The sequence below is a fragment of the Vitis vinifera genome, chromosome 14, assembly GCF_030704535.1.
Source record: "Vitis vinifera cultivar Pinot Noir 40024 chromosome 14, ASM3070453v1".
Taxonomy (NCBI): domain Eukaryota; kingdom Viridiplantae; phylum Streptophyta; class Magnoliopsida; order Vitales; family Vitaceae; genus Vitis; species Vitis vinifera.
The window spans coordinates 23,458,010-23,530,098 of NC_081818.1; the positions used below are offsets into that span (position 1 = coordinate 23,458,010).

General features: G+C 34.1%; 5 protein-coding genes and 1 long non-coding RNA gene across 10 annotated transcripts; 1 reads left to right on the forward strand and 5 right to left on the reverse strand.

Annotated features, from left to right (window-relative positions):
* Nucleotides 1-1,092: 1,092 nt before the first annotated feature.
* LOC100254860 (uncharacterized) lies at nt 1,093-18,275 on the forward strand. Of its 5 annotated transcripts, none has more exons than XM_003633703.4 (6): nt 1,098-1,495; nt 2,717-3,098; nt 3,820-4,016; nt 4,673-4,817; nt 15,544-15,700; nt 17,852-18,275. In XM_003633703.4, exons 1-6 carry the CDS (start codon nt 1,437-1,439, stop codon nt 17,881-17,883), a joined length of 972 nt encoding a protein of 323 aa, XP_003633751.1. In that variant the 5' UTR covers nt 1,098-1,436; the 3' UTR covers nt 17,884-18,275. The 5 variants fall into 5 exon arrangements, with proteins under 5 accessions (XP_010660573.1, XP_003633751.1, XP_010660575.2 ...); XM_010662273.3 differs by having other exon boundaries at nt 2,746-3,098; XM_010662271.3 differs by lacking the exon at nt 17,852-18,275 and having other exon boundaries at nt 1,093-1,495; nt 15,544-16,145.
* Nucleotides 18,276-19,633: 1,358 nt separating this feature from the next.
* Nucleotides 19,634-21,049, reverse strand: LOC100259964 (probable methyltransferase At1g29790). Its single transcript, XM_002277824.3, has one exon. The coding sequence runs from the start codon at nt 21,047-21,049 to the stop codon at nt 19,634-19,636; it is 1,416 nt and encodes a 471-aa protein (XP_002277860.1).
* Nucleotides 21,050-21,666: 617 nt separating this feature from the next.
* On the reverse strand, nt 21,667-24,587 carry LOC100241163 (uncharacterized). The gene is made up of 7 exons (XM_002281069.5): nt 24,413-24,587; nt 24,217-24,338; nt 24,062-24,114; nt 23,873-23,936; nt 22,778-22,820; nt 22,649-22,696; nt 21,667-22,149 (listed from the first exon to the last, which is right to left on the reverse strand). The coding sequence occupies exons 1-7, from the start codon at nt 24,491-24,493 to the stop codon at nt 21,895-21,897; spliced, it is 666 nt and encodes a 221-aa protein (XP_002281105.1). The 5' UTR covers nt 24,494-24,587; the 3' UTR covers nt 21,667-21,894.
* Nucleotides 24,588-42,361: 17,774 nt separating this feature from the next.
* On the reverse strand, nt 42,362-45,766 carry LOC100253138 (receptor-like protein kinase FERONIA). Its single transcript, XM_010662274.3, has one exon. The coding sequence runs from the start codon at nt 45,445-45,447 to the stop codon at nt 42,760-42,762; it is 2,688 nt and encodes an 895-aa protein (XP_010660576.3). The 5' UTR covers nt 45,448-45,766; the 3' UTR covers nt 42,362-42,759.
* A 6,556-nt stretch (nt 45,767-52,322) lies between these two features.
* LOC104881623 (uncharacterized) lies at nt 52,323-54,764 on the reverse strand. Its single transcript, XR_787589.3, has 4 exons — nt 54,603-54,764; nt 53,885-54,500; nt 53,066-53,109; nt 52,323-52,916 (listed from the first exon to the last, which is right to left on the reverse strand). It is a non-coding gene; the product is annotated as an uncharacterized LOC104881623 (long non-coding RNA).
* Nucleotides 54,765-68,241: 13,477 nt separating this feature from the next.
* LOC104881631 (protein RALF-like 27) lies at nt 68,242-68,577 on the reverse strand. Its single transcript, XM_010662286.1, has one exon. The coding sequence runs from the start codon at nt 68,575-68,577 to the stop codon at nt 68,242-68,244; it is 336 nt and encodes a 111-aa protein (XP_010660588.1).
* Nucleotides 68,578-72,089: the final 3,512 nt, after the last annotated feature.

Sequence of the window (72,089 nt, forward strand, 5' to 3'; positions counted from 1 at the left end):
TATAACTAACTAAATTTAGATCTTTTTAACTTTTGATAATAATATCAAATATTTATGGACTAAATTTAGGTCATTTAATTTTTTAATAAAAATTAATAAATTAATAATTTATATTAAGAGCTTATTTGTTAGGAATTTTAGAGGATTACAGATATTTTGTAAACTATCATTTTAAAGAAATTAAATATTTAATAAAATTATAAAAATTATTATTTTTATTATACATCATAATATAAAAAATATTATTAAATTATTTTGCTCGTATCCAAGCGCTTAGTAAATCTTTCCTTAAAGCATTTTTAATAAAATCACAAGTCTTAGAGCCCATAAAACTTTTAGATAGGTTGTAAATGTTTTTATTTAAAAAATTAAAGTTGTGGTGAAAAAAGAACTAAAAGAAATATATTATAATATGCATATATATATATATATCTATATATATATATATATATATATATATATATTTATAAATTATTTTTATATTTTTTAATAGTAAATATTGATATATAATATAATTTTTATTTCAAACAAAGGATATTAAAAAATAATATGCACTTCAATTTATTTTTCATATATTTTATAAAATAAATATAAATATAAATATAATATAACATATCTTATCATATATATTATTTTATAATTTAGTGTTTATTAAAGATAAATTCAATATCACATTCTATGGAAAATGATATCGTAAAACATGTATTTATTTTTTTAATGAAATATAATATATTAAATTTAATATATATATATATATATATATATTTAAAAAAATTGGACTTTTTTTTTAAAATTTATTATAAAATAAGATATTTTTTAAAAACATATTTTAATCTTTTTAATTATTTTCTTAACCAAAATAAAAACTCAACGATTCCTTCTACAAATGAAACATCGCTTTCGGAACGGGTATTAGGACGGTAACCGTAAAATAGAACGGTACAAGCTTTTAAACGGTTAACAAGGGAGGCTGATTTATGATACTCTAATCCTGAGATTAAGGGTGGGTTGCATTTTCCTGATTGGCAAAAGCCCTGGAAGTGGGAAGCACGAAATACCAATAAAAGCCCTACTTTTACACAGAATGACCAAAGAGCCCATCATACAGATGGGTGTCGTTCAAGGTCTACCGTAGAGGATCCGGCCGCCAAAAATGACCTAAGTCTTCTGTCAATTGAAGCAAGCAAATAGAAAAACAAAAACCACTTCCCAAAACGAATTCTCATTTCTCCTTTCGCTTCAAGAAATCTGAAGTTTGAGAACCCAAACAAGAAGTCCTTTTCAGCGATTTCTTCATTCCTTGTTAATTGGAAAGTCTGAAATTGTTCAGAGTATAAGACCTCCCACAAACTCTCTTCATTTTCATTCTTCCCAAAACAATGCCTTCTTGATTCCCTTAGATTTTTCGGATTCGGCTCGGACCAGCGGTTTTCTTCATGGATTCGTCTGTTACTCGAGCTCAAGCCTTCGGACAAGCCGAGATTAACTGGGACAAGTACGATTTTATCTCGATTTGTTTCTTTAATTAATTTGTTTTTGCTTGGTTGATTCTTGATTCTGTGTTAATTGTGATTTTTTTCGTCTCTTTATATTGCCAATGAGTAGGGGAAATGTTGGATTTTTATGATCTGTTTGGTTGCGAAGAAAGGGAACGAAAAGAAGGGGAACTTTTATACGCTGAGTTTTGTCGTTCTCTCTCTCCCTCTTCCTCTCTCTCCCTCTCCCTCTCTCTCTCTCTCTCTCTCTCTCTCTCCTCCTCTCTCTTTTGTGTTTGGGGGGAGGGGGAGGGGGAGGAGTTGGTTTAGGGTTCAATCTTGAATGCAGAATAAATGGGAATTATTACGTCGAATTGAGTTTGGAGGTATTTGAAATAGAATGCTTCCATTGTGTAGGAGACACACAAACCTATGCCACAGCCAATGGAATGGGACCTTCTTTTCTTCTGCTTCTTCTTCTTGTTTTTTTCATTTGATCATTTTTTTTATTTTGTTATAATTTTTTTGTTTGAAGAGTTTCGAAAAATGGTGCCAAACTATTTTCTTATTACCATTTTATATGGTGGCCAACATTTTTTATCATGGCTTCAATTGTCAATGGATTTTTATCAATAGCACTATGTAAATGTTTTTGATACCCCTCCACACTGCTACATATTTCATGCATACAGGGGGTTCTTTAGCTTGTTCACTAAACATATCCAAGAAAACACAGATAGTTCTTCTTGTGGCAAATTACGAAAGGCATCAAGCATATTAGACCTAATTTTCTGAGTAGGTGCTATCTGTATTATTTGGTTGGTACAACTATAGAAAGCTCATGGGGTTAGCTAGCCTGCATGAACTTTGACTAAAATATGGTGGCAACATGGTTTCCGAAAACATGCAAGATTTAGTTTGTATTTATTGAAAAGGTGGACTTGAAGGAGTCAATAAAATTTTGGGGCCTATTCATTACTAGGCCTTTCAATTCACTACGTTTTGGACAATCTAGGTAAGCAAATAAAAACATGGATTTATTAAATCAATTCTTCCCTGGTTTGTAGGTGTTCCTTGAAATGAGGTCATCTTACACATTTTGTCTATTTACACTTTTTGAATCCTTTGAGGATTGATATTTTTATCTTGTTCCCTTAAGCACTCTATTTCTATTTCCCATTTTATTGTGTGATTTTTATATCTGTAAGTTCTATGCTTATGCATTTTACCTAATTCTGCAGGCTTGATAAAACTAAGTTTTATGTCGTAGGAGCAGGCCTCTTTACGGGGCTTACAATGGGGTTGTACCCAGTCTCTGTTATAAAAACCAGGCTGCAGGTTGCTTCAGGGGATGCTGTTGAGAGAAATGCATTTTCTGTTATCAAAGGCATACTGAGAATGGATGGGATTCCTGGTTTGTACAGAGGGTTTGGCACGGTCATCACTGGTGCAGTTCCTGCCAGGATTATTTTCCTTACAGCTTTAGAGACTTCTAAAGTGGCTGCTTTCAAGATGGTTGAACCATTTAAGCTATCTGAAACTACCCAGGCAGCTGTAGCAAATGGAATTGCTGGCCTGACTTCGGCACTTTTTTCTCAGGCTGTCTTTGTTCCAATTGATGTGGTATGTTGTTCATGCTCTTTTTCAGGCATTTTCTTGTCCAGTCACTTGTAGCATGTTGCTTGTTTGAGGGATAAAGTTCTGGGTGTCTGGGTTTTGAAATTGCATGGCTTCTCTTGCCAGGGTGAGGTACTCTGCCATCTGCACTATTAGGACCCAAAAAGGAACTTTTAATGTCTAATTATCTTCAATGTGTGGCCAGGTTGATATTAGTCCACAATTGCTTAGATCTAACTATTAGAATGCAGTTTTGCGGGTACTTTCATTTGAATAGTGATTTTCAATCCCGAATTTGGCATTTTTTCATATTTACACTGCTTAAAAACACAGAACAGAATTTTCCTTGAGATGCTAATTTGAGCCTAGCCATAGCTGGGGCTTAGGATAAACTCACCCAAACCAATAAGAGGGATAATATAAATGTTAATTTTCATCACAATTGATTCTATTTGGCTTAGCCAAAGTTGATGGTGCAAGGATATTTAGACCATGAATATGTGATTCAAGTTGACATTAGTTTGCATTGGCACAAATCTGACTATTAGAATGCGGTTCTGTGGGGCATTTTGAATGCTATTTTCAATCACAAATTTGGCATATTTTGATATTTACTCTGCTTAAAAATATGCATGAGAATTTACCTTGTGATGCTAATTTGAACCTAGCATTTGGGTGGGGTTTGGGAATTGAGATGCTAATTTTCATCATAATGGATTCTATTCAGGTTAGCCAAAAGTTGATGGTACAAGGATATTCAGGCCATCAGAAGTATAATGGGGGCCTGGATGTTGCTCGTAAGATTATAAAGTCTGATGGCATTCGGGGGTTATATAGAGGTTTTGGTCTATCTGTTATGACTTATGCACCATCTAGTGCTGTATGGTGGGCAAGTTACGGTTCAAACCAACGATTCATCTGGAGGTGAGACATGCTTGTTTTATTTTCTTCTTTTCTTTTCTATACAATGCTAAATACTTTGAAAGAGCTCATTTGCTATCTGGTACTGTATGGTTGGGATTCCATGTTTCTATTGATGCTAATCTTTTGAAAGAGCCACTAACAATAATTCTCTGACTTCAAAATGTGCATGCTTAAAACTTAGTTAATGGACTTTAAATTCCACTGCTGTGCTAAACCTGGATAATGGAAATGGTAGTCAGTCAGGATGAATTCATAGATTGGGAGGAACTGAGTTTTTGTGACTCTGGTTTGATTGTTGGGCTTGATGACAACTAGGAAGGGCCAGAGGCTATGTAATTCTCAAGTGTGGTCTAAATAAATAATCTAGATTATTATAATTATTATTATTATTATTATTATTATTATTATTATTATTATTATTATTATTATTATTATTACCTAAAAAAATAAATAAAATCTAGCAGGCTAGTAAGGACTTTGCACAATCTACCATGATTTTAGATTTCGCACAGTTAAGATTATGAACTTCTGGTGCAACATGTATTTTCTTCAGCAATTAGGCTCTCCATTTGTTCATTCATTCAATATAATTTTTCCACTGAAAAGCATGGTGCCGTTTCTCTTTAGTGATGCCACTGTATGGTTATCTTGGGCAGGGTCGTAGGGAATGGCACTGACCTTGAGAAAGAATCTCCTAGCCAGGGGACAATAGTTGCAGTTCAAGCTACTGGAGCAATTATTGCAGGTGTTACAGCATCCTGCATCACAACTCCAATGGACACAATTAAAACTCGCTTACAGGTACAGTTAAATCTAGTTGGATCAAATTTTCTGGATTATCTTATCTTTTCCCTTTTTTTTCAGTTTTCTTTTACCAAGATGGATCCGAAATTAACCCTCAATTCTGTTTAACAAGTTTTTTTGTATTGCAATTTTTGTTCTACTATAAAAATGAATTCTAAAGCTTTATCATTCATGAAGGTTTTATTCCTGTATTTCAATATAAGTGAACTTCAGTTTTTAATTTAATGATGGTTAGTATCAGCAAATGAAGGAGTTTTGCATCCAAAGTCTCCATAAATGCATGACTTATATATATGCTTTAATTTGTAGAATTTCAATATCCATGTTTCACAGTTATAAGTCATGTTCTCTTGAAAACGGGGAGTAAAAATGGGTGAGAGAGAGCGAGAGAGAGAGAGGGGTCGCGGCAGTGATCGAGAGGAAGGAAAATGGCAAGACGACGATGGCGAGGGGGATGACGATAAAGTGGGGAATCGAAGGCGGCGAAGAGGGTTCGCAGTCGAATCCAAGATGTTTGTGCTGGATCTATTAGTGAGAAGAGGAAAACCCCAAATAGTTATAGAGGAAAGCAAAGGGGGAGTCTCGTCTTGGGTCAGAATGGGTTTGGTGAGCTTAGGGTTCCTAATGGAGGGCCTAAACCACTGCATAAGGGAGGAGAAGGAAGATCGGTGGGTGAAGGAGTGGAAAGAATAGGGGAGATCCTTCTCGCTGCTGCGAAGTGCAAATCAAGCGGGATGTTTTCTCAGGCTAGGGGTAACAGATTCGGAAAGAAAACAATACCGGATCTTTATCCCAAAAGGTAGAAAGGAAAAAATGGGATGGGCTGCAATGATGGAAAATCTACAGGTCCTACGCATGTCAATCGACAGAAAGAACCAAATGCAAGGTGAAAAGTTTAGGAAAAACATGGATCTGAAGAGATCTTTTGCGGAAGTGGTGAAGAAACCGACGTATAGAGGTATAAGCCCAGTTCAAGTGAAGGTAGGGAGGAAGGAAATACAAAGTAATTTGGAAAAATTGGAGTACTGTGTCGTCGGGAGTTGGAACCCTAGTTTTGGGGATGAAGAAGATTTGGAAAAATGGGGGAGGTTTCTGGCGAGTTCTTGGGGTCTGAAAGGGAGCCTAGGGTTGGCAAAATTGGAAGAGAGTAGAGTTTTGTTGGAGTTTGAACACTTGGAAGAAGCTAAACGGGCCTCCCTCTCAGGTGAAAAAAGGATGGGAGCGATAAGGCTGGGGTTCGATAAATGGAGACCATGGGATGGATGCAGAGTGGAGAAGGAAGAAAGCAACGAGATGTGGGTCAGAATTTTTGGGCTACCAGTGCTACTGTGGAATCCGACTGTGTTGAGAAGGGTGGGGGAGGAATGTGGAGGCTTCATCGACATCGACTCGAAGACGAAGAAGCTGGAAGAGCTTCAATGGGCTCGGATCCTGGTTAGATCGACCGGAGGTAACAAGCCGAGTACGCTGGAGATTGAGATCGAGGAGGAAGTCCTCACGCTTGCACTCTGGTGGGAGTTCAGGCCGACAGTCAAGAAGCTAAGGGTTGCTAGCCACAGATGGGAGGAGGTCAGGGACGAGAGTAGCTCACGCGCCGGCTCGCGTGTGGAGATGGAATCGGTCGTTGATAGGACTGAGGCTCTGGTACCGTCAGAGGAGGGGACAGGGAGACAGACGAGGGACAGGGGATGGGAGGGGACAGAGGATTGGGCCCAACAGTCAGGGCCCATGGGGCATAGGGGCTGTAAGTCGGATCTATCGGGCCTAAAATTGAAGGGTGTGCTGAAAGAGGGGGTGGGGCTACAGGCTGGGCCATCCAAGACTTGGGCTGATGAAGGTTATATGAATGAAGCCACCCTAGTTAAGCCCCAGGCCCACTTCAAACGGCCCATGGGTTTATTAAATCCAGAAAACAGAATGGGCTGGAAGGCTAGTAACTTGGGCTGGGTTTCAAAAGGATATCAGGCCCAGGTGACAAGTGTAGGGGCAATAGAAAAGGGCCCAGATGGGCTGAATGCAGAGAGGGTCCAATTATTAATTGAGAGGACGTCCAGTCCTAGTGGTCCAGAAGCTAGCCAGCCCAAAAGATGGGCTCAGATTGGGAGTGGCCCAAAGGTTGTTTTGGAAGAGGTCAACTTAAATCAACCCACAGCCCGGAATAAAGGTAAAGAATCCATGGAGAGAAGAAGGCTTTTGGATTGCAAAAGTGCCAGCAATGGGAGCTCTTTAGAGGGGGAACACCTAATCATATGGGAGTCAGAGGAAGCAAGAACGTCAAGGGAGAAAGTCATACCTTCAGCAACAGATAAGGCGTTGGCAGAGGAGGCCATGAGGTATGATTCTGGTCTAAGGATAGAGAGGGAAAGGGGTTACGGGTCTTCCCATCTCATCTTGTATTCTTTTGATCGGACTCCGGTGGGGGAGTCTTTCGATCATTCTGGGGTCTTGAAGGAAAGCAGTGATGGTGGGCCCGGAATGGATGATAAGGGATGCTGGGATATGGTCGAATTCAATAAGGACCCAAATTTGGCTAGGGGGGTGGAGTGGAACACAGAGAGGATAGAATTTCTACAAGCCAGAGGAGAGAAAGAGGATAGATGGGAAGAAAGTAGCTTGGCCAAGTTCAGTCATTTTTTGGGCTTTTCCACAGAAGGGTTGGAGAAGGAAATTTTGAATTTCTTGGTCAAAATAAGGAAGAGACGGGAGAAAATTCATAGCAAAGTATTGATGGAGAAGTCAAAATTTGAGAGGGAATTGAAGAGACTGGAGTGCTCAGTTAATTATGAGAAAGGGGGTAAGCAAAGAAGCCTTCTACAGGGCAAAGGGGATCAGCTTGCAGTAGATACATGAAGCTGAAGCTATTAAGTTGGAATGTGAGGGGGGCTAATGACAGGTCCAAGAGGAAAATCATCAAGACTTTTATAAGGAATCAAAAAGTGGATTTACTGTGTATTCAGGAGACAAAAATTCAGCCAATGTCGGAGGGGGTGGTGAGAAGTTTAGGCTCGGGTAGATTCTTAGATTGGAGGGCCTTGGATGCGGATGGGGCAGCGGGAGGTTTGTTGATTTGTTGGGATAAAAGATTGATGGAAGTTGTGGACTGGGAGGAAGGACAGTACTCACTGTCGTGTAGATTCAAGAATGTGGAGGATGGGACTGTTTGGGTGTTTACGGGAGTCTATGGTCCTTTCACCAGAGAGGCAAGAGAGGGACTGTGGGAAGAGCTGGGGGCTGTAAGAGGAATCTGGGACGAGCCTTGGTGCCTAGGAGGTGACTTTAACAGCACCCTTTATCAAGGAGAAAGAAACCGCCAAGGAAGGATAACTTCGAATATGAGGAGGTTTGCTCATATCATTGATGATTTAGGGCTGGTAGACCTTCCCTTGCAAGGGGGAGAGTTTACTTGGAGTGGGGGCCTGAATAACCAGTCCTGGGCAAGGTTGGATAGGTTCTTGGTGTCTCCTAGATGGCTAGACAAATTCAGTGGGGTGATTCAAAGGAGGCTGCCCCGTCCTGTTTCGGACCATTTCCCTATTCTGCTAGAAGGAGGTGGGTTAAGGAGAGGTCCTTCTCCTTTCAGGTTCGAAAATATGTGGCTAAAGGTTGAGGGCTTTCTTGACCTTGTCCGGGGTTGGTGGAGGGAAATAGAGGTCAGGGGTACAGCTAGTTACAGACTGGCAGCAAAGACGAAGGAGCTCAAACAGAAACTGAAAGTTTGGAACAGAGAGGTCTTTGGTAACCTGGAAGATAACAAAAGAGCAGCCTTGCAGCAAGTGGACCATTGGGATGGTGTGGAATGTGAAAGAAGCTCGTCCTTGGAAGAGACAGAATTAAAAAAGGAAGCAAAGGAAAGCTATAAAAAATGGGTTATGTTGGAAGAAAGTCATTGGAGACAACTATCAAGGGAGGTGTGGCTTAAGGAAGGGGACAAGAATACGGGCTTTTTTCATCGAATGGCGAATGCCCACCGTAACAACAATATGTTGGATAGAGTAAAAATTGATGGGGTTTGGTTGGAAGAGAATCAGGAAGTAAGGGAGGGGATTGCAAATGCTTTTCATCAGAGGCTCTCAGAAGAAGTGGGGTGGAAGGCGGATATTGAGGGGATCCAATTAGACCGGATTAGTCACCAAGAAGCAGAGAGTCTGGTTCCATTCTCTGAAAATGAGATCCATTCTGCTTTAATGGATATGAGTGGGGATAAAGCCCCTGGGCCGGATGGTTTTACTATGGCGTTTTGGCAAAGCTCTTGGGATTTCGTGAAAGAGGAGATCTTGGAGATGTTTAAGGAGTTTCATGAGCAAGGATCCTTCCTCAAGAGCCTCAATAACACTTTCCTGGTTCTGATTCCTAAGAAAGGGGGAGCGGATGACTTGGGTGATTTTAGACCCATTAGCCTCCTGGGGGGGCTATACAAATTGATGGCTAAAGTGTTAGCTAATAGACTCAAGAGAGTGCTAAACAAAGTGGTAGCCCCTACTCAGAATGCGTTTGTGATGGGGAGGCAAATCCTTGATGCTTCTCTTATTGCAAATGAGGTGATAGACTCATGGCAGAAAAGAAAAGAGAAAGGGCTCATATGCAAGTTGGATATTGAGAAAGCGTATGACAGCATTAATTGGAACTTCTTGCTGAAGACTCTACACAAAATGGGTTTTGGTCCTAGGTGGTTGGGGTGGATGTGGAGTTGTATTTCTACAGCCAAGTTCTCAGTTCTTGTTAATGGGGTCCCAACTGGCTTCTTCCCGAGTTCTAAAGGGCTTCGTCAAGGGGATCCATTGTCCCCTTACCTCTTCGTCTTGGGAATGGAAGTGCTAGATGCCCTAATTAGGAGGGCGGTTGTGGGGGGCTACCTTTCAGGTTGCAGTATCAAGGGTGATAGGAGGCACAATCTAAAAATTTCCCATCTTTTCTTTGCTGATGATACAATCGTGTTCTGTGAGGCTAACAAAGAGCACCTAACACACTTGGGTTGGATTCTCTTGTGGTTCGAAGCAGCATCAGGCCTAAGGATCAACTTGGACAAAAGTGAAATCATCCCAGTTGGTGTGGTGGAGGAGATTGAGGAGATGGCAGTGGAATTAGGATGTAGGGTGGGATCTCTTCCTTCTCAGTATTTGGGATTGCCCTTAGGGGCTCCGCATAAAGCCTCCTCAGTTTGGGATGGGGTGGAAGAGAAAGTGAGAAGGAGACTATCACGGTGGAAACGTCAATATATTTCAAAAGGGGGGAGAATCACTCTTATAAGAAGCGTGTTGGCTAGCATGCCAATCTATCACATGTCTTTGTTCCGAATGCCTAAGTCAGTGGCTAAGAGGTTAGATAAAGTTCAAAGAGATTTCTTATGGGGAGGGGGAAGTGAGGAAAAGAAAGCTCATCTCATCAAGTGGGAGGCGATCTGTGAGGATAAAAGCAAGGGAGGACTAGGCCTAAGGAAGCTGGTGTTCCTGAACAAAGCTCTGCTTGGTAAATGGGTCTGGAGATTTGCTATTGATAGAGATGATCTATGGAAGCAAGTGATAGTAGCGAAATATGGGCAAGAGGGCCTTGGATGGAGAGCAAAGAAGGCTTATGGAACTATCGGTGTGGGGGTTTGGAAGGAAATATGGAAGGAATTTGACTGGTGCTGGGATAACATGGGGTTCATAGTTGGGAAAGGAAACAAAATCAACTTTTGGACTGATGTTTGGTGTGAGGATACAAGGCTGGCCCAAAGTTTCCCCCACCTATATGCTATGGCTTCGCATAGGAATGCGACTGTGGAGGAGATGTGGGATCAGAATTTTGGCCAAGGGGGGTGGAATCTAAGATTTTTGAGGGACTTTAATGATTGGGAGATGGAGATGATAGGGAACTTGTTGCATGTGTTGAGGGATTTCAAGCCTTCTATGGAGGAAGACTCAGTCCGTTGGAAGGGAGGAAGGAATGGTAAATTTAGGGTGAAAGAAGCCTATAGATTGGTGACCAGACCGAATGATATTGGTTTTCCTGCTAGATGCATTTGGGTGGATTCAGTTCCAACCAAGGTTGCATTCTACGCTTGGGAGGCTACTTGGGGGAGGGTGCTCACTCTTGATAGACTTCAGCAAAGAGGATGGCAGCTTCCTAACTGCTGTTTTCTATGTGGTTGTGAAGAAGAAACTGTAAATCACATTCTTATTCATTGTATAGTAGTCAGAGTTTTGTGGGATATTGTTCTTGGGTTATCAGGTGTGCAGTGGGTTTTTCCAGAAACTGTAAAGGAGGTTCTAACTAGTTGGAGGGGCCCTTTCGTGGGAAAGAAAAGGAAAAAGATATGGAAATCCATTCCGTTGTGTATTTTTTGGACGGTTTGGAAGGAAAGAAATAAGTTAGCTTTTAGGGGAGGAGAGCTTAATATCCAAAAGCTTAAGAATTCTTTTGTGTGTAGTTTGTGGAGTTGGACTAGATTGTATATTGGTAAGGAGCGTATGTCCCTTATAGGGTTCCTAGAATGGTTGGCGTCCAACTAAGGGATGGTGAGGCTCGTTGTTTTTTTGGCTTTTTGAGGGGTTTGTTGCTTTGTATACCCCCTGTATACTTGTAACTCTTTGCCCTTCATTAATATATCTTGTTTTACTTATCAAAAAAAGTCATGTTCTCTTGAAAACCAAGTAGCAAGCTATTAGTAAGGAGTTGGTGAGGTATGTGTGGTCGGAGAAATAGTATTAATGACGTGGGGTTAGGAGGGTGGTAGAGTGAGAGGGTGGATTGGAAGGAGAATTTCTTTGTGATATCTTCAAAATTTTGACGATAACATCAGGTGGATTTTCATTGTGTTTATGGTTCTGATAAGGGTGGGGCTACATGGTTTCTGAAAAGAGCTGGGTAGGGTTTTGAGTCAAATGGGGTTGGCATTGGTGCTTGGGGTGGTATTCCAATGTGCTTTGATACCCTTGGGAGAACATCTTTACAGTTATGAGATCCTTTTCCTACTTTGTTAAAGATACAATAAAATCTCAATAAATAAATATTCAATAAATTAATAGCCTTGTTTAAATAATAAAATCTTATGTCTCAATTCGAGCCGATGTACTAAATTAATAACCTCACTAAATGCGTAAGATGATAGTTTATTTAAAGGACCTAAGGAAATACAAATTAATAATTGAAGAAGTATATAAAACACGATAAATTTATAAAAAAAAAACAATGAACAAAAATTCATATAATAGTATTGAATAACTTTTTATAACTTCTATTTTTCTCACTTCAACTTTTTCTTGGAACCATCACATCCTTGAAACATTTTTATTTTTTAGACTATTTGACATCACATCTCTTCCTTTTAGGAGTTTTTTCTATCTCCTAAAATTAATATTTATCTCTTATTTTTTAGTCTTTTAGACTTTTATGTATTAACTTTTGACCACTTATATTGTTTTTGGATTTATGAGCAATATATGTGCGAGTATAATATAGTAGATACATGATACTCTTTCCAAATTAATAAATATTCTTTTATCAATAAATCAATAACCCCACTAAGATAATAGTTTCACTTGGTCCCTAGAGCATTATTTTATTGGGGTTTTACTATTATCTTTTGGTGGATCTTCCATTAAAGTCGGTATTTTACATTTGGTTTAACAGTAAAGAGATTTCTTTCCTTCCATGTCTCTAGAACATATCATGCTTCTGATCATTATTTGGCCCATTTGCCTTTTCTTTCAAATGCAAGAGATTTGAGAGTAGGAAGGAGTTCTTTCTTGTTTGAGAATGGTAAGGAGTTGAGTCGGTGATGCAGGAGATTCTTGATTTGAGGAGTTGCAAGGACTAAAAAAGGTGCGACATATTGTTAAACTACCAACTTTCCTAGAAGTTTTAAGCTATTAGGATTTAAATTATGAAGTTGAGTTGGGGATGAGGTGAGGACTTCAACCTTAGTTAATTAGACCTTTGGTACCATGTTGAGTAATCAACTTCTTTATAAGCTTAATCTATTAGGATTTGAGCCTACCATGTATGTTTTGCTCTAAATTTACACACTGGAGGGGGAAGTTTTTGTGGAGTTGGGGACATGGTGGTTGGATGGTTTCAACTTTGAAGCTTGTCTAATTTCATTTTGGCAAAGGTTTGAGGGCACCAAAGGTAGAATTGAACAAGTGGAAATTATGAGGTTTTGATAAGGGTTGAGGCATTGCGATGATTGAGAAGGGGAAAAGTGAAAAGATGAAATTAAGTTGGAGGAGAGATAGGGGGGTTTAAACTTGATTAATTAACATATGGAGTATTACAAAGGGGACATTGACAAAGCTTGGATTAGGAGTAGAGATCTTTTGGAGGCAAGATTTGATGATTCTTTGCTTGAAGCCTCAAGGAAAGGGACAGAAGAAAAAAAAAAAACTGAAGTTCTTTGTTAGGGTTGCTAACTTTCAGGATACTCTAATCATATCAATAAATTGTTATTAATGGAATCTAGGTACTATGGTGGAAGATATAGAATTGGGCATTGTGCAATTCTATGAGAGGCTTTATTGAGAGGATTAGAGGTGGAGACGGGGCATAGATGAGGGTTAGGCTTTGAGGCAATTGAGAGAGGACTTTCTAATTGGTGGAGGCGTTACTAGTGTTGAGAGTTTGTAATGGTGATAAGGCATTGGGTTTGAGTTACTTTAACATGACCTTTTTTATGGTCATGGGGGTTGTGATGAAGATGTTTGTTGCTTTCTAGGAAGGGGGGTGGGGTTGTTCAAGAGAAATTTGAATATTAGTTTGAATACATTGGTTCCAAAGCTATGGGGAGTGGAAGAACTACATTTAACCTATTAGTTCTGCTGGGACTATTTAGCTCTTTGCTATATTATAGTGTGTTACTTAGAGGAAGTAGTGGATAAGTTGGTCTGTAGCATTGAAAGACCTTGATAGGAGGAAGGAAAATTTTAAATGCAGCTCTTATGGGAAATGAATGTAAGAATTTCAAGATCGAAGAGTTGGGACCTTGTCATAGCATAAAAGAGGATACTGAGATGCGCTCTGCCAATTGGAGCTTTCTTCTATCTCTTTTGGATCACATGAATTCATGGCATGAGGTAAAACTGGGTATTCGCTTGCATTTTGTGGTGAAAGATGCCTTGTTAAGGTTTTCCAATAGCCCTAGGTGCCGATGAAGATTGACCCTTCCCCATCTCCCTATCTCTCAGTAACTGATTGATTTTTATGGTCGTCAAGGGAGTTAATGTTGTGATTTTGGATATCAACTTATATTTCCTCTTATTGCAATTTCAATTTCAGTGAGATACCTTGTTCTGGTTTTTGGTAGAACTAGGTGACTGAGGAAGGGTCCTGACACTGCAGAGGGAGGGTTACGGTTGAGTGATGACAAAAGGTGTTATCTTATCTTCATACTCCAGGGCTGCAGCAGTGTTCCCCATCCCATCTCCCTATCTGTTCTGAATTTTGATGTGTTCACTTGTGCAGATGGGTGTGGGAAGGAAGAAAGGAAACAGAGGAAGCTATTTAATGCTTATGGTACACAAATGGTACTGTAATTTTCACATTCACAATCATTCAATGTGGATGGTATTAGTAATTTTCTATGAGACTAATTAATTGAAGCTGAGAAATCTAGTGTTATTCTTTATTTTGAGACTGCCACAACTATGGGTAAATCTTTAAAAGGCATTCTGATATCCTTGTCAGTCGGTTCTGCTCCCTACTACTAATTTGGGACTTCCATGGCAAGGCCAGGATAGTTCATAATTCTGGACTGGAGCATTTTGATAGGAGGTTTGCTAGAGGGAAGAGAAAGCTGTATTTACGAAAAGGTGGTCACTTGTCTTATCCAAAAGTGTCTTGGCATGCTTGCCAACCTATTGCATGTTTCTGTTCTTGATTCCATGCTCAGTGTTGGTGAGCTTTGGGTTTAAGGCATCTTGGATTGTCTGCCAATGCTTTGTCGGGAAAGTGACAATTTGGAAGATAGGTAAAATGGCTATTTGCCAGCATTTTATGGTCCTCTCTTTTTCTGTCTCTAAAGTTTGATAGAGATCTGTTTTAAAGAGTCTAATGCAAACATTCTTTATTTAAAACATCACAAAGAGTCTAATGTGAGCATTCTTTATTTAAAACATCACAACATCTTGGCCACGCATTAAATTCAGATGATCTCCACAAGTTACTGCATTCAATCCCTTTTAAACTAGCATAGCATAGCATGAATTTTCTAGAATCTAAAGAACAAGTAGGTTGAACCTTACAAAATTTGAGCCCAAGGATTGCTACACCATTTGAAGTACAGAGACTTGGTGTCTAAACCAGAGTCAACTTATCCAAATGAAAGATTTTTAATTATTCTTGGAAAATTAGTTGAAGAATGAGGAATTGGCATAACATAGTTTGAAAGTTTTGACTAATTTAATTATTGTTTTTTAGAATGCATATTTTAGGTTAGAAACTTACAGAATTAAGAAATTAAAAAAAAAAAGACAGATTTTCTGCTACAGAAGATGGCAGAAAGGCCCATTTGTTGATATTGGAAATTTTGAAAGGCCAACTTTACTGGAATTAAGTCTCTGGTGTTGCTATATCTCCTGCATCAGACCCTAAGCTTAGAAAATTTTTTCAATTGAGATTCACATTTATGTTCATAAGTAGCTTTTTAATTTGATTATGTTGTTTTGTTGGCCTGCCATTCTATGTTTGACCAAGTAATGGTTTTTTTTTTTGGTTGATTTCTTTAACTAAGTTGTTTGTGCACTCATAGGTCTTGGAACATGAAGGTAGAAAAACAACCACAAAACAAGTTGTCAAAAGTTTGATTGCAGATGATGGTTGGAAAGGTTTATACAGAGGGCTGGGTCCAAGGCTTTTCAGCATGTCAGCATGGGGAACCTCAATGATTTTAGCATACGAATATCTGAGTAGGACTCTTTTCTTCTCTTTGGACTTTATTCCAGAATACCATTCATTATTGTTTTTTTTTTGATAGGTAAAGAAAATTCATTAAGAGCCAAAAGGCTAGAGAAAAGGTATACACGGAGTATACCAAAAACAAAGGGACAAAACAAGCCTGACCCTTTCTTGGTGCAGAATACCATTCATTATTGTGAAAAGAGAATGTAGTTTAGAGTAGCTTGTGGATTCAAATATTGTGCATTGCTAGATTGGGATGTTTGAATCCACAAGACTCTTCTCAGAGGCATGTATAGGCTGCTAAGTATTTTTCCATATTAGGCTTCTTCTTTCTTAACCCATTAGCTCATAAGTTGCATGTAAATAGCCCTGACTTGAGATTAGAAATCATCATGGTGGAACCTGTGACACCATCTATCATTATTAGTTGGTTAACTGTTGGAAATATTTATACACGTCTTTAGATAATGCCTTCTTTTATAACTCTATTGCTTTGTTCATGCCCTTCTGCTTAGCTTTTGGTATTTTATGAGCTATATATCAATTTTTTATCTGGTGGTGTTATAATGATAAATTCTGTTGCCTCATGGTTTAGCTAGAGTAATTTGACATTTAGTTTGAGGCTATATCTCCAAATTTCTTATGTGGTACTTGAAGAAACAAAGAAAAGCCATATCTCTTTTATCGTTGTATGCTGGATTCCTACCATTTGGTTTAAGTTAGAGATGGGTACTTGGGCTGTCATTTCCCAAGTATTTAATGTTTGCTTGGAACAATAAACATTGCTTGTGCTCAATATTATGCAGTAGTTTTTTGTTTTTGTTTTTTATTTTTGTTGTTTTTTGGGTATTACTTTGTTGGTAGATGTTTTTGTGGCTTCAAATGCTGTGGAAAGCACAGTGGAATAATTTATTTTTCTTGATGCATCTATAAGCAACCCCTTATTAATCATTTTCCTATTAAAAGAAGCATATGAACATATTTTTGTATTTGCCTCAACATTTGCATGGCTAAAGAATCCACTGTCATTAATCATCTGGGGATGTTTGTTGTGAAATTGAAGGTATGCATGCTGCGAACTGACATCTCCTGTTTTATATCAAATTGAAACTTTTCAAAGATATTTAGGCCCTGTTTGGCAAATGTTTTTCGAAAACAATTTTGAAAAACAATTTTTAAGAACAATTTTTGAAATTTGTCCTTTGATATTTTGTAGAACAAATTTCTATTTAACTTGTTTTCTATGTTTTTAAATATGTTTTAAAGATAACTTTTATATGTAGTGCTTTAATTTTAATCATTCTCCATATTTGTATAATTATTTTTTAAATAGCCATCGGAAAACAAGTGAAAGCAAGTAAAAGATGTTATATGAAAATAGCCTGTTTCCTGTTTTTGAGAGCAGAAAATTGTTTTATTAGTTGTCAAACATGTTTTTTTTATTTTTTATTCTCAAGAACAAAAAACTGTTTTTGAAAATAATTATCAAATAGACACTTAATATCGATAATAGAAAGCAACTCCTACTCTGCATTATCTTACCACACTCCTTTGCCCCTTCTTCCTGCATATCTACAAGCCACTCATGAACACATGATTATTAGTGGTTTTTTTGTGTATGCGTGTACCTGAATTACCATTATATTGGAGACACGTACTTGAGTTGAGGGTTCCAGGTGACTGACCCAGTCAGATGATCATGAGTGTTCATTTTGTTATCTTTTTCTCTCACCTCTCTCTCTCTCTCTCTCTCTCTCTCACACACACACACACACACACACACACACAATCAGACACAGATTAATGTCATCTTTTGTGACTATGATTGAATTGCGATCATATGGGGAAAATCTTGTAACATTGGGGATATTCTGGACAACATAACTGAGAGAGATGATCTTAATTGTTAATTTTTTACTGTTTCTTTCTTTTGCCTTTTTAGCGTTGTACACGAAATTATTCACTTAGATTATCTGCTACTATGAACCTAGTATACTTGCTGGATATGAATTTAGTATTTGTGTTGATCTGATAGTTGATTTAGGCAGCAGTGGAAGCAACCTATTCCTTGGTCTTCTACAAAGTGATTGTTCTCTAATTATTTGTTCAGTTTGAACTAAACACTAATGTGCTGCCTTTTGTTTTTCTTGTTTGTTCAGAACGCTTGTGTGCTAAAGATGGACAAATATGATCCTATTAATGCCAGACACCCTTGCTTCTTGCTGTATGATTGGCTGAAGTTGGGATGCAAAGCTGGCTAGAACTCAACACATTATTGACTGTCTTCAATATACTCCAATATACTTCAGAGAACGATTGTATTTCAATTGAAATCCTGAAATAGCGTCACCAATAAAGTAGACTCATTGGTTATATTGTTATGGGAAGCCAACCTCAGCCATTAAACTAGAATCCTCATTTTTTTGGATGTTCATATTTAATCACTAAGATTCTTTCAGGTTAGATTCTTGTCCTTTTCTTTTGTTGGGATACGACTGAATCAAATTTGAGGCTCTTGTAAGTGTATTCCTTCTTGCTTGCCATGGCAAGTATATCCTTAATGCAAAAATTCATTTTGGTTGACGAGATGTTGGCTTGTGAGATATTATTTTCACTTGTTATTTTTTTATTGTTTTTTCTCTGTTAATAGGCAGTTTGATGATTACTGTGGATTGCAAGACGGAGGTTGAAGTGAGAACTCAAAACCTCCGGGTAGGGGTGATAATTTGTATTGGTAAGCTTGTTCATATTAATATCTAATTGTGAAATAGGCAACACGTTATACAATCTATTTAACCCTTCTCTACTTTTCTAAACCATTTATTACCTTGGAACTGTCATGGCCAAATTAGAATCTAAAATTGGTTTCTCATCTATTTTATAAGCTTAGAAATAATGTTTGGAGGTTTTTGTTTAATTTAATTTAATTTATTTAAAAAAAAAAAAGCGTATAATTTTTTTGAAAATATAGTACTTCAAAAAGTATTTCCAAGTCTAAGGATACTTGATGTCACAGAGGTACCACTTGTTGAGTCAGTAAAATTGATTAGACTCAATTGACACGCCACTTCCATGTTGTCGAGGTACCCACTTGTTGAGTCAATAAAATTGATTAGACCCAATTGACACGCCACTTCCATCTTGTCCTGGAATGTTGTGTGGATGAGCCCGATCACGTATTAGTAGTAAACTACTAGAAGAGTCAAGCTTGTTGTGGTGGTGGTGTATCACCCTGGCCCTGCCCTTCTTTTAAGTTTTGACAAAGAGGTGATTTCTATGGCTGATGTCAATTGCAATCCATGTATTGAAAGATTATTCACTTAAGTCTTCATTCGATGTCAAGCTTCTATCAGCTTACCCGTGAAGAAGAGTTAACTAGGTGAGAGGGTCAAGCTATTCTCCACCCACAAACCATTTGATCTGGGAGAATCATTAACCACATTCTTACTCGAGGATTTCTTATATCATAAGTAATAAGTCAGATATTGTTGATACAATCCAATCCAGCCAAATTTTACGTCTCTAGATTTTATCTGTTTGGATACTATTTTTCATTTCCCTTTCTATTACTCACTGAAAAAAAATGATAAAATTTAAGAAAAATAATAGAGGTAATCTAAAATAGTATAATTCTACGAGTATATATTTGATTTTGTGCCCTTTCTTTCACCCTCTAGGGTCAATAGTGTATGTTCATCAAAATAGTGTCATCCGCTGGATACGATTTCTACACTTTTGTTGATCTGATCTTGATATTGGTTGATTTAGTTTAGGGTCAAAGCAACTTACTTCTTCTGTCTTCTAAAGACTCGTTCTTCTCCTGAAATATTCACTGGGGAGTTAAGCTCATAAATATTGAAGTAAATGTATTTGAAAGCCATTGAATCCACTGACAATTTTTCCAGTTGGATTCTTATTACATTCATTAAATCTTGGTAAATTTAACCCTTTAAGGGCTTTTCCAAAACAGCAGAGAAGAAGAGCTCATCCCCAAGCTTATCTGTCTTTGGCAGTACCCTCCACATCAACTTTCTGTAGCCGAGTCTGTTGAACTCCTCCAAATACAGCTTCATGTCTTCCTTTTTACAAAAGAAACGGTCCACCCAGAGAATCCCCTTGGGCCGTAGGACACGATCCCAGTCAAACAGCATAAATTGCAGAAGTTCCACCCCTATCCACCCATCCAAGAATAGTGTAGAATGGACAATATCAAGTGTGTTGTCAAAGAAAGGCAGTCTTGACCCGATTGATATGTAGAGAGGGAGCAGGCCTCTTAGGGCGATCACCTCATTAAAAGGGGCTCCTAAATTGAGGGTAGCAGAGGCAATGGTAACATTCCTCTCCCTCATCATTGCTGCAAATGTTCCAGTTGTTGGACTGAAATCCAGCCCTATTCGGATCTCCCCTGGCTTCAAGCTTAGGACTTCATCGACAGTGAATTCTGCTGAAACAGACTCATTTTTTGGAATTTCCCATCTTTGTTTTGAAAAAACAAAGCAATCAGCACACTTGAAGAAGCCTCTTCTGTTGAGTGTCTCATTGGAGACAAGGCAAGAGTAGTCTTTGCATTTGTAGTGTTTCCATAAGATGTTGACATCACTAGGCTGAGTCCAAAGCGAGGAGTTTATAGGAAGTGGCTTACTGTAATGTGGAGGTGATCTTGCAAAGCATCTCCTCCTTGGTAATGGATCACATCCGCTGGCTATAAGCTTCTGAGCCATGTCCCAATCATCTGGGCAGGTCCCATAAATCTTGTAAGTCATGAACTGGTCTATGTTCCAGGCCATATGGGCACAGGCAGAGCCTATTGATGGATTGACTGCTTCCACATTGAGAAAGTTTTTCTTCCCGCCTAGCCTGTGGGGTTTCGTTGAAGTATAGTTATGCAGCTCTCCTGAATTGAAGATCTTTCCACCCTGTGATCTTTCTTCAACTTCGCCTTCCTCAGGTTCACTAAAATCTTCATCCACATTGCTCGTTTTGGTGCTACCAGTAGGAGGATTCCTGTAGAGACCTGAAAGGTTATCTGCAAGCCTGTCCAAGGACATGGCTATGCCTAGAAGTTGGTCAGAAAATTTGGCAACTGCTTTTGATTCTGGATTTTCGGTATGCAGTTGCTCTAACAGAACTCCCAGTTGGGTCTGCAAATGCAAGATCTGGCTGCGGAGGGAGTAAGGTAAAACAATATGGTCATTGGTGTTTTTGGCAGCAGTGCTGTATATGAACGGAAGGTAAGGGATATTGGAAGTTGAGATGATAACTGTGAGGAGGCTGATAAAGAGTAGAAGACATAGCATTGTGGGAAGAAAGCCTCCTGGAAGGCATTTTGATGTCCTGGAGGTGCTCTGTTTCTGCATTCCTCTGCAACAAACTACCCTCTTGGGTTATGCCAAATCCTTCAGATGTTGACTCTGAAAGGGAGCTTAGGTTCTACTATTCTACTTTCATGTTTGATCTTTCCCGAATGCCTAGTTCTCATATTTTACAATTTCTATTGCTGTGTTGACACGTAAAACTTGAGCGAAAGGTTCTTGATGTTTGTTATTTTGAATTACATTAATATTGATAACTGGTTTCAAGTCTCTCCTTTAGCTGGACAGTATTTCAATCCTCGACTTCAGGGAAAGTAAACGTTCCTGCACTTAATCCGGAATGTGAGATGTCAAGTAAAACTTAAGCAATGTCTCTTGAAACAAAGACTTGACCTGGGCCTGTTTTGGAATGTTTTAAAAAACAATTCCAAAAAAAATGGTTTTTAAGAACATTTTTTTCTTTGATATAAATTTTAAGAACAATTGTTAAAAACAATACTCAATAATTATTAGGAATAAACTGTCTGAGAACTCGAACATAAATAATATTTTTTTTGACTTATTTATGAGCAGATTTCAAGCCCCTACATCAAAATTCATCAAAAGCAGAACTACAATTTATCAGATTAAGTGTTTCCATGAAGAATAATCACACTGACATGTAGTTTCGAAGCTGTTATATAAAACCAGCTTATCTTCACTTTATTCATAAACAAAAATGAAAATAACAATAGTTTCCCCATTTCTCTGTAAATATGATACTTTAGCACAATTGCTAATACAAAAAGCAACAAAGTGAACCATCTTTTTCGTCCAAGTATGAAAAATTAAATACTAATTTACTAAGCACTCCACATACCAAAACTGGTTCTTGAGGGTTCATACCTCTATTAATTATGACCTTGTTCCTCATTTTCATCATCTTCATTTGCTTTGCCATCATCATTTTCACTGTAATAATCATCCTCTCTCTCTTCATCATCTTCATTGTCGTCATCATCATCATTGTCTTCATCTTTATCTTCACAATCATCTCTGCTAGGCCCATTGCATGTCCCAAGTGATGCAGCTGGATTTATTTCCCCAACCTTGTCCTCTTTGTTGGTTGGGTTTTTTGCAGAACTACGAGATATACTTTTGTTCATCTGTACCAATAAAACCAGATAAAGACTGACCACGTTATAGTGTCATACAACAAAAGAAAATGAGATCGATGAAGCCAGAAAGTTGCTCCTTTTTCCCAAGCATTTTTATTCCATGGTAAAAGGTGGCATTGGTACAAATGAAAGAATAAAAATTATATAAGCATTCAGGTTATCCAGTTATTGCTAATTGAAGAAAAGTTCTAAAAAATGAACATCTATGTTTAACTGGATATACCCTAACAAACTGTAAAAAGTGAACATACAAAAGAATATGATAATACCTGCATCACTGGAATTAGCAAATTTAGCCATTTTAAAAATTCGACCAAAGTTAAGAAAAAATGGGGAAAAAAATCATAAATTCCACCACTTTTACATATTTTATTGATTTCTACAAATAATTCAGGAAATGGGTTATTGCCGTTCTGTTCCCTTAATATTACAATACATAACGAAAATTATCTAAAAAACCTATAAGAGAGTGAATCAAGCATCTTACAGCACGTAATAAAGTCCTTCTGTCTCTCTCTCGAGCATTTTTTATGGCCTGCAAGAAAACACTAATCCCATTAGTATCTAACAGCACCTATCTATGTATTACATTAATTATATGTATAGCTAAACATACTTCCTCAAGTAACTTCTGCTCAGCCTCCACTTCAGAACAGTCTCTGCAAGACAATAATTTTAAAAAATAAGAAAGAAAATTTAAAAACAAAATTTGGGGAAGCATAATAATATGATGAATCTATTCCCCAAATGGAAAAGCTTACACAATCTTCCAGATTTATTTTGGGTTTAGAAGGACAATCATTATCCAAAGGGCAAGAAATTAGAAATATTAAGTTATCCCATTAGTCATGATAGCTTGTGTTATGCATTTGCTTCCTTTGTCACCAAATATAAATTTCTTATGTCTCGTCTCAACATCTATGTATTTTCTTTAATTTTTTGCAATTTATTCTGCAAGGATGTGGTTGATTATGGCACTGGTGGTTAAGTATAGCAGTAACAACCAATGCATGTCCTTGCAATACTTTGGTTTGTACAATCAGCATATTCAGAGTCACTTCCATGGTACAGAACTGACATTTTCTTTCCCTCCCTTTTCCCATGACCCTGCCTTTTCTTTTGTTTTCTTATTCTTTCTTTTTTTTTTTTCCCCAAAAACATGTCTTGCTGATTACAATATAGGGGAGTGTTTGGTATGTGGGAATAGGAATGGGAATAGAATGGAATCACAATACCATGTACAAGAGAGGTCCATACTAACGACTTTTTTGTTCTCGTTCTCATTCTCTAAAACAATGCAAACACATTAATGATGGGGAATGGAATTGATTTTTCATTCCCATTCTCTATTCCAGAGTTTCAAGCATGACCTAATTGTGTTTCCGAGTCCATCACTAAGTATGCCACATGAGACTGCTCAAGACCTCAGTAATCAAACCAATATCAGGTATCAATATTTTCTTATAGTGGCCACACAGCCTACAATTTGTTGTGCAATAGCACTGAAACACAGGACTTTTCCAAACCTAGTGCTCCCAATCACATCAGATGTCTGTTCTACATATGATCCAATTTTCAATTATTTGTTCGTCCAATTTCATAAGATCATGCATGGAGGGTCGCCATTCGAATAATGCTACATAAATTAATAACAACAATAGATACATCAATAAACTTTGATAGACAGGAGTAGCAAAATGAAACAACAAACCTTCCAATTATATTATCCACACGGCTGCAACACTTGGCGCACGCATTCTGCTCCTTGGCGCAAGCTGAAAAAGAACTACACAAGTATGAATCACCCGTTTGTACCAAAGCCAAAAATAAAAATAAAAAAAAATCCCAGAAAATACTTTCCCCTCAACCAAACAGGTATCTAAACAAAACCGGAACTAACCGGAACAGAGCTTATGGTGAGCCTGACGAACGGCGCGCTTCGAGCACCGCTGACTGTAAAAATTAAACTAAGCACTCAGTAAAGAACACGACTTTCTACGGCAACCACAATGGAACAAGAAAAAGAAAAGAAAGGAAAATATGAGAAATTCATACCATTTGGCAGGCTCGATGAGAGGCTTGTATTTTCCGTACCTCCGCTTCCATTCGATCTGTTCCTTGCAGCGAGCACAGACGCCGGTGATCTCCGAGTAGGGCCTTAGTTTCCCTCCCACTTCCTACAATCAATTATTCATTATATAAATGTATTTGTGTAGAGAGAGAAAGCTTCAGATAGAGAGAGAAAGTGTACGGTTTCGTTTTTCTTGTGCCCGGAGTTAGGTTTCCAGGCATAGGCGTTCTGGTGCTTGGGGGGGCCGCGCCGGCTGCTCATCTTCAGAACGACGTCGTTCACGCTTGGGACGGCTGCTCTACCACTTTCACGATGACCTAAAGAGGAGGGTAAACGGGCTCAAATGTTGTTGGGCTATCTGAATTATGTGAGGGCCCAAAACTTTCGGAAAAGAGGCCTCAAATGATGTTGGGCTGGTTAAATATGAGGGGGCCCAAACCTTACGGAATAAGGGCCGAGCACTTATTCGAATTTTATATAAAAGGAAATTATGCTATCCACTGTAGTAGAGAATTAGATTGGATTTTTGAAATCTATGGTTAGGAGCATATAAAAGGGAAATGCCCTTAGCTTGTCATGACTGTGCAACATACTAAACATGCTGTAAGGAGCTACTAGACAATTGAACGGGCAAATGCCCTTATAATTACCCAAATTTAGAGACAGCCTCTAGCCCACATTGTCCCAAAGATGTGATCAATTGGTAGAGGAAGAGGAATGACAATCATCAACAAAAATAGCCTATTTAGTTTTCGCTTCGATATAATTTTTATCTTAAAAAATAAAAATTTCTATATAAAAATAAAAACTCTTATATTAAAAACATAAACTTACCTTATACTCTTAAGAGTTAAAAATAAAATTACTTTTTCAACGTAAATCTTTAAGAATTCAGATATTTTATATAAAAATTAATACTATTTTTTTATTATTAAAATAGAAAATATGAAGAGTATCCAAATGAACGTTTAATGTACATCTTGTTTTATTTTTCTAATATATGTATAAAACTTTAAGTAACAAAAATAATTAAGAAAATCACAAAATGGAATGTCGGATTGCAATACAAAAACAAACCTTTTTGGTATTTATTGAAAAGACAACATAAATTAGGTAATATCATATATATGTTTTTAAGTCTTATTATGCATACTCTACTATCATTTTTTTTTTAAATATTTTTACACATTGGTCTCATTCGTTTGTATCATCGTTCAATGACCTAAGTTTCATTATAGTGTAGATCTTATATTCTATATGCGTTGTAAGGATGGTTTATATGCATTGATTCCTATTCGCTAAAAATGGATTTAGAGATGTCATTATCTACACACTTTACATATCAAATCTAATTTTCAAGGTGACAATCTTATTGTGTGCTTGTATGTAGATGATTTTTTTTTTTTTGTAACTTAGTACCTAGGTCATTGTAGACCCTCTTTTTGGTCTTCTTGACACATGCAATGCTAGGTGTTTTCCTATGCTTCTTATTTGCCTTATAGTCATCCCTTGGCAACCGATTGTCACTCATATGACTTACTCTTTTGAGCCACATTCGGAGATCATTTGTTGAAGGATTTATCTAGATCCTCATTGTAACCTTGACAACCCCTCAAGTTTAGTTCAAGATTCTTCACTAGGGAGCACTTTAGGATAGTCCATTTAAGTGCATTAGAAGTTTATTGGATCCTAGTTGCACTTTTAGCTCATCTCATTTCTAGGTGCATTTTGGAACAACTCATTTAAGCACTTTTAGCTCACTTAGACACATTTTAGGTAAGTTCACTTAGTTTCACTTCAACTCAGTTAGGTACATTTTAGGTAACTTTCACTTAAACTCACTGTAACTCATTTTAGTTCCCTTATGTACTTAAGATCACTTAAACTCACTTAAGCTCACTTAGGCTCACTTAGTTACACTTTAGGAAGATTCACTTAAGCCCACTTTAAGTACACTTTAGCTTAGTTCATCTAATTTCTTTTTAAGATTTATTTAGTTGCACTTTAAGGTAATATTTTATGTCACTTGCATGTCATATGCATGGGTTTGTTTTGGTTCATGATATATTGCATGGTATGTGTATGATTATTTGGTTCATAGCATATTGCATAATCATGTTCATGGGGATGTTTAGTTCATACCACCTTCATGGGATGTTGTATGGCATGTGCATGACTTTATTTTGGAATACTTGAAAGACTAATTGGACTCTTTTGATTTTTGGTAGGACTCTTGTGTGAAACCAAGGTTTGGTTAATATTGATTTTGATGATAACAAAACAAGGTTTAGAACTAATGATCATATTTCAAGTGTAATTAGGCAAGATGATTTCCAAAGTGGCAATCACAAAGACAAATCAAGTCAAGGAGAAATCATGAAGAAGAAGACCACCTCAAAGAGAAGTGTATTCAAGATCCAAGCTTCATAAGATCTCTTTGTAAGGTTGTTGGTGCACTAGGATTTTCATGCATTACATTATTTACTTATGCACCAAAATCATCCAATAGTTATTTTGTTTTAAATATCTTAAGAATTGGATGATTTCATGTTTTCAACTAAAATCTTGTGTTAAATGTTTTTCAAATTTGTTTTAAAAGGTTTTAAAGTTGAAAAAGTTGGGTATTGAGCCAAAAAATGGCTCAACTGGTTCAACCGGTTGAGGAACAGGTCGACTGGTTGTGATCGTCCGGTCGAGTATCGGTCGAGGAAGACCAAAAAGTTTCTCTCTCTCCCAGTGGCCTTCTCTTCCCAATCGATGACCGATTGAGGCCCAACAGTTACCTGCCAAGCATTTAATGCTAACGGCTAGTCAACCAGTCGACCCTTAGCTCGACCGGGCTGAACCCCCAAATGGCTAGTTTGGTTTTTCTCTTCTATAAAAAGGTTCCAATCTTCATTGTTTAAAGAGCTTAACCTTTCCAAATCCTTCTTGATTATATTTGAGCCTTGGAAGAGAATTTTTGAGTGCACCATTATTTCAAAACTTGCATATCTTTAGTGCACCATTCAATCCTAGTTTTTCTTGTATCATTTGAGCTTAAAGTTCTTGTGCTAGGATTTTTGTGAGATCTTTTATTTGTAAATCCTTGAGAGGAAGTTGTTCAAGAGTGGGATATCTCTTGAGAAGTGTAAAGGGTGCTTGGAGCCAAAAGTCCAAGATGGTGAATTGGACCATAATCCAATTGTATTGCTTGAAGGCTTGGTTTGGAAGCCTTGGATTAGTGGAACCTTAAGCTTGGGATTGAAGTTAGAGGAGAGTGGATGTAGGCCGGGTTGCGCCGAACCACTATAAACTCTTGTGTTTGCATTCTCTCTTCCCTACTCTTTAATTTATATGCAATTGTCTATATATTGCTTATTATATACTTGCATATAATTGTCTCTTACATTCACTTGTTTAAATTTGCGAAAATAGACCATCCCCCTATTCACCCCCCCTCTAGGGTGATTACCTTAGGTTGGATTAGCCCTAATTTCCTAACATCTAAGACCATGTTTGAGAGTTTAAGGAAATCTAAATTCTAAGAGATATTCATGATATTAGAGATTGACACAGCTTGGAGAGAATGATGGTTCATGGTTTGAGGATTTTTAGAAAGAGAGGTAGTCGTGCATGGATAAGGAAGGGCTATCAAATCGATTTTAAAGGGAATCACAAGGCTACGTATTGAATATAGAAGATCATGGGGTTGCATATTGGATTTGGTTTACTGTGCCTTTATAATAAAAATTTGATTTGACTTACTTAGTATGCTTCTAAAATTTTTCTTGTGATTGTATGGTATTGTACACCCCTCGAATATGTTTTTAGAATTTTATTTGAATCAAAAATCAAATTTCAAATAGGATATATGAACTAATATTTTAGTAGGTTTAGTTTTCACCTAGTTCTGGACATCTAAATTGTTTCTATAAATTTAAATTATTTTTTGACCTTATAAAATTGTTTGTATTTTTTTCTTTATTTTAGACTTCTCAAAGTTAATTTTAGTTTCTTGTTTCATTAAAAACCAACTCCCTAAGAAACATTTTTCCTTTTTCACACCTATTACACTAATTTGATTTTGAACAAAGGGGATATTTGGTTGAATTTAAAAATGATCCATGTGTACAGTTGCCTTGCCATTATTTTTTTATGTAAATTAGACACTTTGAAAATATTGTATGATTTTTGGTAGGATCTTATCACACATTTGGATAAGATAGGATTTTATCCCATCTTGAACCATTTGGAGATTTTTGAAAACTCGGACTAATTGGGGTCTTAATAAATTGTTTGGCCACTTGGGTGGTAATCTAGACACATAGGAAAGACTCCTCAATTTTTATTTTATTTTTTAATAGTAAAATTCCCCTTCTAGATATTTTTTTAGGATTTGTTTTGTGAGACCTTCTATTCTAATTGCATGTTGGTAATTGTCACACCCCTGAAGATCACACTTAATTTTTCACGAGTGCGCAGTGTTAAGAACCCTTCCTTAGCCAACCTTCCTTAGCCAACCTTCCTTCCCAGCTTTTATAGAAACCGAGCAGAAGCAAAGTAAAAGCATAGTAAGAACAAAGCAACAGGGACACACACGAGGTTACGGGAACCTTTACCCAACTTGTATTATTTCACTCTACAAGACAAAATCGTTTTCCTGAACTAGAGTACAATGCTCACACCCAAGCATACGAGAAGAACCCTATCCCCCAGATTCTCTCTCTCTCTGTTTCAAGGCTGTAGGAGCCCTTTTAAAAGACTCAAGCTGCAGTTACAAATTTGAATTTCCAAAATTCAAATGTTAGAGCCAATATGGTGGTTATGCAACTGGCCAGAACCGCCCACAACTGCCTTGCATAACCACCCACCACCCAGATAATGGCCTCACATGCCACCCACTTGCACCAGCCATAATCTCCTCAGCCAACTGTAGGTCAAATGACGGCTTGACTTGGTCACTTGTTGCTTGAGCTAGCTGCCACTAATTAGCTGCACTGCCATCTCCTCAAGCCTTGCTCGCCAAGCTGTTGGAGAGTCCTCCTAACAAGCTGCTTTCTTCCCTGTAAGGTGCCTTTTGTGACCAAGTGCCCATTAGCATGTCTTTGATCAAGGCCTTTTGAGCCAGGCAGCGTGCACCAACCATTTGACCAAGCGTCTGGTGCATCAGTGTGTCTTCCCCACACTGATGTATGAGCCCGTGCCATGTCTAGGTGCCCATGGCTTGGGCTTGTTGCTTGCTTCCCCTGTCCGGTCCAACTTCACAGCAACGAGGCATGGCATTGTGCCCATGGCTGATCCCTCTTGGTACACAGGGCATTGCACCCCTGTGCAATGCGTAGGCATTGCACCCCTGTGCAATGCGTAGGCATTGCACCCCTGTGCAATGCGTAGGCATCATGGTACAAGTCAACTTATTGTTTGGTGCCATCAGACCATGACATTGTGCCCATGGTTTCATCAGCTGGCTCACCGCACAAGGCTTAGGCGCTCTCATGCCTGCGTGGGGAGAGGGTAGGCTGCACCAGGCCCCGTGCCGTTGCGGCCACGGGGTGCACACCACACATGTCGTGGAGCCCATGTGTGCTTGCTCGAGTCACATCTATGTGTCTTAGGCATGCCCAAGGCCTTGCCATGGTGCCCCCTTAGTGCGGTCAAGGCTTCCCTTGGTGTTCTCTCCTTTGAGTCACCTACCCCTTCCCTTAAAGAGCAATACATACCATTTTCATTGTTTCTGGAGGAGACATCAATATGTCTGAGGAGACATAATGGAATAATAAATAATTATAAATTAACATTCCAAAAGTCCCTCAGCTTTCATCTGCACCACCTAAGTCAGGTGTGCGCGCGCGATGCCCATCTGGTGCGCACGCGGTGCATGTCTAGTTCGCCCGCAATGTGTGCGCGGTGCGCATCTGGCCCGCCCGCGGTGCGCGTCTGGCTCGCCCGCGGTGTGCGTCTGGCCTGCTCGCGGTGCGTGTCTGGCTCGCCCATGGCCTCCTCACTTAGCCCTTGGAGTTTGAACCACCAAACCTCCAGGCTTTCCTTGCTTTTAGCCTAGGCTCTCATGGGTGCAAGGCCTACCCATGAGGCCTATTCCTCCATGGTTAAGTTAAGAGGCTAAGGGGTTGACAATAATCCTGTATAATGTTTAATTTTCCATTTAATCTGGTGTTAATTGGTATCTCATCACATGATTTTGGCTTTTGTATTGTAATATAGACATAATAAGGATGTTACCTAATTTTTATCATAATGAAATAATACTTTTAGATATTTATTTAGGATTTTTCTAATAAGTCTAATTGTTCTGATCATTTACTAGGTGCTTTTACTAAGTCACTAATTTGGCATTTCTAGTTCCCATGTAAAATAATTTAACATTAATGATGAGTTGTAGATGTGTCATATGTGCTAGTAAATGCTTCTTTATACTCCAAACTATTTTTTTTATAAATTAAGAGGACTTGCTTTGTGATTGCATGCATGCTAAAAAATCTACATCTTTTAGTTTAGATAATTTTTTATCATTCAAACTTGTTGAATTCTTGCCACTTTATTTAAGTTTTATACGTGCCATGTATATATAGGATTGGTTAACATAGTTACTTGTTATCATAATTGTTTTGCTCATTATCACTAGTAGTGAGCTAACCCTTTCAATTCTTATACAAGTGCATTGTAAGCTATGTATGCTATCAAGGTATGCTCTTTACACATTTTATCTCTTTAATTATGTAAATATACATACTTTGAGTGTGAACATTATCTGATTATGCGTAGTCATTGCTTGATTTTTTGAATGGAATGAAATGCATGTTGTATGCCATATTAACTGAATTAACCTCAATGTCTTCATGAAAGCACTTTAGGTTGCAGTTGAGGTATGCTTTTCTTCTCTTTTTATATGTTTGAATCCTTTGGTATGCTTGTTTTAGATTGAATAGCATCTTGTTAGGCTTTAGATATAATCTTTTTTGTTATCTTGTGATATCCCTAATTTATCAACTAACTGTCATACTTACATCCACTTAGTTAGTAGGAACCTGTTTTAGGGTTTAGAGGAGTACAACATTTATGGTACCTTTTCGAGGGGTAACTTGACCCTCAAATTTAAACTTAGGTTTTTAAAGACATGCTTTTGGATTTTATTTATTATTTTATTCTCCCTTTAAAAATAAATAAATAAACATAAGTGGTAATTTCAATCTTTATAAAAATCAAATTTTCATTAAAAAGCAAATCTCGCTATCAAGTGAGGGTACACGTAAAAAATACAAGTCTATAATCATATTTTTCATACTTTAGTACTTAGGTCATATTTTTTGTACCTAAGTCACATTATTCGTATCTTAGTACCTAAATTACTTTTTTGGTACCTTAATACCTAGGTTACATTCTTATTATTTAGGTTATATTTTTCGTACCTAACTACCTCAATAAGTCATATTCTTCGTACATAGGTTACTTTTTCCATATCTTAGTACTTAAATCACTTTTGTTGTACCTTAATAACTAGGTTACATTCTTCGTATTTAAATCACATTATTTGTACCTTATATTTAAGATACTTCTTGTGCATTGAGGTTACATTCTTCATATTAAGGTCAAATTATTCATAATTAATTACCTATGTCACTTTATTTGTACCTTAGTAAATAGGCCATATTCTTTATATATAGGTCACATTTTTTCATACTTTTAGTACTTAAGTCACTTTTTGCGTACTTTAATAACTTATTACATTCTTAGTATTTAAGTCACATTCTTTGTACTTCAATACTTAAGATGTTTTTTTTATCTTTATTCTGAGATTGCATTCTTTATAAATCACATTATTCGTATTTTAGTACCTAGGTTACCTTTTTGATACCTTAGTATTTAGGTTACTTTTCCATACATAACTACTTTAAGTCATATTCTTCGTGTCTAAATTTTTTTTTTAAGCCTTAAATACCCAAATCACTTTTTTCATACTAGGTCACATTCTTTGCACTTTATTTACATTTTTTGTACTCACATTATATTTTGTAAAGTATACCTTAATACTTTAATCATATATTTTGTACTTAAAATATTTGTAAGTTTGTAACTTGGCCAAATTATTCATATATAAATCACAATTTTATCTTAATACCTAGTTCATTTTTATCTTACTGTAGACCCCCATTTGGGGGCTCACTTTTTGGCAGCCTGTGTTTGCCAAGTGTCGCAATCTCATAAGGCCACATGCCTTCTTAGGATTGGTCACTGTAGAATCACTATAGTGGAAGTGATGGGCCAATTAGGGAAAGACAACTGGAAAGGGAAAGAATTTTCTAGAAGGAGAATCTGCTGGCCGTTAGAGGAGAGAGGCTGCCAGATGCAGGTGGTGTCGTCTGGGCAGAGAGAGTGGAGGCTGGCAGAGGAGTGGGGGAGGTTTTTGCTTTTGGGGAGACGGTTAGAGATATTTTTTGAGGGGATCCTTTGCTTGGGTCAGGCGGGTTACTCAGGGGGAGGAGAGAAAAAAACACTAAAAAAAAGAGATTCCAGGAGCTTGGGGGACGGCTTTTGGGTAGAGGGGTTTAGGAGTTTGGGGAAGATACCTGAGAGAGGCTAAGGAGTCCAGAGAGGGTGACTGGGAGAGGGATAGAGAGAGCTTGAAGGGCAAGTTTTTCTGGCTAAGTGAAGACACCAAACAGGAGTAACGAGGGCAGACTGCTTTTGGTAGAGAGAGATACTTGAGAGAGGAGGTGCTTTTTGAGGCTCGGCTGGAGGTATTTTAGAGGCAGAGAGAAGTTTGAGGAGAGATTTTTCTAGAGATTGGTTGCTGAAGATAAGCATTTTCAGGTACTTTCATTGTGTTTTCCCATTAGCTTCTACTGGTATACTTTTCTGTTCAGTTTCTGCTGATTTTTGGATGATATTTGTTGCTTGAGGTGAGTATATTCATATTTTGCTAATGGGTTTTTGTTGAAGTTTAGTTTGCTTTGTTATGATTTCCTCATGAGACATCTTGTACCTCTGTTTTACCTCTTATTTGATGCTCATTTGATCTCATCCACCCAACATCTGAGTTCATGGACCGATAGATGAAATGAGGCTTATATTGGGCTCATTTGACTTTCATTATTTTGATGCTCTGTTTTTGTTATGCTTGCACCCTTGCTATCTACTCTCTGTTCCCGGTGACTATTTGTGCTCCGGAGGGGAAGTACTTTGCTGTTACGATCATGAGAGACATTAAGGAGAGTGAGATTCATATGTGAGCATTTGGTGAGGCTCCGTAGGCCAAAGCAGAGGATGAATGAATGAAGATTCTGGATGATGTGGGAAACAGTTGAAAGCGTTCTCCGATTGGTTTTTCCAAACCAAGGTGGCTAGTAATTTAGAAGCCATTTTCCAGCTGCTACATACGAATATGCACTTTTGGAAAGAGGAGGTTGTTTTCATTCAGAGATGCTGGTTCGAGGAGATATTTGGAAGAGAAAGATTGGTTTAAAGAGCCAGCTGCCCCAAGGGAAAATCACAGATGGTATGCGGGCTCTCAAGCTCTTGTGCATCACTGGGCTCATATGGAGGTTCTACCTTGGCGAGGAAAACTGTTGTTTGGGAACTCTAGGTTGTTTCATTCTAAACCATTTTCAAGCTTATCATGTCTGCATGTATTATTACATCTTGGGACTGTAAGGTTTGTGGCAAAGTAAAAGCAAGCAAAGCTGTCTTCGAAGCCGCCGGCGGCGAAGCGCCTCCGCCATCACCGGAACGCCAAGTAACCATTGAAGCCCCTTTTGAAGATACTTTTACCTGTTTTCTTTCATGCTATGCCTCCATGGTTTCTTCTCTGTTGTGGTTACATTCTCGTTTTTGGATCTTGTGCTATGCTTGAACCAGATCCGAAAACTGGCTGACAATTGTACTGATCTCCAAGGTTTCCTTGTTTTCAATGCTTTTAGTGGCGGTACTGGCTCTGGGCTTAGTTCACTGCTTTTGGAGCGTCTTTTTGTTGATTTATGGCAAGAAATCAGTAACTTGGGTTCGTAGAGCTTCTAAAGTTGGAGAAACTCTACCAGAGTAAGGGGAAGTATGGACCAGCTTTTATGAACTTATGGAAGTCATTGTTGAGCAGCCACCGCCTGGTGCATCTGGCATCTGTTGATCAATTTTCTGCAGAATTCTGTTCCTTTATCTCTGTATGCATACAGAGAGGTCCAGATGACAGAAAGATCTCCACAATGGGCTTGCCCGCAGGTGCACCGTGTAGGTCTCATATGCTATTGGTGTGCCCGAGCCTTTATCCGTATTTGTTGACACGCATGCCACTGGAAAGATGCCAGACAAGGAGATTCTCAAGATTGTGAAAGAGAGCTTTGACTTCAGGCTTGGAATGATTGCCATTAACCCGGATCTCAAGAGGGGTGGCAATGGCAGGTTCTTGAAGACGGCTGCATACGGGCACTTTCAAAGAGATGACCCGACTTCACATGGGAAGTTATGAAGCCTCTCAAGGCAAAGGATGACGAGCACCGCGAGGGAGAGTGAGGCTTCAGAGGTCGAGCTTCTTGAACGCAGATGAGTGCAGTTTCTTAGGCGACTCCACGGTTGCTTGCACCCAGGAGACCTTTGAAGATGGACCTCCCAAAAGTTTTCTCAGTGGACAAACTCATCACTATGACATCATCAGAAGGAAATGTCTGCATGAAAGATCCCTAGGCAGTCCATGGCCTGAGCTTAGTTCAATGGATGAACACGCAGCAAAATCCTCCTTTGGGTATCTCTCCTATCACATCGGTCAAAGCTTCGAGAAGATCAACCAAAACACGGATCGTGATTTCTTCATAAGCACAAAAGAAGCCAAGGAGTACAGATTTACAGATGGCGTCATCTTGAATCCTCTAAAGGCCTTCCCATCTCTGGCGGCTATTGCAGATCGAATAAAAGGCTTCCTTTAGAGAAGGAGATTAATCCTAAAGTCACCTGCGATCTTGAGATGATGCTGATAGAAACAAAGCAGGAGATGCCACATTAGGTGTTTTGAATGAAGAGTTAGAAAAGTCAACCCAAGGATGAAAGATCTGAAGTCCATATCCAATACCCAACTATGGCAACCTGGACCCACCCTTATCTATGACTTGCATGGCCACCTTTGGCATGCAACCCTTGACCATGTGGTTTTCTACATTTCATTATTATTATTATTATTATTATTATTATTATTGCTATTTTAAAGATAATTTCCTAACCCCATTTTCAAATATTTTTTCCAAATTCCAAATTCTCAAACTATCCCAACTTCCCCATTTTTCATCCTTAAAATGTTTAGATCCCAAAAATCCTCCCATTTTTAATAAAATCTGGCTTCCATCTTTCTTTATGGCAAGCAATTTTCACACCTCCTCTATTTTTTTAAAATGTTTTGAAATAAGCAAAAATCAAATTCCGTAATTCCAAATGATGGAATTTATGGAATTAATTCATGCAAAAATAAATGGGCTTTGGTGGGGGCCCTACATATGGGACTTCATGATTGATTGACTGATTGATTGATTCATTAGCTATATGTGATTGATTTACCCTGATCCTTGATATGCACATAATTATATTTGTTCATTGTTCACTAACCATGTTTCATGATAGCGCGTTCGTGATTGCCGTCCAAGTACGCATCTATTCATATTTCGCTCATTCCTTATACATGTTTTGCTTCTCATATTGTGCATGATTGATTTGACTATTCATCGATTTTCTTGTTGACTGCCACACTAGCTTCATTTTATTAGTAGAGACCCGACATTAGGGACTTAGAGGGGTGCTACGGTCCGTACCGTACCTTCCCGATAAGTAACCTGACCCTCGAACCCGATCCGGTTTTTCACAGACCGCCTTTTCCAAAATAAGGAGTCACACTTAGGGTTTTTCTTTCTTATTTTGTTTACCCTTTAAAAATAAAACAAAAATAAGTGGCGACTCCAAGTCATTTTCAAATAATCAATAAAAATCAATTTTTCAAATAAAAATTCGAGTTTCGCCATCGAGTGGGAAACGCATCGAGCAATCGAAAATGCGGGGTTCACACTTACCTAGATCCATGGTTTGAAAAATCTGATTTTTTCGCCAAAAGATCAACAAAAAACGAAATTGGCCACTAACAATCAGTTAATTGGTAGGGCAAATAAATCGCTAGAGTGTCGAGTGAAATTTAAAAATCGGGTATGGGAGGGACGCGCGTGGCATAGAGCGGTTTGAAAAAATCGGCGATAAATCTGCGATTTTTCGAAAAACAACGATAAATTGGCGATTTTTTCGAAATAATCAGCAATTTTTTGAAAGTTTTTAATATATATATATATATATATATAATATTTTTTAATTATTCATTTTTAATTTATCATTTATTTTAAATTTATATTATTATTTTATTTTTAACTATTTTTCATATTTATCTCATTAATTATATTTTAAAAAATTACTATCACTTCACTCTTAATTTTTTTTTATTTATCCTTTTAATTTTAAATATTTTTATTTTAAAATATTAAAAATATCATTTTACTCAAAAATTGCTACAATATAAAAAATATTAATGAAGCCCTAATATTTTATAAATTAAAATTAATTTGACACGATAAATTATTAATAATTTTAATTATTTAAATAAATTAATGCTAATAGAAAAAGTTGTCACCATAATAAAATTTTAGAAATAAAATATTTTATATAAATCAATTTAATTTTTTATTTAAAATGTAATAAAAAAATGTTTTAATAAAAATATTTTTTAATTTTTAAAACAAATGAATATAAATTTATTAAGGAATTTAATCTAATTTTTTATAAAAAAAAATGATAAATACTATCTTTAATTATACTTATGTTAATTATACTTATAAAAAAAATAACTTTAATATATGTATTCTTATTTATTTTATCATTTTTTTTTTAAGTTTTTTTTAAGCATTTTCATGAATTTTAAACTGTTTTATTCAATTGATATTTTCGATATATTCGTAAAATTCAAATACCGATATATCCGTATTTATCGATATTTTAAACCTTACCTAAATCATATTACTTTTACTTAGACGACAATTGATGCACTTCTGCACCTCAATTATACTCTTTGGATACTTATTACTTTTAACTCTTGTTACATTTTTGTAACCATGTCATAATGTTTATATCTTAATACCTTATTCACATTTTTTTTTTTTTTTTGTTTCTAATCTTTGTGATGCTCTACTTTCTCAAAAGATGATCAAGACTTCTCTAAAAGGTAAAAATCGAAAGGTTTTGTAAATAGAAATTTAGAAGGTGAGTCAAGAGCCAAAGAGTAGAGTAGAAGTGAGAAACACGCTAAAACTCTTCAATCTTAAATCTTTTTTCCTCAATAATAAGTCTTTTTCCCTATATTATCACACCTTTAGTTATAGATATACATAATGAATTTTTTTTTTTAAGCATTACTACATTGAAATAAATTTTAATACAATAACTTTAAGGGAAAGGAAATATAAAAATTACAATGAAAGAAAAATAAAATATAGCTTCAATCCTTTACAACGTTATTTATATTTTAATGTAAAGAATTAAGAATTTCAAAAAATAAAAATTTGAAATAATTTTATCATATATATATTTTTTATTATTTTCATTAATTAAAAAAAAAAAAGAGTTAGAGTTTTTTATTATTTTAATAGTTTTTGAGATTGAATCGATATAAGTTTTAAAATTTATAAAAATGGTAAAATAAGGATACTATAATTAGTATCTCAAAATAACAATTATCAATCCCTTAAAATAAAATAAAACTTATTTAAATATTTTTGGGATGAAAAAGAAAAAACCATCATAATTTTTCAAATATTTTGATTCTATTATATTTGTATTCCATTTTTTTTTTTCTAATTTTCCATTTTTTAAAATTTTTTGTTAAGAAAAAAAAAGAGACACAAAATGACAATGCTCGGAAGAAAATAATGAAGGAGATGCACAAAATCAAACGAATAATGATAGGAATCCATTCTAATCAATATTTCAACAATTAAATATTAAAAATATTTCATTCATTTTAATGTAGGAAATAATATTTATTTTCTTTAATTATAAGATATTTATTATTCTTTTCTTTGTATAATTTACCAAACATTCTTATACAAATTTTTAAAAAGAATTACCTATCATAGTAGATAATATCAAAAGGTAAGAGAGGATATGCTCGAACTTAAGCCTTCTCCAAAAGAGGTCAAATGCCATAGTAGGGTTGACCTATTCTCACCAACCATGTCTTCCTCTTGGAAAAAAAGGTAATAACATTAATATCCAAGTCTTCCATTAATTTTCTAGGTTAATTCAATTAAGCTAATTTTATATGAAGACAAAGTATACCAATTTGCTTATGACTTTATAGTTAAATGTATTTTTGTTTTCATTTATTATGCTTACTGTGATGGGGGAGCCAAACAGTACCCAAAATTTTGAGAAAACTAACTTACTACCACTAGGTTATATAAGTAGTTTGCTGTAGTTTCGCAACCCTTAAAGTAAGTTTCATATGTTGCCCACCCTCGGGCCTACCATATTTTAGCCAATTCGTTGGAGTTCATTCTTCAATGACATTGACAATCAATCACTACCAAAAAAGAGGAGAGAACGTTTTTACAAAAGTTTTTATTTGAATAACAAAATCATGGTTGAAATGGTTGACGAAGTCACGAAGGGAAGAGACTTCACCCTTCTTACGTGTTCCAATTCTCAATAAATAAATAAATTGATATTTTTATTAAGTCTTTGTCAATGATGTCTTCACCATATTTTGGGACAAGTTAGACTTTCATATTTATTCTCACTCTAAGCAAAAATAAATAAAAGATTACACAAATGGTAGGATCCAAAATAAAATAATAAAACAGATACATAAAATCATGAAGAAGATGTACAAAATCAGTGCATAATGATAAGGATTAACTCTTATCAATATTTTTAAAATAAAGAATAATTAAATATTAATAATATTTGATTCTTTTAATTTGAAAGATAATATTTATTTTTCTTAATTCTCGTTAATTTTAGAATATTTTTTATTAATTTTTATGTATAATTTATAATATATTCTTGTATAAAGTTTTTTTTTTAAAAAAAATATTTTTATTTTCAAATTATCATACCCTTTTTTTTTTTGTGAGAAATTGTTGCTATCCTGAAACTTTTTATTATTATTTACATATAATCTCTTATCTATATTTTCAACCACCAAATTCACCTCAATCCTTTTTGTTTTTCTAGAAAATTAAAAAAGAGAAAATAGAACTTCATTACCTGAAAATACCAGCATATCACATTCCCAATCCCCCCTAAAGCATCTTTAGAAAATTGGCCAACTTTAACAAAGTAGGGATTACCTTTTTCTTTTTCTTTTTTATACGCCATAAAATGAGCTTGCTTTGTCGCTTTCAATCCTTTTCCTTCCTCCACTTCCTCTCATTTTCCTTTTTAATGACTTTCATAGCAGCCGCCCATCCCATTTTCTCATCCGCGTGAAAGGATGGACCATCGGCATTCACACAGCGACTTCGCTTGTCTATATCCTATTGACTTTTAAGTCAACAAAAAGACGGGTAGAAGCTACTCTACTCATTTTATAAAAATTCCATTCCAGAATAATGGTTAAAAATTCCCATTTTCAACTTATTTTTTAAAACTCCAATTCCTAAATTTAATTCTCAAATATTTTTAAAATTTTAATTTCTTTCAAATTTAATTTTCAAAACTCCAATTCTTAAATTTAATTTTCAAAATTTCAACTCTCAATTATTTTTCAAAACTCTAATTTCTTTCAAATTTAATTTCCAAAATTCTAATTCTCAAATAATCTTCAAAATTCCAATTTTTTTCAAATTTAACTTCCAAAATTCCAAATCTTAAATTTAATTTTCAAAACTCCACTTTTCAAATAATTTTCGAGATTCCAATTTTCAAATATTTTTTTATTTCATTCTTTAAATGTAATTTTTAAAAGATTTCAATTTTCAAAGCTCCAATTTTATTTCAAATAGTTTTAATTTCGCGCCATTTTTAAAATATTTTTTAAATCATAAATTTTCTTTAATTTTTAAATAATCTTTTGTTTTCCTTGATTTTTATTTTAATAAGCATGATTGAATTTTTCATAATTCCAAAATAATGGAATTTGTGAGATTAATTCATGCAAAATCAATTAGGCTTTGGTGATGCCTCACATATGAATTTTCTCTTATGATTGTCTATTGTTATGTTTAATGAATTTTGCTTGATCTTTGTCCTACTCTTTGATATGCATGTGATGATATAACCCCGTTTCCATGATAGCGCACTATTGCAATCAAGGTACGCTCCCACTCCCACTTTGCTTACTCTTACGCGTGATTTGTTTTATTATTTGATCATTTCATTGGTATCTATTGATTTCCTTATCAATTGTGTCATGATTGTCTCGCCTTATTTAGTAGAGACACATTTCTAAGAGTTTAGAGGGGTGCTACGGTTTTTACCGTACCTTCTCAATAAGTAATTTGACCTCTGAACTCAGACTTGATTTTTCACGAGCCACATTTTTTAAATAAGAAGTCACACTTAAGATTTTTTTTCTTATTTTGTTTATCCTTAAAAAATAAAATAAAAATAAGTGGCGACTCCAAGTCATTTTCTAAAATAAGGAGTCACACTCAGAGTTTTCTTCTTTATTTTGTTTACCCTTTAAAAATAAAACAAAAATAAGGGACGACTCTAAGTCATTTTATAAAAAAATAAATCTTTTTCAAAATAAAAAGCTAGTTTTCCAAATAGAGGGTCCACACCATTATAATTTTTCAAATATTTTTATCCTATTATATTTTATTCTACTTTTTTTTTTTTTTTCTAATTTTCTATTTTTAAAATTTTTTATTAAGGAAAAAAAAAAAAGACACAAAATGACAATGCTCAAAAGAGAATAATGAATGAGATGCACAAAATCAAACGAATAATGATAGGAATCAATTATAGGATATTTATTATTCGTTTCTGTGTATAATTTACCAAACATTCTTATATAAATTTTTTAAAAAAGAATTACCATAATCAATTATCAAACATTTCCTACATTTCATAGTATCATAGGTAGATAATATCAAAAGGTAGGAGAGGATTGACATACTCTCACCAACCATGTCTTCCTCTTGAAAAAAAAGGTAATAACATTACTATCCAAGTCTTCCATTAATGTTCTAGGTTGATTCAATTAAACTAATTATAAATCAAGACAAAGTACACCAATTTGCTTATGACTTTAGTTAAATGTATTTTTTTTTTTTCATTTATTATGCTTACTATGATGGGGGAGCCAAACAGTACCCAAAATTTTGAGAAAACTAACTTACTACCACTAGGTTATATAAGTAGTTTGTTGTAGTTTTGCAACCCTTGAAGTAAGTTTCATATGTTGCCCACCCCCGGGCCTACCATTTTTTAGCCAATTCGTTGGAGTTCATTCTTCAATGACATTGACAATCAATCACTACCAAAAAGGAGGAACACGCAAAAGTTTTTATTTGAATAACAAAATCATGGTTGAAATGGTTGACGAAGGGAAGAGACTTCACCCTTCTTACGTGTTCCAATTCTCAATAAATAAATAAATTGATATTTTTATTAAGTCTCTGTCAATGATGTTTTCACCATATTTTGGGACAAGTTAGACATTCATATTTATTCTCACTCTAAGCATGAAGTGGTATATTAAGCAAAAAATAAAAATAAAAGATGACAAAAATGGTAGGATCCAAAATGAAATAATAAAACAGATACACAAAATCAGTGCATAATGATAAGAATTAACTCCTATCAATATTTTTAAAATAAAGAATAATTAAATATTAATAATATTTGATTCTTTTAATTTGAAAGATAATATTTAATTTTCGTTAATTTTAGAATATTTTTTTTATTAATTTCTATGTATAATTTATAATATATTCTTGTATAAAGTTTTTCTTTTAAAAAAAATATTTTAATTTTCAAATTATCATACCCTTTTAATTTTTTTTGTGAGAAATTGTTGCTATCCTGAAACTTTTTATTATTATTTACATAGACTCTCTTATCTATATTTTCAACCACCAAATTCACCTCAATCCTTTTTGTTTTTCTAGAAAATTAAAAAAGAGAAAATAGAACTTCATTACCTGAAAATACCAGCATATCACATTCCCAATCCCCCCTAAAGCATCTTTAGAAAATTGGCCAACTTTAACAAAGTAGGGATTACCTTTTTCTTTTTCTTTTTTATACGCCATAAAATGAGCTTGCTTTGTCGCTTTCTCCACTTTCATAGCAGCCACCCACTGTGGTCCCCCATGCCATTTTCTCATCCGCGTGAAAGGAAGGACCATCGGCGTTCACACAGCGACTTCGCTAGTCTATATCCTATTAACTTTTAAGTCAACAAAAAGACGGGTAGAAGCTACTCTACTCTACGACGTGACTCTGACGCCTTTTCTTGACCTGGTCTTCTCTGCCGTGGGATCCATGAGCATGACCTGACGAGGCTGATCTCACCGTCCCTTTGGATTATTTATATCAGAGAACACCGAACCGTCGTGATCATTACTGGGGACGCTCTTTCCACTAGTGCTCACCCCAGATGTGACGGTACTCCTTGACCTTGACACCGAGAACAGGTCATCGTTATCACTAGTGGTGGCTCCTCCACGTGTCACAGCGGATGAGCTCGGTTGTGATCCGTCCGGTTTGACTCCAACCCGACCCATATACACCTCATCTCCACTGTTGATTTGGGCGTTCCTCTCCGCAGTCTCCTGGAGCTGCAGTGCAAACTCAAGGGCCCACACCACATCGCTCATTGGTGGCCGTTCGATTCCCTCGTTACGCACGCAGCTATCAGCGATCTCCCCAAACTTTTTCAAACACTCTGGCGCAACCTCGTCCCTCAGATTTTGGTCCATGATCCGATCAAGGGCTCCGTTCCGATAAGATCTCCGGCCCCACTCTGCTACACTCACCTGCTCTTTTGGAGCACCGGGGATCACCGCCGGCCTTCCGCATAACACTTCAAACAGCACCACTCCGAACGAGTACACGTCAGACTTCTCCGTCAATTGCCGCAACCGGAAATACTCTGGATCCACGTACCCGAAACTGCCCTTCACTGCTGTGCTGACGTGGGTCTGGGTCATACTCGTGGGGCCTACTCTAGACAACCCGAAATCCGAAACCTTGGCCACCCATTTCTCGTCTAACAGGATATTGGTGGATTTGACGTCCCGGTGAATGATTGTATGCTTCGCGCCTGTGTGAAGGTAGTGCAATCCACGCGCCGCCCCAATGCAGACTTGAAGGCGTTGCTTCCATGGGAGTGGAGGGTTTTTTGTTTTATAAAGATGATCACGGAGAGTGCCACGAGCCATGTAATCGTAGACAAGGATCATCTCTCCTTCTTCATCACAGTAACCGATCAGAGACACGAGATGGATGTGGCGGAGCTTGGACAGCATTCTGATCTCTGTTTCGAATTCGCGGGCACCTTGTTTTGATGATGGATTCAGCCGTTTAACCGCAACCGTGGTGGAGCCGCCTTTGATGAAGCCTTTGTAAACGTTTCCGAAACCTCCCTCGCCGATGATGAAGTTCTTGTTGAAGTTGCATGTGGCGTCTTTAATCTGGGCAAGGGAGAAGTGGCGGCAGATATCGGCCGGTAGTGACGAGCCGTTGGTGGTTGTGGATCTTGTCGTGTAGGAAAATGGGACCCAAGATGACTTTGCCCGACTGATGCCACCAACGTGTTTCACTCTCATCCGCGGTCGGAGAACCAAGAACCAGAGAAGAGAGAGTGCGACTACTCCGCCGACCGCAGCTACAATGACTGTTATCAGCACCAGTGGCGCCCTATTGTTGGGCTTTACCGGGGAGTTTGGGTGCTGTTCCGAGGGAGGAGGATTTAGTACCGGATCAGGATTGAGTCCTGCGAGACTACCGTTGGAATTATTTAACTTGAACATCTCTAATCCATTTAATATTACGTTAGCATACTTGCTATCCGCATTAGGATGTAAATCGAGCCACAGCTCCTGCTTCCTTCGGCTGCCATCGGATAACAAATAAACAACATAATCTTGATAAATTGGATATCCTGTGCCACCACTCCTAACGATGACGTCCATTTCTTCTTCAGCTGTCTGATTGTTAAGAAATATAGAAAAAACTCGTTCACCTGGACGGGTTACCTCCAATTGCAACTCGCAGAAATGAAGCCTAACAAGATAATAAAACCCAGAATCCACATGGAAGAGCCACGTCAAGTTGGTTCTCTTATTTATCTCCTCTTGTTTAGTCATGGTGCGTGAAGTGGTGTAGACTGTACGTGGTGCAATGTAAGGCGGTGTCGTCTGAGTGTATTGTATGAGGCTATCCAGGTTAGGTGTCAACCCCAAATTTCCTCCGTATATGTAAGAGTCATCCTGACTCCATGACCGAAACATGCCACTGTCTGCTTCCGCCGGGATATGATTGCCACCAACATTTAAACGATAAACAGTTTCAAGGGCTGTGTAGTTATCCATTTCAAATTGCTGAACCGCGGAAACCAATTTAAGGTCAATTTGTCCGTAGAGATGATTTGGCATGGAAACGACTTCAATACCATTAACGAAGGCCCAGGAGTTTGGGGATGGAGAGAAGGTTATATTGAGTATTTGGTTGTCCCACACGTTGATGGAAAATTCTTTAACAAGGGAAGATACTCCGGACCCCATAGGAGCAACTGTAAGAGAAGCGCTGAAGTTGCTTAGGAGGGTGTACACCCCTGATGTGACGGAGAAGAAGAACTCGGATTCATTATGGCCAGAGTACGCAGTTGGGTAGAAGTAGAAGCGGACAAACTTGGGTCCGGATGACACAGGGAAGCTGTATGTGAACGAGGAGTTAAAGATACGAGCGGTCATGTATGGAACTTGCTCGACCGAGGGGTCTTGCCGGAAAGCGTTGGATGATGAGGATGAGTTTTGAACATCAGAAGTTCCAGAGAATTTTGACCCTTGATCACCTTGCCAAGTCCTGCCATCAGGAGACATTTTGCTGATGGATGAGCCGCAGTCGAGGAGAATATTATCAGTGGGCCTATAAGGCGGAGACTCATCCCCGGCCATGGAGATGAGGAATTGAAGAAAGAAGGAAGAAAGATAGACAGCTAAGGTGAGCATGGGATTGATTTGATCCAAACTCATTAATTTGATGAAACCGAAAATAAAGGGATCAGCTGGGTCTCAGCCGGGTGTGATGACATAAGGAGTGCTGATGTTTCAGACGGTGCGTAGGATTGGTACTGGCAGTCTGGCAGTAAAGATGGAAGTAGGAAGTCGAAGGTGGAAGGATCAGAGCAACACAAGCGAACGCCGAGACCGTTCAGCTGGATCCGTAGTTGAGGCTGTGGTGGAAGTGGAGGACATAGCCAATCTGCAACTGGTGACTGTGGCGACTGGAATTCCTCTACTTTCTTGGATTTATCGGGCCTTTTATAAGAAACCAGCAAAAGCGCGTAGAGGTACATTGGAAGGAAGTCATTTTAATTTAGTAGACTTTGTTAAGGAAAATTCTACAGTACCGAATGCGGTACTGTACCGAAACTTTTTTTTATCCGTTAGAAGTCCAAGATTAGATCTTGACCATCCATTTTAAATTTGAAAAAAGAAAAATGAAAAAAAAAAAAGATATGACCGGTTAAGGGAGTAACCGGTTGTTATTAAATGATTTTCATTAAATTTAAATTTTGTTTAATTAAAATATGATGTTTGATTCAAAAAGGGTGGATTTAAATGGATAATACATAATTTATAATTAAATTTAATGGATAATAGTTATTTGAGTTTATATAAAATAAATAGTATATGAATAGGAATGATTAGTTTTAAATGGATAATGGATAGGCGTCAGCCCCTTAGCCACTTGATTCAGACCCGGAGAAATAGGCCTCATGGGTAGGTCTTGTACCCATGAGAGCCTAAGCAGAAAGCAAGGAAAACCTGGAGGCTTGATGGTTCAAACCCCAGGCGCTAAGTGTGGGGATCCGGATATGTCTACCCGGGGAAGTTGAATCGTCCTCCTCTCCCATCCGGAACGGTGGCCCCGGATAGGCACCGGATGTGAGACATCCGGGTGGATGGAATGGCGGCCCCGGACAGGCGTCGGATGTGGGACAGGCGCCGGATGTGAGACATCCGGGTGGACGGAAATGGCGGCCCCGGACATGCGCCGGATGTGAGGTATCCGGATAAGGGAAATGTCGGCGGACAGAATTCCGGATATGAAATATCCGGGTGGAATGAGGGAGAATTCCGTCCGGGTAGAATGTGCGATGTCACGCGTCGAAAAGGGGGACGTCTGTGTGTCCAAGAGAGAGGAAGTCACATGGCAGTTTTTAGAGAGACCACCATATGGGTAGTGGGCGGTTTCTCAGCGGACTACGATCTGGATAGTGGGTGATTGTGCAAGTGCTTTAAGGGGGATTATGGGCGGTTGCATAACCACCAAGGGAAAAACGGTAGGGTGAGTATTTTAAAAGGGCTCCTGCAGCCTTGAGAGAGAGAGGAGAGATTAGGGAAAGTGCCTCTGAATGCTTGGGATGTAAGCATTGCTCTCTGACTCAAGGAAACAATTTTGTATCTTGTATATTAAGATTAATACAAGTTGGGAAAGATTTCCTATAATCTCGTTGTGTCCCTGTTTCCGTTGGTTTGTGTGGTTTATGTGCGTTTTGAGAAGGCTGGGCAGGAAGGTTGGCTAAGGAAGGGTCCTTAGCACCGCGCACTAGGCGAAAATTTTAGGGTGATTTTCGAGGGTGTGACAATAGGAATGAAATAAATAACACATAAATATTGAGATAAAAAATAGAATTGGATAAAAATAAAAATAAAAATGATATAAAATTTATAAAACATATTTACTTAATAAAAATAAAAATTTCATCACATATCATTCACATTGTTTTATTTTTAACAAATTATTAAAAATTCAAATTCACTCACTGAAATTTAAAAACACCAATTATATACCCTTAGGATTGGTGGAAATTATGTAAAAATAAAAAATAAAAAATTAAACACTAAAAAATTGTGGAGGGTGTCATAAATGTGAGAATGGTACGCATTCTTCATATATTTCATACTTTTTTTAAATTTAAGATTTTTTTTATTTAGAAATACAATAATATTGTTTATACATACTAATTAAGACTTATAAATGATAAACAAAAAATTCTTAAAAAATTAAAATACTAAAAGAATCGGAGATGGTACGAAAAATGTGTGGAAAAATACGAATAATGTGAGGAATCTTTACATTATTCATACCATTCCGACATTCTATGTACACTTGATATTTTACACTTTTTTCAATTTTCAATTTTTTTTTGAGGGTACAAAGAATGTAAGAGTATGAACAATGTATCATATCCTTCCCCACATTCTTTATATCCTAGATATTTTACATTTTTTTTTTCAATTTTAAGAATTTTTTTTTCCACTTGAAAATGATATAATATTGTTTACCCATATTAATAAGGCTTATAAATGATAAAAAAAAATATTCTAATTTTTCTTTTTAAAAAATAAAACACTAAAATTTTAGAGATGATACGAAGAATGTGAGAGGAAGAGTATGAAAAATGTGAAAAATCTTCACCTTCTTCATACACTTCCCATACTCTTTGTAACCTCTAAAATTTTCGTTTCTTTTTTTTATTTTAAGAATTCTTTTTCTCCACTTCAAATAGCTTTAATATTGTTTATTTATACTAGTTACATTTTGCAATTGATGAAAATTATAAACAAAAAAAATTTAAAAGTAAAAAAATTCAAAATTGGAAAGGGTAAGGATTATGAGGAATGATACGAAAAATGTAAAGAATCTTCAGTTCTTCTACCTTTCAAAATTTTCATTTTTTTTTTTTTAATTTTAAGAATTTTTTTCTCATTCTAATATTGTTTATTCATACTACTTACACTTATAATTGATGAAAATTATGAACAAAAATAAATTTAAAAGGCAAAAATATCAAAATTGGAGAGAATACAAAGAATGTGGGAAAGAGTATTAAGAATATAAGGATTCCTCTTATTCTTCTTATCATTCCCCACATTCTTTTTACCCTACAAACTATTCTATCTTTTTTTAATTGTAAGAATTTTTTCTCCACTTCAAATTTCAATAATATACTTTGTTCCTACTAGTTACACTTACAATGATGAAAATTATGAACAAAATAGTTTTATAAGTACCAAGCTTCAAAATTAGAGAGGGTCTCACATTCTTGGTACCATTTCCATATTTCTCGCACCCTTTATATATATATTTTTAATTTTAAGATTTTTTTATTTCAAATAACAATAAAATACCTTTATTGAGTTACAATTAATGAAATATTTGAAAAAAAAACATATTAAAGTTAAATAAAAAAATGGAAAACACTCGTACATTCTTTACATTTTTCTATCCTCCTCACATTCTCTGCACTCTAAAAATTTTATATGTTTGTCTCATTTTATTTATTTTTAAATACTTTTAATATTTCGTCCCAACCTCTCCATAAAAAAATTAAAATTATAATAAATAAAAAAATTATTAATACAATTTTTAATTAGTAATTGATTGATCACTATAATAATTTTTAACAATAAATACTTATTTTAATTTATTTATAAATGATTTTTTCACAACGTCCTAATGTTATAACTTTATATCATAAAATAAGTGGAAACTTTTATTTTAGAAAATTTTAAATATTTTACAACTTTTATAAAATAATTTGTTGAATAATATAATTGGTTGTTGTAAAGATAATTTAAATTTTGGGTGTATGAGATTGCTTGCTTTTAAAATACATGGTTAACCGGTTGGTAACTTGTAGTATTGGTGTTTTTCAATTTTTTATTAATGTAAACTTTACATGTGTCATATTTTGATTGGTCAAAAAAGGGGAGGTATGACAGACCCTAAATAATGTTTTTGTTAAAAATACTTTAAAGATAGTTAATATTTAAATATAAAAATATCTAGGTAACATTTTTTTTTATTATTATTATATTGAATACAACTTTTTGTAAAAAAAAAAAAAAAAAAAACTTGTAATCAAATTGAAAATTTGTTAATGTTAGGAACAAGTACTAAAATTCTTCTTATAATAAATTTGATTTAGGTGGTATTTGTTTTTTTTACTTAATTCTAAATAAAACCTTAATGCTTAATAGTGTTAAATATTAGGTTGTTTGTTTTTGTAGTATTTTATTTTTATTAAGTATTAAAAAGTAAAGAAAAACCATATATGTTATTTTTTCTATTTAAAAAAAGTTACATATTTTAGTTTTTTCTATTTAGTAAAAAGTTTATAATAAGTCATGAAAAAGTAGGAAAACAAACATCCTAAATTCTAAAAACAAATTGCTTTTAGCAAAAAGCCAAAAAAACAAACACCACCTTAGTCTTAACTCGGATTAGACCTTGGCATGTCTTGGCTTGGGCTTAGACTTTGATGTGTCAGCTTGGAGTTTAATATGTTGAGACCTTGGTGTGTAGTGGGCTAGGCCTCGATTTTTGCATATCTTCAATTTGGACTTGAACCTTAGAGTGCCTTGAGTTGGACTTGGACCTTAGTTGGATCACATTAACTGAGGGTATAAATGTTTGATCTCGAATTGAAAACGTCTCGATTTTAATCTTTGAAACTTCAAACTTGATCTTCAAAGTTTCGAACTTGATATTCAAATCTTTCAAATCTTCAAATCTTTCAAATCTTCAACCTTGCCCTTCAAATCTTTAAAGGCTTTAAAAAACTTTTTGAGTCTTTGAGGGGAGCTTTCCATAATTCTTTTCAAGTGTGAAACTCGTGTTTAGTACAATTTTGTAGATTAAAGAGACCCTTTATTTATAGGGTATAAGAGAGACATATTAAAATCCCCATAAACAATACTATTAAAACCAAAAGAAATTATTATTTTAATAGAGTTACTGATTTGTTAATAAATGAATATTTATTAATTTAGAGAGAATATTATATTTTTACTATACTACCTATACATGAAAAAAATATAGTGTATGAATTACAAAAAATTAAGGATCAAGTTGAATTTAGTTTAAATACAAAGAAAGGATAGACGATTTTAGATGCATATTTTGATAAAGAGTTGGTATTATGAATTTTTATTTACTATTTTTCATGTACTTCATCAATTATTAATTTATATTTCCTTGATTCTTGAAATATTTCTAAAAAATTTATTATTTTATGCATTTAAAAAGGTTATTAATTCAGTATATTGATCCAACTCCAACTCGAAACCAAAAGATTTTATTATTTAAACATTGTTATTAATTTAATGAAAATTTATTTATCATGATTTTACTATATTTGAATAGTTTTTCTTATTCCTTATAAATGTTATTCCTTAATCAAAGTAGATTTGGAGATATTTTTAAACATAATTTGGATAGTTTTGACCCTTAAAATATGATATTTAACTAAAAATACAAAATATATATGAAACTTTGGAAAATACATTTGGATACCTTCTACTTTATTAATGATGGACAATTACTTTTTCACTTATTAGATTCACCATTTTATTTATTTATTTTGGTAATTATATTTTAATTACCAAATTTCTTATTTCTTTGTTTAATTTAAAATCAACTTGTTTTCCTTTGTGTGGGTCATAGATATGCATCACAATTTGATTTGATAGAATTATAAGTGCTATTACTTTTTTTTATATGCATTTTGTATTACATATCTTTTTTAGACAGGGTAATCACTAAGTAGTAAATTTTTTTTACCATTTTACAATTCCTCCAAAATTTCTTTACATATTTGAATGTGTAAAAGTGGGTAAATTTTGAATATATTTGATTGGATGTAAATACATTTAACCACATTAGTTTCATAGATGATTTTCTTTCAAGATTCTTTGGATTCTTGTAAAAAGAATACTTTGCTAGTTTACAAGCCTTTGGTTGGCTCAACCACTTGTTGGTCGTTTTGCACCCTGGATGATTTGTTTCACTTTCCTTGGTGGAGCTCAAGATCTACTTGAAAATTATTCTATCCTAAGTCTAACAATATTTTGCTTCACCCTTGGTGATTCGTTTCCCTTTCCTTGGTGGAGCTCAAGATCTACTTGAAAATTATTCTGCCCTAAGTCTATCAGTATTTCAAGATCTCTATCATCCTTGGTGTTGCAATCTCTACTTCATATGAGTAAAGCTCTCTCAATTGTGGACAATTTGACTAGCGATTCTTAAGAGCAGCTCTTGATGCTCAATTTGTTGATGAGATGTTATCCAAGGATGATATGACCAAACATAAATTGTGAGTCTCTTTAGTCACGTTGGTAAGTAATGAAGAAAGACTTGGAACATTCAAAGAACAAGTTGAACTTCTTAGTAATAGTTACGAGGAGATTGAATCCCTAATTTGCCAAAGTAAATTGGAACTTTTAGAGTAATGTACCCGTATTTTAGCCTTACTTGATAAGATTAATATTTCTCAAGAATATTCCTAGTATTTTTAAATAACGAGGATATCATATCCTTGAAGCACTTTTAGAAGCTTCTAGAGGAAGCTTGTAGTGAATTTCAATGTTTCACCTGAAAGCCTTAAGTTGGTAGCTTCAATTTAAGTAGCATGTAATTGGACATTTAGCTTCTATAAAGCATTGGTATGTTTATTGTTCCAATTACATTACTGAATTTCCTTCAATTCCTCGAGACATTCTTTCTTTATTCTTATGACTAAAGCAAAGACACTTCATATATATGTATATTTATCCTGAACTGGCTCTAGGTAGTTATACCAAATCACAAGGGAAACATACTCTAGTGTTTCTATGAAGGTGGTACAGGAATTGTTAATGTGACCTCTACCTCCTCATAAATGATTAAGAGTTGGGGGAAGCATGGCCTCCTCAAGCAATTCACCTAATCTCTCCAGCATAGAAAACCACATGCTTAGGAACTAACCAAGGTTGCTAGATAACACAACCAACTCCACAATCCAGAACACCCATCCCCTTCCCCAACCAAACCCCATTAATTAAAGAAATAAATAAAAGGGTAGCTCTGCAAAAAGTATCTTCCAATATTTGCTTATCAACTTTAAATTCTGTAAAGAAACATATTGTATAAACACAAAGGATGTGAACTGGATGAGCAAAAGGTGAACTGTATTCTATACAAAGTAACTAACAAGCAAAAGCTGATAATGGTAGGTGCCTGGGAGATAGGATTTTCTTCAAAACTAGGCACTAAGACACTCAAAGCATGATCGACTGTCCATGCTTTAACACTCCTGAATGGAAGTTAACATATGCATGTACCCTGCAACCTAATAAGTGTCCTGCTGAATGGAAGCTAGTTCAGCATCACCTAACTGCTTAGGCACACATAAAACCACAAACTATATTGAGAAAACAATTGTGCCACAGAAACTTGACAAACCTTCCTCCCCCACCTCTAAATAACTTCTCACACTAAAAAATAACTGGGAAAAAAAAAAGATGCAACTAAGGTAAAATAACTAAACATCTTTTGTAATTCCTTGTTCACTAGTAATTCTCCATCAATTGGAACCATTTTGCAGACAATTTTACCAGCCCTGAAAGTTTCACTGTAAGTACCTTCACCAATTTTGACAATGCTTTGTGGATCACTGCATTCAAGAGAGATTCATTTTCCGAGATGTTAATGATGCAAGGGTCCATATATAGATGAAATCATCAGTGCATGAAAACAAAGATTAAAATGAAAAATCAAAGCAAGATAAAACAATATGGCAACTACAGGAATGATAATTTGTACCCCTGAAAATCCTCGAGTAGCGAGTTGTCCAAAAGCCAAAAGGCCTGGAACAAGAATAACTATACATGTCATGTTACCAACAAATAAAAATGTTAGGAAATCAAAGCAGACAGAAATAACTTTTAATGACCAGGATTTCCACCACATAATTTTCAAACATGAATCGATACACAGGGAAGAAATCCAAGTGATGAAAAAGAATGGATCCTTTTCCATGCTTAAGAAAGTTAATATTTCACTAATATAATAGAAGGAATGGCCATAAACCTGAATATTGGGGCCAATTGTGATATATGACAGAAAGATAAAGATGAACAATTAGTGATACTGATATCTAAACAATTAGTTCCCATCTATTAGCAGGAACAGAGAAGATAAGACACAAGACAAATAAAGTGGTGCAATTAAAATTAATAACTAGCAATTCTTAACACTTATCACAAATCAGCTAGTGACATTCTCTTAATAGACCAGAATTTTCCATAAATGGATCGAAACAATACTTTAGCAACCATTGAGTTAGGGCTTTATGAAGCAATCTCCAATCAGGACTTGTTCTAAATGCAAAACATTAGTAAAAGCAACCAAATAAGATAGAAATAGGAAATCAGATTGTTAATACTGATTATGTAGGTATTATTGATTGTGTAGTTTCTAGGAAGTATATTGGCCAAACTTAATCTTACCAAGAAACCTAAAATTCATGCCACTTCTGCTAATTGCAAATATGCAACAATATACAGAGAAGTTACTCTGATTCAGTATACCCTGTATAGAAAATTAAATCGAAAGTTTAGGACATAAGTTGAAGCAACATACCAAGATCTGTTTAGATGAGTGCCTCCCTATCATAATTGGGTCTAGCCAGAACAATCCCTGATGGTGAAATGATGGCAATGCCTCCAGCATAGACAACAGAATCTGGCGTAAGATCATCTACACCCGAAAACTCATACTCAGGACGAGGTATTTCGTAAATCAAGACAAGGCATTGAAGAGGATTCTTATACCCTAAAAGAGGTAAACCAAAAGAACAAAACCATGACTTCTTATTCTTAAGAGGACCGCATCCAAAAAACAAAAGAATATCCAGCGAAGTGGATACTTAAGGAACATTCAAACAATATACATCAAAGTTCCTAGGGCTCTTTCTTTGGAGATTAAAAATTTGGGGGAAAAGACTGAGTTCCTAGGGCTCTTTGTCACTGATCTCTGACATAGATGAGTTGATTCGGTTCCTAGGGTTCTTTTCTTCACTCGTTTCTGACCTGGATGAGTCAACCCAATTCCTAGAGCTCTTCCTCAAGGACATGGAATTCTTATCTGAGTGAGGCAACGAGTTCGATGAGTGAGATGGTCGTTGATGTAAGCCTCGTCAGTGATGAGGACGTTGGTGATGGCAGTAATCTAGTTGGGGAAACAATTCTTTCAAACACTGCAAAAATCATCACAATCTCAGATAAGAGTTGCGGAGCACTAGGTACAAAATAAAAATAAAAATCAAAAATCAAAACAAAAGAACAATCACAAGAGAAACCTTAGAGAAATAAGTACGAAGAAAAATCATGGATAAAATTACAGAAGAGTTTTATGGCTTTCAGAGCTGAAATCTTGGAGAAAGTTCAAAAACGATCAAGGAGGGCATGGAAGATGTGTACAATAACACGTATGTGGTAGCGGCCCAAAACTTGGTCCAGTTAGAGGAGAATATATAGTTTTAAAAAATAATTCTTAAAGTATCTTAGTTGAGAAAATAATTCCAAATCTATAGGAAAATATATATACATTTTTTTAAATCGTCTTTTTAAAAGGCTATTTATATCATTTTAAAAAAATTATACCAAAAAAATCGTCTTTCCAAGATACAATTACTAAAATTCCCTTTTAAAAAACAATGTATAGGCTTTCTCAAAATATATATATGAGAAATCGAAGAGTGAAAAATCGCTTTCTCACAAAAAAAAAAAAAGAAAATCCACTTTTCCATTCCCTATATCCTTATACAATAATATAATTTATATAATCAATTTTATTTACTAAATTTAATATATAAAAATAATTATAATTATTGAGATATTTATCAATAATAATATTTATAAAAATAGAAATTATGTTTAACATTCTATATTTAAAAAATTTATATTAAATTAGATGTGAATTTAAAAAATATTTTGTTCTTAATCTTCAATTTTTTCTTTAAATTAATTCAATTAATTATAACTAATAAAATTAATTTAATTTGATATTGTTTTTTATTTATAAGATAAATAATATTTATCTATTATTTTTTGTTTCTTTCACTTTGGAATTTAAAAAAAAAAATTATTATCAATTTTATGTAAAAATTGAGTATATTAAAAACAAGTTTGTTATTAATTTATTAAATAATTATTTACAAAATAAATAATTTTGTTTTGTTTTAATTTTTAAATTAATTTTATTATATAAATTTTAAAATTAAAAATATTAATCTTTAATTTAAAATTTCACCTTAAAAGGAATAATTTCCCATATTTTTAGGAGAACCTTACTTACCACAAGACCTCCCACTACACACGCATCATTTCCTCTAGTTTAACAATGCACTACACCCATACAAGAATCTTACCTACTATACTTCATCACTTCACACACTACTGCAGTACAATTCCATTGCAACACTTAACTAATTTGATAACTGTTTCAAGTGTGTCATTTCTTCTTAAATATTTAAACACTCCATCAATTTGACCGCTTCAAGTATTGTAACTTTTTTTTGAAACATTCAAATGTTATATATATATTAAACACACCCCATATCCTATACACTACACTACACTCATCCTACCTCTTGTCATCTTCACTTACAATATAAATCTACTACAATCTTTTTCATCCTCATTTTTTCCTTCTTTCCCATTTGAAACCCAATTTTTTTTTTTTTTTTTACTTTCCATAGCTTCTATCCATATCCCTCATTTCTCTCTGTGCAACTTCTCCGCATACCCCACTTCTTCGCATATATCATTTTTTCTTCAGAAGCTCATGCTGCTCATCTTGAAAGGTAATATTTTTGCCCTTATTTATTTATTTATTTATTTCAAGTTATTTTGTAATATATGGTTTTTATTATTATATAAGTTTTTTAATTTATTTGGATTATGTAACATTTGTTTGAATAACATTTATTGGAAATTATTATTTTAAATAGATTAAATCATTCAAAAAAAAAGTTATATTATTTTATTAATATTTTTACCTTTGTTTCATTTTTATTTTGTAATGCATGATAGATATTAATTGTTATATATATATATATATTTTGGATTTATGCTATTTTTAAAAAATATTATTTGTTGTAAATTACCATTATATAAAGGTGAACAGATTAAAATCATTTAAAAAATAAAGTGATATTAGTTTATTTAATTAATTTGAAATAATAGTAATATTTTTTTTTTGTGTTCATCAATCAAATAATATGTTTTATAAAATATTAAAATTAAAAATAAAATAAAAATATTAATAAAATGAGAATGGAAAATAATAATAATAGAATAATTATATATTTATATATTTGCATAAAATATGATTTAAAAAATATTAAAATCTAAAAAACAGAAATACAACATTATCTGAAATTATGAATTTATCCTATATATTTTTAAAATTAATGTTAGTCTTAAATCATTGAAAAAATTGTTGTAAAACATTGAGATGTAAAAATGAAAATATAAATAAAATTAAAGTGTTATTTGATTTATTTAAATGTATATAATATAACAAAAAATAGTAACAGTGTATAATATAAAATAGTAATTGTGTATTTAAATGTATATAACATGTAAATTTACATTTAAAATGTTATATTATATACATTTAAATATCCAATTTAAAAACAAAAGAAATATATAGTTATAAAATGGTATAATATATAATAAAATAAAATAAATGAATTTAGTTATGGTTGTTAGTATTAAATTATTTTTTTGCATATAATATTATTTCAAAAATATTAAAATCTAATCAATATAAATAAAACATTGTTATGAATTTATCTTATATATTTAAAAAAAATTAATATTAGTCTTAAATTGTTAAAAAAATTCTTGTAACATATTGAGAACTCAAAATAAAAATATAAATAAAAGTAGAAATAAAACTAAAATGTTATTTAATTTATTTGACTGTATATAATATAACAATAAAAATAGTAGTGGTGTATTATTATGTTGAAAAAACAAAAGAAAGATGACTTGGAAAATATTAGAATATATAATAAAATAAAATAAAATGAATTTATTAATGGGTGTTAGTATTACATTATCCAAAATTATGAATTTATCTTATATATTTAAAAAAAAATTAATATTAGTCTTAAATTGTTGAAAAAATTCTTATAACATATTGAGAGCTCAAAATAAAAATAAAAATATAAGTATAAATAAAACTAAAATGTTATTTAATTTATTTGAATGTATGTAATATAACAATAAAAATAGTAGTCGTGTATTATTATTTTGGAAAAATATGACTTTTAAAAAATAGATTTAGTAATGGACAATGCACCAAAATATTAGTAAAATAGATTTGCAAAATACATCTTTTTTATATGGTATATAAATCATAATCATAAAGTTTATTGATGATCATACTTCTTTGTTGATCTTTTTAATAGGTTTGATAATGGACGATTACACGATAGTGTTGTGTTATACTAGTGGTGACATTATTGATTGTGAATTTGGGGTATGTTATAATCATTTTCTTGAGAAAGATGTTTCAATTAATAGTATGATAACATTTGACGAGTTAGAAACAAAATTGTGTCATGCTAATATTAATCGTACTTACACCAAGTTAAATATGGTGTTCTGATATCTAGTTCCCTTTCCAAATGGAAATGGTATTGTTAATTATGTCCCTTTATCGATTTGAGATGATGGTGATGTGAGTATAATGTTTAATGTTGTCACACAATCTCCTCCTCCAAATATCATTGAAATGTATTGTCAAATTTCTTCAATTGATCATTACTCCATGCTAAGTATCTTTACTACCTCAATGCATATTGAAGGTGTAGGTCTAAGTCAACAAATGGTAGAAGAGAACACCTCTTCTTCTATATATATGCAAAGTTGTGATAATGACATGAAACCTATAGTTAGGATAGATTTGGCAAGGGTGTCTGATTCAGTTATAATGATAGTTGAAAATTATGTTGATATTTTATCTAGCAATGATGATGACAATGTGCAATTATTTGATGAAGATGATGGTAATGAGGATATTATGGACGGATAATGAATATAATGAAAATACAAAAAATGATGCATCATTGCTAGGTGGTGGTGAACATGATGTCCATTCCCAATTATTTAAAGAATTGAATTGGGATATAATCAACTCCATGACTTGTAAGGATTTGACAACACACATTGGATTATGGAATGAATCAGATGAATGGTTTAAGGGTTTGCAGTTTGAGAGTAAGGTAGACTTACAATATGCTGTTAAACATTATTTCATATGTAGGAATCAATATTTGATTGTTATTGAATTTAAGTCAAATATGTGGGTTGTAAAGTACAAAAAGTGGTATGAGGGTTGTAATTAGAGGCTTCGTGCATGTCGTTATAAATCTCATGGTTTGTTTAAGATAACAAAGTACATAGGTCCTCACACTTGCGTTTACCCTAAACTATCACAAAACTACTCACAATTAGACTCCACATTGATTGCATGAGAGGTTTAAAATGTAGTTCAAAATGATAACACAATTTCAATTGTTGCATTACATCAAATAGTAAAAGATAAATTTGGTTATAATGTTCATTACAAGAGAATTTGAGAAGCAAAAAAGAAAACAATCATAAAGATATTTAGTAATTGGGATGAATCTTACCAAGTTTTACCTAGGTGGATGAATATTGTTAAACTAACTAACCCTGGGACTAAGGTTGTTTGCAAGACATCGGTACTAGCAGGTTGCAACGGAAATGTATCTTTTATGTGTGTGTTTTGGGCTTTTGGGGCATGTGTTGAAAGATTTAAGCAATGTAGACCAGTAATACAAATAGATGATACTTTTTTATATGGAAAATACATAGGGAAACTTTTGATTGCAATATCAATCGATGCTGATGGTCATGTCTTCCCTCTTACATTTGAAATAGTTGAAGGAGAATCAACGAATAGTTGGTCTTGGTTTTTTTATACATTAAGGAGTCATGTAAAAAGAAGGCATATGTCTCATTTCTGATCGTCATGCAGGAATACAAGCCGCCATTAGGGATCTTAGTGTTGGATGGAACATGCCTTATGCACACCATCAATATTGTCTTAGACATGTGACAAACAACTTCAATGATAAATATAAAAATAAGATATTAAAAGACTTAGTGTATAGAGTTGGGTCTCAACATCAACCACAAAAGTATAAGTCATGTATGACTGAGTTAAAACAATTAGATGAGAAATGTTTATAATGGTTTAATAGGTTGAACAAAAAGAAATGGACTTTGGCACATGATGGAGGACATCGGTATGAGTGGATGACTACAAATATTGCTGAATGCATAAATGGAGTGCTTAAGGGGGCTAGATTGTTGTCTATCACGGTTTTTGTTTGATTAAATTTCTATTGTTGTGTTTCTTATTGCGACTCATCAAACAAAGATACAAACTCGAATTGCAAATGGAGATTTGTACACTTCCTATGTCATTAACAAAATAGCAAAATATGAGTTAAGGGCTAATAGACACATTGTCACAATCTTTCACTGTTCAAATGAGATATTTGAAGTGACAATTGCTCCCCATGGATTTCATATGGATAAATGAAACAATATACAAATTGTGAAGTTGAAAGAAGGAACATGTACTTGTGATAAATGACAATCTTTTGGTATCTCATGTTCACACATGTTAGTTGCATGTGCATGTGCAATGATTGATAGTTGGCGATTTGTTGAAAAACATTATAGGATAGATGTATATGGTTGATCTTATGCACAACAATTCAATCTGATTCTCCATGAATCCTATTGGCCATAACCTAATTTTCCAATTATCCACCCTAATCCAACTCTATTATGTGATAAAGGAAGACCAAAATCTTCAAGTATTAGGAATGAAATGGATTGGAGAGAATCAATTGTCAAAGTTTAATATGGGCTTTATAAACAAGAGAGTCACAATCGTAAAAATGTTCCAATAGAGGGGAGTTTTCTAACACAACCGCTCAATGATATTGTAAGTTCAAGTTGAAAATCTTACTATTTATATGAAAGTTTTTTGTAACATTAAATATGAACATTGAGTTATTTCCACATAATGTCATTACAATGTCATGTAATAAACTAATGAAATTATTTAAATGATACAAGTAATACATTCTCATGGATTCAAAACCTTTAGATCGTTCTATTCTGTATAACTAGGAAGTACACCAATTTTCGCTTATATGGGTAGGAAAAGATCCTAGAGAGTTCCATTGTCGACGTTGTGAGACCAGTTTCTATCATAATAGTGTTTTCGATGCGCACATTATTCCATATTTGCAACAATATGGATTTACAATTTTGCCCGATTAGGTTTCATTTCATTAGATTGGCACCTTAGTACAACATTTATAGAGAGATGACGCCTTGAGACCCACACTTTCCATGTACCTCAGTGAGAGTGTATCATCACACTTCAGGATGTTAGCATTATTTTAGGCTTATTGATTGATGGTGTTGCAGTTAGTGGTAGCGTATGATTGGATTGGAGAGAGGTGTGTGCTACAGTGTTAGGAGTGGTGCCTGATATATCTGGACAAAGACTTCATTTGACTTAGTTGACAAAACATTTTCATTCATTGTCACCTGATGCTGATGTGGAGTCCGTGTGGTGTTATGCTATGACATTCATCTTAGATTTGATTGAATGTTCTTTTTTTTTGCGGATAAATCGAACAATAAGGTACATTTAATGTTTTTACCACTATTTGAGGATTTTGGAGTTATTTGTACTTATAGTTGGGGTAGTGTTTGCCTAGCTTTACTATATCGAGAAATGTGTCAAGCATCTCGTATTGATGCACATGATGTATGAGGTCTTCTCATTTTGTTACAATTATGGGTATGAGATAGATTTCCCCTTTATAGCATCTCTCCGCTTACATTCAACCCTACATGATGGAGTACTACCACAACCACCTTTGGGCATGCAGTATGTATTTTATCTTAGTTATAGCATATGTAGACACATACACACACACACACACATACACACACACACATATATATATATAAACAATTATACAAACTTCTAATATATATATATATTGTAGTTAGATAGATGAGTTTTGTACTACTTCAATGCCTATGCATGGTTACCCTAGTATAGGTATCTACTTAATTGACTTATGCTAGAGCAAGTAAGAGATTCATTATTTTGAATATTTTTTTAAACAATTTGTAATCAAAATATTATTAAATAATGTGAGTCATATTTCAAATTTAATTGTAGATTATATGAGAGTCATATACTGATGATGTCATCTCTAGACTCCTAGATTACTATACTATTGCCTCTAACTTGTGGTTAACTATCTCACCTCTTATCTGTTTCCACATAATGGAGTGACATAGACCTGATCATGTTTTGAGGCAGTTTGGGCTATTATAGGATATTCCTGAGCAGTATGATACAGAGATAAGATTACATAAATATGATTTGAGGGGTCGACATGATTTGGATTGGATGATTATTCATCACCATTATATTCAAAGGTAAGAGGCTAGGTATGATCATCTTGCTAAAGCTGAGGCAACATTTACTTCTTTTGGATATAATTACCTATATATGGTTGTAGATCCCAAAATTTGTTCAAAATTTATTTTACTTTGTTTTTTAGCCTAATTTTACCCTTAAATTTAAATCTTGATTACATATAATATTTTTGGTCCACTTACCATTTAATTTTTAGTTTTTATTATTTTGTATATTGTTTTATTATTATTATTATTATTATTATTATTATTATTTTATCTCATTTCTTCTCTCTCTACCCACTTACCCCCACTTACTTCATCATTCTCTTTCCTCCCATACCCCTCTATTTCTACGACCATACCCCCCTCTCATCTTCTTCCATTTTGTTCCCATTTGATTTTATTTCATTTTTTCTTCTTCCACCTAACTTCCAACACTCACACTTCACTGCCACACGACTTTTTTTTTTCTCTCTCGTTTTCTTTCTCACATTTTCTCGTTATCTTCATTTTCTTTTTTATTTTCTTTTTGTTTTTCAAAAAGCCATCAAACCTCACCACTGTTGGAAGGACCACCGACGAGTAGTCGCTAGTGAGCCATTGTCGACTGGCGAACCCCCCTTCCATTCTCACACTTTCTCACTTTACTCACTTTCCCTTTTTATTACTCATTTTTATTTTTTTTTCATTTTTTTTTCTCTTTCTTTCTTTCTACCTTCAACTCTACTGCCAAATAGTTGTCGCTGACTAGTAATTCTGGTCACTCATAGGTTTTTAAAAAAAATGTATAAGTCTATTTATGCATTTAATTAATTTAATTTAATTTAATTTTTTCTTGATTTGATTTCAATGGTAATTGTTGTTTGTGAGATTTTGATTGTTGAATTAATATGAAATTTGGACTTTGTTAATTAATATGGAATTAGGGTTAATTTGTTGTTGGTGAATTAATATGAAAATTTGGCTAATTTATCGTTGGTGAATTAATTTGGAATTTGCTAATTTGGATTAGATTAATTGATAATTTATATGGTTGTACTCATTTGAATGATTTAATTTGGGCATGAGATAATATTGTGGTATATGTTTGTTACATTTGAGCTTTACACATTAAATTGGGTTGATTTTGGTTTGCATATTAAATTATGCTTCAATTATTGGATATTCAATTTTGGCCTTATGAAATTTATTTTAATTTATCATGTTTTGGGTTTATTAGGTTCTGCTTGTATTTTGGTTATTAATTTGAAAATTTTGTACTGGGGCTTACGGCACGTGAGATATTTCTATTAGGTTATATTTGCTAATTTGAGCTCATTTTTAATTGATGAAATTTATTGGATTAATTTGAAGTTTGAATTTAGGCTTGAATATTTGTTTTGGACTTTGTACATTTCTGAATATTTACTTTTGGACTATTTTTGTTTTTGTATGTGTTCATTCCACAATTCTATTGACTGAGTATGGATTTATGACACGTGGAGCATTGGATTTCATGGAAGAAAATGAGACTTGGAAAGTTGTAGGAAAATATTAAGCTTTTATAAGCTTGTTTGAGTATACGTTTTATTTCTCACTACTATTTGGTTTTATTTTTATTGATTTTTATAAATATTTGTTTATATATATTTACTTATTATGTACAGGAATGAACATCAAACAAACAAAATTTTTTGTTTAAATAAGAGGAACAATTTAGTAAACACGTTTTAATAAAACAATATTTTAGAAAATGTTCTTTTTAATAAAAGTAAGTTTTCTTAATAAAAATTCAGAAAAGTGTTTTTAGGAAAATTTAGAAAATTATTTTAATAAAATTTTAAAAAAATTGTTTTTAATAATAATTATCTGAAAATTGTTTTGTAAATAAAGTTGTCCAAAAAAAATGTTTTTTAAATAAGTTCTTTTTCCTTAAGATTAAAAGTAATTTTTAGAAATAGAGGATTTAAATAATTTTTTTTATAATGAGAATAGTATGAGAGTTATTTTTGCAATTTAAAGTTGTAGAAATCATTTTATTAATAAAATCATATTGAATTTTACTATTTTTGCAAATAAAGCCATAAAAGTAATTTTTTTAATTAAAAATTCTTTTACAAATGAAGTTATAAAAATCTTATTTATTTATTTATTTTAAAATAATTTGTATAAATCATTTTTCTTTAATGAAAAAAATTGAAATCCTTTTGTAAATAAAGTTATAAAAATTCTTTTTTTTTTTTTTGTTTTTCAAAAAACTAAATAAAAAAATATTTTTATTGTAAACAAAGTCAATTTGATTTTTTTTAAATAAATTCTTTTAACAATAATAAGTGTAAATAACTTTTTTGAAAATTGAATACAAATGATATTGAATCAAATCACTTGAAGAAAATAAATTGACTTTTTTTTTTATAAATAAATAAATTGAAATCATTAATTTAATATTGTTTTTTTAATAAAATCCTTTGAAATTTCTTGAAAACTATTTTTTTTATTACATATTTTTTTTATTTAGTTCAATAAATCATTTTGCATAATTCTCTTGTCATTTATTTAATGCATTCTTGTAATTAGATTTTATTCATCATTTTTGTGTATATTAATTTGTTCACTTAATTTTGGTATCCATGATTAATTAATTAATTATCACAATTACCTCAATTCATTTAGTAGAGACCGTATGTGTATGGCTTAGGTGCTACGATTCATCATTGTACCTTCCCAATGGGTAGCCTAATCCTCAAATCTAGACTCGATTTTTGCAGACATGTTTTTTCCAAATAAGGAGTCATATATGATTTTCTTTCTTATTTTGTTTTCCTTTTAAAAAATAAAAGAAAAATAAGTGGCGACTGCAAGTCTTTTCTAAAAATCAAATTTTTACCAAATAAAAAAAGGAGTCTCATCATCAAGTGATGACGCACGTGAAAAATGTGGGTCCACAATAGTGTAGTATCATTCTATCACTCGTCTTTTTGTTATTCCACATGGATCTTCATAGGAGATAGTAGTAATTATAATGTCTTTTTATTTATTATTCCACTTTCTTCTAATTTGAAAAACATCGAATTTTTTATTCTTAATTCTTGCAAAATCGCAGTTTGCAATAGATACATTTGTAGGCTAGTCCAAATAATCCGAATATAGGTCATCGCGATGAAATTCATCAATTATATGCAACCATTTTAGAGGCTATACACAAGGCTGATAGGTTGCTTTTTCCTCCTAATGTTGATATAAAGAGACAATCATCGGAAGAGGAGGTAGGGATGAGAGATGGAGGGGTACGAATTAGAAGTGGTGAGGTATGAACTAGAGGTGGTGGGGTATGGACCAAAGGTGGTGGGGTTCGGTCTAGAGGTGGAGGTGTACGAACACATACAAGGCATATTTATGATGATCCACACTTCCTTATCGATGATGCATCGCTAGATTTTCCATCATCTCCTCTACAACATACTGCCTTCACTTTTCTACACCACTAGACCAACCACTACCTCCTTCATCAGTTCCATCCATTGATGATGGGGTGATATAGGAAGATGTTGGAACATCATTCATCCAAGAGCTATTGCATTCTCATATCGACGAACCTTATTTTCACATACTTATGTCATCTAGTATCGATGTGTCGTTTACTTCACTTACAACACCACTCATTGCTTTGTCACCACAATCATCAGGGCATTCATTTAGAGATGATGTGATGAGGCAAATGCAATACTTTCCCACACCACTTGTTGAAAAATAGGGAGAATACTAGGTTCAAGATCAAGGACGTGGACGAGGATGAGGAAATGGAGCAACATTGGATGGTCCCCTAGATCAATCAGAGTTGGAAAGATGTCACCAACGCCCGCAATGAAGAAGGAAGCCTCCTTCATGTGACACACATTGATGACTTTTATATATTTTATTTAACATAAATTGATGATATATATTGCTCTTTTGTTGCTTGTTGATTTATTTATATTAATGATGCATGCTAACTTTTATTGGTTGTTGGTTTAAATTAAAGATTAATATTTTTAATTTTAAAATTTATATAATAAAATTAATTTAAAAATTAAAACAAAACAAAATTATTTATTTTGTAAATAATTATTTAATAAATTAATAACAAATTTGTTTATATAAACTCATTTTTCACATAAAATTGATAATAGTTTTTTTTTTTTAAATTCCAAAGCGAAAGAAACAAAAAATAATAGATAAATATTATTTATCTTATAAATAAAAAACAACATCAAACTAAATTGATTTTATTAGTTTTAATTAATTGAATTAATTTAAAGAAAAATTGAAGATTAAGAACAATTAAAATTATTTTTTTAAATCAATATCTAATTTATTTTAAAATTTTAAAATATAATATATATTTTTATAAATATTATTGTTGATAAATATCTCAATAATTATAATTGTTTTTATATATTAAATTTAATAAATAAAATTAATTAATTTTATAATATATATTTATAATAATATTATTATTGTATAAGTATATTATTTGTAGGGAATGGAAAAATGGATTTTTGAAGAACTTTTTTTTTTTTTGCCAAAGTTGTCTCTTCAAGAGACGATTTCTCACAAACGATTCCCCCTACTATTTCAAATTTCAAGAAATCGTCTCTTAAAGAGACAATTTTAGCTTATACATTTAAAAAAAAAAATGAATTTTATAAATCTTATCTTGAAAATACGATTTTTTTGGTATAATTTTTTTAGAAGGACATAAATCCTAAGGGACGATTTCTATTTCCAATTATTCTTGTAGTAATATATCATTCCCCTAAGCTTTTGCTAATGTGTAGCAAATTAAAAAATAAAAAAATTCAAAAATTATGTTTGATTCTCAAAAAGTATCAAGGAAAAAAATATTTAAAAAATTATTTTATCAGATTTTGATTTCATGAAAAAAAAATATATTAATTAAAAATTTATATATTTTTAAATTATTTAATCTTTATATAAAAGATAAAATAAATAAATAAAATTTAAAATAGTATATAAAAATGATTTATAATTTTAAATTTATTTATTTATTTTTTCTCATTGTTTTCGTTTCCTCTATTTTTTCTTCGTGTTTAGATGTATTATGTGGATCCTTCCCCCTATCCAATCATTCTTCATGTGTTGTGGGCTGCAAATTATCATTTGGGTTCGTACAATGAAGAATTATTAAGTATTACTTTTAGAAAGCAACCACTCTTGGATGAAGTAACCGCACAAGCCCACTACCATCGGTTTTCGATAGGCAGGGAATACAGAATGAAAAGCAACCACAATTTCCTCCATTAATTTGTTGATATAAAGTTGTTGACTGATTTTTTGATCTGCACTCTCACTAGCGGAATACCCACGTAACGGGCCCACACTCACCTGTACATGTATCCTAGAAAATACGCATTAGTGGTCTAAATTGTCGCACTGCATCATTAATTAATCCTTATTCAGTGTTAGAGAAAAACATGCTCAGAAAAAGTATCTGCATTCATAAATTATATGGGAAAAAAAACATGAAAATCGGAAGAGCCAACGTAAAAGCTAAAATCATGCCCTTAACCGTGTATTTTCAGCTTATCATCCCTTCAATTCTGATATTTTGATGTTCGAGCCTTGACTCCAAGTTGGTGTTTTGCTGGCTGAGATTCTAGGCGTTCTCAGAAGTCATATGGTCTTGAGATGACGCATTTCGATTTTTCTTACACAAAAAAGAATTCACAGGATTTCATTGGGCTAGCTGAAAATGACAGGAAAAAACCAAAAAAACCCTCTTACCACTTGCCATCACACTCAGAAATATTATGATCGAGTCCGCATTGCTTTATTGGTTCGAATTTCCAAGGGATAAATCATCTGCAAATGACACAGAAAAAGCCGCTGGAGCTCCAATCTCTGATGAAACTACCTCTCTCCAGATCTTCTAGGAATCCAATTAAATTGCTCTTTCATTCCACAGACCTGAAAAGAGAAAACAGCCTTGTCTTTACATTCCTAAAATAACTACTCTCTCCAAATTAAACCTCAAAGCATATACTGCTTTCAGATATGTCATCATCATCTCTGCATATAGAAAGTAAGATCTACTCGGATACGCTTCAGTTAAGAAACACAGAAAACATCTGCTTCAGTTCAGCTTTTTATATTACTATTTTGCAGAGAAATTACAGGAAAATCCAAGGAGTCTCCAAACATGATGATTTAGTATGGAATCCCCTGACCTCATGATAACTTCGAGATAGTTATCACTCGATATTATTCTGATGAAACCCAATAGCTTTGCTTCTATGGCTCACCGTATTACAAAGGGAAACGAGTCCAAAGACTTTATATTGCAAAATAGCACAATATACATATTAGAAGGTACAGCAATCTCAACAAGTATCAAAGTACAGAAATACAAACAAACAGGGGGAAGATGATTAATCATCTCTGCTATTCAACAACAATTGATCATTGGGCGCCACGCTTGCATCGATTGTAATAGGAGCAGGGCCGATTGTATCCAGGTTTTGGGGTGAGGCAGCTGCCGTAAATTTTTGCATTACAAACCGGAGGCTTCTGAAGAGCACCATAAGAAATATGAGGCTTCTGCGCTAGAGATCTTCCCTTCACTTCAAACCCAATCAAGAACTCTTGTTCGCCTATGCAGTCCGAGATCGTGCCATTGCACACATGGTCTTTGCTGCTTTCAAGAGATTCCCACTGTCTTTCCATCTCTGCAGTTGAAACAATAACTAGGACTGCAAAAGCCAAATAAATTCCCACTCCCTTCAACTGGATTCTCATTGTTTCCCCCCAGATGAGTCCTGTAGACTTCTCACAACCTTGGAAGGATGAGCACAGCGCTTTTTATCTCTTCTTTTGCCCTAACCATTTTCCAGTTGACCCAGCGTTTACCTTGGTGGGTCAGCTGGTAAACCACTTTATTGCACCACGGAATAATTCCTCAGTGACACGTTAGTCACCATTTTCTTTGATGGTGCCATCTTGCCGTGTTTATATTTAAAGAGAAATAAGAATTTCCTCCACATCACATCACCGCACTATCTAAGAAGATGTGGAGGTAATGCTTGGTCCTCCTCGTTGTTGAAAGACTTTAACAAGTCATTTATGACAATTTGGAGGGCTGACATTAGCTCAGCATCAACAAATTTATAGTTTATTTTATATACAAAATATAGATTGTTTAAATTAAGTATATGTTCAAAGAAGCTATCAAAAGGAAACTGATGAAATGACGACAAATTATTCAGAAAAAATATAAACAAAGAAAAAGAAAGACGAAAGTGCTGGGACTTGTCTTTAATGTAGATATTTCAACAAGTGAAGGATTTTTGATGGATACTTTCTACCGGTCGTGAAATTTCAATTGTCACTTGTGTTTCTTCCTCTCCTCTGCGAGATTCCATCTTTGATTGATTTTTTCCTTTTTGTCCCTTGATAGTGATTGGACCTAAAGATGCCGTAAGGGAAGGGGAAAAAAGTAAAGAAGACAGACTGGACTTGTGGGTCCGCATTAACTTTATCAGTATCACATTGCTTAGGACGGATAAGATATCCTTGGTCACACGTTATAAAGATATAATTTATTGCATTTTTATTTCTAAACTTTCAAGATAGGGAAAAGTAAAAGTTAATTAAATATATACAACAACTAAATTTCATTTAAATTTCATCAACATCTCTTTTATTTCTCAAATTTTACCGATTTTTCATAGATATTTTCTGATATTTCGAGGTGGCTATTTAGCTCAAAAATGTCTTTAATTTTCTATGGGAACCCAAACAAAAGGTTTAACATGAACTTTAGCTTACCACTAGGACAAGTTTACTCCTTATTAAATATATTACACCAAACATCTATATATATATATTAAAAGTCATTATATAAGCAAAATATTAAAAGGATATTTTAAAGAACAAAATAATTATAATTATTTTATAATTAAATGAAAAATTTTCATTTAATTGACTACCAAAAATATAAAACTCATCATGATAATTTTTTTCATAGTGTTTTTAATATCATTGCTAGATTAATTAATTATTAAAAAATTATACATATATCATCATTTATTTTATATCATTTAATACAATTGAATTAAATGGATAATAATTTTAATATTAAATATATTTTAAAATTAGATATATTTTAATCAAATATCACAATATTATTTTCAAATAATATTTGATGTAATTTAATAATAAATGTACACTTATAAAATTCATATTTTTTATCGACACATATAATATTATTATCAAATATAATAAATTATATCATACATATATTGATTTCTTCAACAAAATAATTTTAAAACGTTTATTATACTTCTAATTTTATTTCTAAAAGTTTTTTTTCTTATATTTTCATAAATTTTAATCAATTTTAGACCTTATAAACCCCAATTTGCTGTTTTAAACTTAATGAAACTCTACGAGAGGAAAAAAAAAATCACTCATTTTTTTTAAAATTAATCATGGCAAAATTGTTGAAATAGAAAGCTCGTGACAAGTCTTTTTTTGTAGTAATATCCTTGAAAGGGATGAATTGGTTGATAGTCTCTTTTTAAAACATTTTACCAAATTTTAACATAATTAGTATATGTATGTAAGCAATGAAACTAAGCAACATTATTGTGGTTTAACAACCCATCTATGCCCACACTCTCTAACTACTCCATAAGTAGTGAGATATTCATATTCTAGTATTCTAAAGGTCTTCTAAAATAAGGCTTTCCTTATTCTTCTTTACACTTGTATTTCTTAAGTTTTCAATAAACCTTTTATAACAAGTGTTTTTTCGTACTTTACCAACTCACTTTCCGCCATGTACAAAAATTTCTTTCAAGAATACGTACAATACCAAGCTTTGAAATGAAATACACGAATAATGATAGCAAAAGTCAAGGTGCACTAAGTGGATTTTGCAAGTTTTGGAGTAGAAGGACTCAAAAATGAATTAAAGACTCTTTTTCATGACAAAAATGATATACAATAGTTACAATACCCATCAATGGTTTCTAAGAACCTAAAATAGGTCATTCTTGTAAAAAATTCCTCATATATTTTTCCATATTTCTGTACAGAGACGAGTATGGTTATATATCAATACAAAGAGAAAAATTAGAAGCTAAATTAGGCTATACACAAATTACGCCTATTATAATAGTTGACCCTTAACAGAAGAGATTCTAACAAATCTGGCCTATAAGTTTTCAATCACTGACAGCTCACGCCAACACTCTCCCTCAAGTTGATGCATATATATCTTTCATGCGCAACTTGTCAAGTGAGCTGTAGAAGACTTTGCTGGAAATAGCCTTTATAAGAATGTCTGCCAATTGATCCTCAGACTGACCAAATGGAAATCGAATTACCTTTTCCTCGAGATTCTGTTTGATGAAATTTCTATCTACTTCCACCTGTTTAGTACGATCATATTGGACTGGATTGTGGGCAATATCAATGGCTGCTTTGTTGTTACAAAACAGGTCCATTTCGGAACTAGGAGCAAAACCAATCTCAGTTAGCAACCTTTTAAGCCAAATGAGTTCACAGATGCCCTTGACCATTCCTCTGAACTCAGCGTCAGCACTAGACAATGCCACCACTTTTTGCTTCTTGCTTCTCCATGTAACAAGATTTCCTCCTATGAAAGTAAAGTAGCCTGATGTGGATTTCCTGTCAGAAATATTTCCAGCCCAATCTGCATCTGTATAACCCTCAATGTTTAGATGATTATTTTTTGAGAGCATAAGCCCTTTTCCAGGAGAGGACTTTAGGTAGTGAAGAATCTGAATTACTGCATCCATATGATCTTCACTAGGACAATACATAAATTGACTCACTATGCTTACAACATAGGCTATATCTGGGCGAGTATGAGATAAATAAATTAGCTTACCCACTAATCTTTGATATCTCTCTTTATTTGTTGGCAAATGATCTGAATACTCTCCAAGTTTATGATTCTGAACAATTGGGGTCTCAGCTGGTTTACAGTCTAGTAGTCCCACTTCAGACAATAGATCTAACACATATTTCCTTTGAGAAAGAAATATACCTTGCTTTGATCTGGTTACCTCAATTCCCAAAAAATATTTGAGTCCTCCAAGGTTCTTCATTTCAAATTCAGTTGCCAATTGCCCTTGAAGTCTAGAGATCTCTTCGATGTCATCTCCTGTAATGATCATGTCATCTACATATATAATTAGAGTTGTTGCCTTTCTTAGCCGGTGTTTCAAGAATAGAGTATGATCTGAATTGCTTTGGGTAAAACCATACTTTCTCATAGCCAA

What these genes read in the sequence shown, in the direction of transcription:
- LOC100254860 (XM_010662271.3), top strand. Translation starts at nt 1,437, where the DNA reads ATGGATTCGTCTGTTACTCGAGCTCAAGCCTTCGGACAAGCCGAGATT. An exon ending in TCTTTGTTCCAATTGATGTG is followed by an intron (nt 3,099 to 3,819) that starts GTATGTTGTTCA and finishes GATTCTATTCAG; the next exon opens with GTTAGCCAAAAGTTGATGGT. An exon ending in CAATTAAAACTCGCTTACAG is followed by an intron (nt 4,818 to 15,543) that starts GTACAGTTAAAT and finishes GTGCACTCATAG; the next exon opens with GTCTTGGAACATGAAGGTAG.
- LOC100259964 (XM_002277824.3), bottom strand. Translation starts at nt 21,049, where the DNA reads ATGCAGAAACAGAGCACCTCCAGGACATCAAAATGCCTTCCAGGAGGC.
- LOC100241163 (XM_002281069.5), bottom strand. Translation starts at nt 24,493, where the DNA reads ATGAGCAGCCGGCGCGGCCCCCCCAAGCACCAGAACGCCTATGCCTGG. An exon ending in TCACCATAAGCTCTGTTCCG is followed by an intron (nt 23,937 to 24,061) that starts GTTAGTTCCGGT and finishes GTTCTTTTTCAG; the next exon opens with CTTGCGCCAAGGAGCAGAAT. An exon ending in GAAGGACTTTATTACGTGCT is followed by an intron (nt 22,150 to 22,648) that starts GTAAGATGCTTG and finishes TTATTGGTACAG; the next exon opens with ATGAACAAAAGTATATCTCG.
- LOC100253138 (XM_010662274.3), bottom strand. Translation starts at nt 45,447, where the DNA reads ATGAGTTTGGATCAAATCAATCCCATGCTCACCTTAGCTGTCTATCTT.
- LOC104881631 (XM_010662286.1), bottom strand. Translation starts at nt 68,577, where the DNA reads ATGAGAATCCAGTTGAAGGGAGTGGGAATTTATTTGGCTTTTGCAGTC.